Source organism: Lethenteron reissneri, chromosome 25 (assembly GCF_015708825.2).
Source record: "Lethenteron reissneri isolate LAM-NWPU_2019-01 chromosome 25, ASM1570882v1, whole genome shotgun sequence".
Classification (NCBI taxonomy): Eukaryota; Metazoa; Chordata; class Hyperoartia; order Petromyzontiformes; family Petromyzontidae; genus Lethenteron; species Lethenteron reissneri.
Window position 1 is genome coordinate 1,399,290 of NC_083803.1, and position 72,089 is coordinate 1,471,378.

The window sequence follows — 72,089 nt, forward strand, 5'->3', positions numbered from 1 at the left end:
TCTGCTTTGAGTATACACGACATTCGCTATGGCAGATGTTAGGAATGTCACGGAATACAGCACGTTAAGACATTTGTAAGTTGGAAAGGTAATCGACTCTGCATGATTGAGCAGGTCAGTGGTACCGAGAAGACGTCTCGGCGTGTTTTCTTCTGAAAGCTTTACTCGTTTTACTTGTTCTGGGTTCTGAATTTAATCTCATGCCGATTCCTCTTCACGCCAGTGTCTTCATAAGAGTATAAAACACCAACATACACGCTTTATATACCAAATGTACAGTAAACGTTTATTTTCTGAAGCCAATATCGTATGTCCCTCTAACCAACACATAATTGAATCCCAAGTTTGTATAAAACATTCAGACGTAAAACCGTGTTAAAAAAAAGCTCAGTGTCTTCATGCCCAACGATGGCAGAGGTCATCTGAGCTGGCAGAGGTCATCTGAGCTGGCAGAGGTCATCTGAGCTGGCAGCTCTGCAGCGGTGATGGACACTCCACGTTGCTAGCGGGCACTGGAGCCAGCGGCTCGAGAGCACGGCCACATGGAACTCTGCTTCACGGCCAACTCAATCGACGCATCGCGACAAGCGCGCTACAGAGAAGCCGTGAGCTGTGTTGCATCGCCTCGGCTCTTGGCTCACGCCAGGCAGCTCTGAGTACCCCCTCGCCCCCCACTGGGTCCACCTCTCCCAATGGAACTGGACACCCAGCTCAGCTCCAGTTGAACTGGGAACTCAGCTCCAGTGGAACTGGGCACCCAGCTCAGCTCCAGTTGAACTGGGAACTCAGCTCCAGTGGAACTGGGCACCCAGCTCAGCTCCAGTTGAACTGGGAACTCAGCTCCAGTGGAACTGGGCACCCAGCTCAGCTCCAGGGCGACTGAGCCGAGCTCCGTTATTGCGCCGCTCCGCAGGCGTCGAGGGGCGAGGCGGCCCCGTCCTGGGATGCCCCCGGCCCCCAGGCCGCGCGAACCCCATCCCGGCTTCGGGCCCCGTTCCGTGCCCATCCCAACCGCGCCGCGCCGGCACCGTCCCGAGTCCCGCGGGCCACGCTGGGCCCCCCTCGCCCCCCTCGTCTCCGCGACGCCTCCTGGCCTCGCCTCCGACCAAGCCGTGACCGCGGTCCGCTCCCGGGTACCCCCCTCCCGGGTACCCCCCTCCTGCTGCTTCTCCCCGCCGCCTCCGCCTCCTCGTCCCGCTCAGCTCCGCGGTCCGCCCCGGGCCCCGCGCCCCCCGCCCCGGGCCCCAGGGCGACCCGCGCGGCGACGCGGCGCGCCCGCGCCTCGACAAGCAGCAGCAGCCGCCTCCGCGCCCGCACGCACCGCAGGCGCCAGCGCAGCAGCGGGAGGTAGAAGGAGCTGACGAAGTGGCCGAACATCGCCGTGGTCTGCGTCAGGCAGAGCAGCAGCAGCTGCGCGCGGGACAATCGCCGCGCCACCGACTCCGCGTCCAACTCCATTCGGGTCGCGGGCAGCGCCAGGCCCCGGAGCGTGAATTGAGTCGTCGAGGGACCCCGGAGCGTGAATTGAGTCGTCGAGGGGCCCCGGAGCGTGAATTGAGTCGTCGAGGGGCCCCGGAGCGTGAATTGAGTCGTCGAGGGACCCCGGAGCGTGAATTGAGTCGTCGAGGGGCCCCGGAGCGTGAATTGAGTCGTCGAGGGGCCCCGGAGCGTGAATTGAGTCGCCGAGGGGCCCCGGAGCGTGAATTGAGTCGTCGAGGGGCCCCGGAGCGTGAATTGAGTCGTCGAGGGGCCCCGGAGCGTGAATTGAGTCGTCGAGGGGCCCCGGAGCGTGAATTGAGTCGTCGAGGGGCCCCTGAGCGTGAATTTAGTCGTCGAGGGGCCCCGGAGCGTGAATTGAGTCGTCGAGGGGCCCCGGAGCGTGAATTGAGTCGTCGAGGGGCCCCGGAGCGTGAATTGAGTCGTCGAGGGGCCCCGGAGCGTGAACTGAGTCGTCGAGGGGCCCCGGAGCGTGAATTGAGTCGTCGAGAGGCCCCGGAGCGTGAATTGAGTCGTCGAGGGGCCCCGGAGCGTGAACTGAGTCGTCGAGGGGCCCCGGAGCGTGAATTGAGTCGTCGAGGGGCCCCGGAGCGTGAATTGAGTCGTCGAGGGGCCCCGGAGCGTGAATTGAGTCGTCGAGGGGCCCCGGAGCGTGAACTGAGTCGTCGAGGGGCCCCAGAGCGTGAATTGAGTCGTCGAGGGGCCCCAGAGCGTGAATTGAGTCGTCGAGGGGCCCCGGAGCGTGAATTGAGTGGTCGAGGGGCCCCGGAGCGTGAATTGAGTCGGCGAGGGGCCCCGGAGCGTGAATTGAGTCGTCGAGGGGCCCCGGAGCGTGAATTGAGTCGTCGAGGGGCCCCGGAGCGTGAATTGAGTCGTCGAGGGGCCCCGGAGCGTGAATTGAGTCGCCGAGGGGCCCCAGAGCGTGAATTGAGTCGTCGAGTGGCCCCGGAGCGTGAATTGAGTCGTCGAGGGGCCCCAGAGCGTGAATTGAGTCGTCGAGGGGCCCCGGAGCGTGAACTGAGTCGTCGAGGAGACCCGGAGCGTGAATTGAGTCGTCGAGGGGCCCCGGAGCGTGAATTGAGTCGTCGAGGGGCCCCAGAGCGTGAATTGAGTCGTCGAGGGGCCCCAGAGCGTGAATTGAGTCGTCGAGGGGCCCCGGAGCGTGAATTGAGTCGTCGAGGGGCCCCGGAGCGTGAATTGAGTCGTCGAGGGGCCCCGGAGCGTGAATTGAGTCGTCGAGGGGCCCCGGAGCGTGAATTGAGTCGTCGAGGGGCCCCGGAGCGTGAATTGAGTCGTCGAGGGGCCCCGGAGCGTGAATTGAGTCGTCGAGGGGCCCCGGAGCGTGAATTGAGTCGCCGAGGGGCCCCAGAGCGTGAATTGAGTCGTCGAGTGGCCCCGGAGCGTGAATTGAGTCGTCGAGGGGCCCCAGAGCGTGAATTGAGTCGTCGAGGGGCCCCGGAGCGTGAACTGAGTCGTCGAGGAGACCCGGAGCGTGAATTGAGTCGTCGAGGGGCCCCGGAGCGTGAATTGAGTCGTCGAGGGGCCCCAGAGCGTGAATTGAGTCGTCGAGGGGCCCCAGAGCGTGAATTGAGTCGTCGAGGGGCCCCGGAGCGTGAATTGAGTCGTCGAGGGGCCCCGGAGCGTGAATTGAGTCGTCGAGGGGCCCCGGAGCGTGAATTGAGTCGTCGAGGGGCCCCGGAGCGTGAATTGAGTCGTCGAGGGGCCCCGGAGCGTGAATTGAGTCGTCGAGGGGCCCCGGAGCGTGAATTGAGTCGTCGAGGGGCCCCGGAGCGTGAATTGAGTCGTCGGGGGGCCCCGGAGCGTGAATTGAGTCGTCGAGGGGCCCCGGAGCGTGAATTGAGTCGTCGAGGGGCCCCGGAGCGTGAATTGAGTCGTCGAGGGGCCCCGGAGCGTGAATTGAGTCGTCGGGGGGCCCCGGAGCGTGAATTGAGTCGTCGGGGGGCCCCGGAGCGTGAATTGAGTCGTCGGGGGGCCCCGGAGCGTGAATTGAGTCGTCGGGGGGCCCCGGAGCGTGAATTGAGTCGTCGGGGGGCCCCGGAGCGTGAATTGAGCTTGTTCATTGGGGCAGCGTGGCCAGGTGGTTGCTGTGTGCGCATGGAGCCGCAATCAGAATTAGAAATCGATTCGCTGTTGGTCTCGTTGAGGCTACGTGCCATGTATTTGCACTGCTTCCACATCACCGTTGATTGTACTGCCGGAGCTGTGGTGCTGGTGGTGAACGTGAAAAGTTGCGTTCGAGACACGGTTAAGCCCACATTCGTTTTTAGTGGAATCAACGTCCAACTGGTGTCGAACAGCCCCAGGGGATACACAGCGCCATATACAGCGTGCTTCACAAACACGTGAACACTTTTGAGAATACTCTTTGGTTCTTTCGGTAAAGAACCAAAGAGTATGGATCCCTGCAGTCACGAAAACTTCGAATCTACTTTTGAGAGTTTTCAATAATACCGCAAGAAATGTGCCTCCGCGCACTGGAGACCACCTGGAGAAGATTGTGTTGACAATGATGGTGAACAAGTGGAGACCCTTTGAAGTTATTAACATACATTTATTAGTGTATTATCCGTTGTTTTTCCATTATAAACGATAGTCCCATAATAAGTGTTAACATTTTTTTAAAGCACCCAACATTAGGGCAGTCGGCAGTTTCACGCCTCGTTGTTGAGCGACAACTTTGCTCGCTCCGTCGGCCCCACCGTGTCCTCTTTAGGCCCCGCACCTTCCGGCGTTGACACGGCGGAGTTGACACGGAGGGTCGTGGAGGGGTTGTGAAGGGGGCCCCAGGAAACGTGGGTAGCCCCAGGAAACGTGGCTAGCCCCAGGAAACGTGGGTGGCCCCAGGAAACGTGGGTAGCCCCAGGAAACGTGGGTAGCCCCAGTGAACGTGGGTGGCCCCAGGAAACGTGGGTGGCCCCAGGAAACGTGGGTAGCCCCAGGAAACGTGGGTAGCGGTATTCGTGGCGGGTCGTGTCAGTAGGTGAGGCGGCTTCACAACTTGCCGAGAACCCTCTTCGAGCAGCAATATAGGATTTCAACTGACATGGAGAGCATGTTACTAGAGTGAATTATGTCATATATAAGAAAATGCTATCCCCTATAGAAGTGTTATTTAAGCATTAGGTTGCATTTTTTTCGAGTTTTGGTTTCGAAATTTCATATTCGCTTTCCCATACCAATTCCACTTTTAGGTAGTTTTTTTTTTACCTTGACCAAAAATATGTTCACATGATCTTCAAGTTATAAATGTTTTAGTTGTATTATTGTTGTTCTTGTTTATCCAGGGAAGCCTCACTGAGTCTCACAATGGTCCTGCCAAGTTTTCGCAACAAGGGACAATGATTGCAATGTTTCTTCCACTTCATGTTTTACATTTGGCTAATCTGAACCATGAGGCCGGCACACTAATTATCTGATAATTACTCTTGATAACTCGTGACTCGTTACACTACCTGTTTAACAATGTGCTGTGCACTGTTTCCAGACGTGTATTTCATTTCGAAGCCTTGAAAACCCAAAACCGTTGAACACTCGTAGAATTATTCAATTATCAAATGTTCAGATCTAATAGAATGGAATGTTGCGCGCTATGATCATATAACCACACAACATACCGTCCAATTTCATAATAATACAACACTTATAATACTGTAGTTTTCATCTCAGCATTTCATGGGGCTTTTAGGTTGATGTACACAGACTAATACTGTTGTCTGATCCACACTAAATTCCAAATGTATGTCAACTACATATGTGTTGCGCCATACCAAGGCGCTGTAGGTTGCTTTACCTGCCACCACGCTCACGGGCCGACAGGGGGCAGCCGAGAGACAGAACGAGGTGTGTCGGGGTTGACCCAAGGTCAACCCCCCCCCCCCCCCCGGGTGGCCCGTGACCGGAGGTTGACCGGAGGTTGACACCCCAGGCCCCCAAAGACTGGGGGCTGGGGGGGATAGGGGCCACCGGCTGATTTTAAGGCCCTTTAAGATTTAAGACCCTTTAAGACCTTTTCAGAACCTCCCAGACATTTCTGGAAGGTTCTGGAGAAGGGGTGATGAGGCAAGGGGTAAACCCCTGACCTGGGGATAAAAGCCGGCCCTCTGAACGGGTCCGGCAGTGTTCGCCTACTCAAGCCTGAAGCCGTCCGAAGATCTGAAGACTGGAGCAGCACCCTGGGACCCTCCCCGAGGCTCTTGTCAGAGCCGGGTTGTAGCGGACCGGTGGTGGGACCCTGGGTCGGGTCGGTCTCGCCTCCCTTAGCGGCCGTGGCCAGAGACCTAGGTGTAGAGTAGCCCGGGGTAGTGTGTAGGACACACGAGAAGGGATACTGTACCTCCCTTAGGCTATCGGGTTGAAGGGGCCGTACCCCTTCGTATTACAGTCGCTGTCCGTTGAGTCTGTTGTAATAACCGCGTTGCCTCCATATATACGTCTCCGTGTAGTTAGTTAGACACAACCTATGCCTGCGGGGATATTGGGTTAGACCAATGCAGTTCAGCAGAGGCAAGGTTTAGCCGAGCGAGCGAGCAAGGCATGGGGCCACGATTGTTATAGCACACACGGGAGACTTGTTGATGATACATTCAGTCACCGATTAAAGGCGATCCTCGCGTTCATGGTGGATGAATTAAAGCGTGCATTTAAGAATCGATCATTTATGAAATACACAAACCATATGCAAATGGTTTGTGTATTTTAGCAAACAAAAGTACAAAAATGCAGAGCAAGAAACAATGCAAACGAGATGGTACAAAGGATGCAAAAATCAAATTTTCTTAATTTGAATCATGATCTCGGATCGTAACAACTTGATTTCTGTGGGGGATATATTGTTACAGGTATTGTTACAGGTATTGCTTCGAGCACTGTTGTCATATTAATACAGTAATGTATTCGAGGTGCTTTTACCTGTGGGATTGTGGTATTACAGAGCACACAATAAATTATCACAATATTTGACAGTCATAGCGCTCGCTAAACTGCAACTAAGTGCGATGCTCGATCATGTCACTCGGGGTTACATCGCAATTCCTTACAGACTGCATAAGTAGGACAACCTATTTTTAATTTAGGGTGTCAAGTGCCTCGGGTTACTCTTTATTCTGTACCTATAAAACAGCATGAGACACAATTCAAGAAAATGGACCTGCTGTGCAACATTAACTTGAATATTTAAATTGGAAAATTCTACATAAAACAATTGCAAAGAGTGGTCTATTACAGTATATCATGAAATATTTAAACGTTTATTCGTAATGTCATTTTTGTAATGTGTATATTGTTACGTATTCATATAAGGTACTATACAGTACAGTAATACTGAAATTGTAAGTGTTCATAACTAGGACTACGCAATGAAACCATTAAAAACGTCTTTGTAGTCACTGAAATTGGAATGTTCAGTAACGTATCCATATTTACGCATCTGAGTATAAAACACGTGAGAAAATGTGTAAACCTTTAGTAACAAGTGGAATCTTCACTGATTAATATACGTCGTTCAAGTAATGCAAGTTTAACAGGTTCTAAATATCAAGTTATAACGACTATGTTCGATATGAGGCGCTTAATACGTAGTCTTCATCGCAATACTATTGCAATTGCCAGATTTTAAGACACTCTGGAAATATACTCTGCTTTAAAATACAGGATGGGGGGGGGGGTGCATCTTTTAATCTTGAGGATACAAAATATAAACAGTGGGACATGCAATAACATAAGTGTTGAAAATATTCCATAAAAAGGTGATAACACAGGCAAAATACCGTGAAGCGAATTAAATATAATCAAGGAATGGGGGTAGCAAGAGTACTGTGCTCGACTTGTGTTCGAAAAGGGGCCAGCCAGCAACACCAGGGTACTGCATCTTCAGCTGCACATGGGGATAAATGTGTGAACACGTGGAGAGAAATGCTGTGCTCTGGAGCAGCAGCAGCAGGGAACCCAGTGGACTGCCGGGTGCTGTGCCCCTGTAATGGATGCCAACCTCAGCTGAGTCGATCACAAGAAACTGGTTTCCCACTCGGGCTGTACATCTTCCGTTTTGAGTTGAAGGTAGAACAAGCCACCTTCCCTGCATGTGCCATCCACACCAACGCACAGAACACACCGCACACGTATCACTTTGCTCATTACGATGTCTATTTTGTGCGTATTCTTTGGGTCTTTCGGTAAAGTCACGTAGATAGAACAATAAAATAAAAATTAATTAAAAGAAAGTGAATAAAAAATAATAAAAAATATCACGACGTTTCGATCGCAACACAAGCAATCGTCACCACGAAGTGGGTGGGGCTAGTGGTGTTAAAGTGAGAGAGATTAGCATGTCAATGTAAGAGATTAGCATGTCAATGTAAACGGCGGCTGTGTTAGTGTTAACCTGTTAATATAAAATCAGAGAGTCGAAAATAACTAATAACATCAAAGGTAGGATGGAAACATCACAGTCAGTTAAGACTTTACCTGGTTAATAACAAGTCTTAACTGACTGTGATGTTTCCATCCTGCCTGCCTATGTCAGCTGTTATTTCCGACTCTGTGTGTCCTTCTCCCTCTCTCTGTGCATCTCTCTCCGATCTCTACTCCAGTGACCCGGGTGCTGCTGCGGGGTCCACTTTCTGCCCCGCCTCCTTCCCCCCCCCCCTCTTCTCCCTCCCCCCCCCCCCCCTACTGCCGAGGCTTATATAACCTCGTGCCACGGCAGATCTCTCGCCTACTTCAGAAGTTTTTTCTTGCTGTGGTTGTCCCACCTGATGACGATTGCTTGTGTTGCGATCAAAATGTCGTGATCTATTATTTTTCTACCTACGCGAGTTTACCGAAATACCCAAAGGGTAAAGATTTAGTTTATTTAAGACACAGTACTGTAATCATCACAATTGACAACCCTTCCATTTCTGCTGGATTTAAAGCCTATGCACACTGAGTTTTTGGGGTTGAATGACCATTCTTCACCACGTTGGTCAATGCAGGTTAATAAAGGGGTGAGGAGGGTGGGTTCGGACCAGTTAAGATATAATTTGCCCCAAATATTAGCCGTGACCCAGAAATTATAGTCGCCGGGTTAATCGCTTAGTGTGCTAACCACGGTGTCATCACTCCCCCCACGTTAATTTATCGTAACATATATGTCTGCATTTCAAATTCAAGTGTATGAGGTGCGGTCTCACATACCTGTCTGACTCAGTTTTGTCCTCTGGATCTGCCGTGCTGCTCACATCCACGTGCACATTTGTGTGCACACTGTTGTGTATCTTGTTGCGTCTATCACAAAACTGCTCGCTCGTTTGATCGTATGCCTATTCGGACAACAAGCGACAGGGCAAGGAACCAGAGCAGTGGTAAAGGGCAGAGGGACAGCAGACAGGAAAAAACAGATAGAAACAGATTCCAGAGCTACTCCTTCATTGTAAGATATCATCCGTGTTCTGCCCACTGTTAGATGAAGGCCTCCCCACATCGCCATCTTGCAGTCTCACCATCCATCCTGCTCCTGCACCTGAACTGATATCATGGCTCCATCTCAACAGAGATTATTTGCCCGACCGATTTACTCCTTTTCCTGCCATTCCATCGCCGGTCTCATCCATCGCCCAGCAACCATTTTTGCAGTTAACATGATTTCTCTACTTACTTTTTTTCTCAGCTCCATGTTTTCCCCTTTCTGTATCTTGGTATAATTGACAGCATGCATTAGTCCAGGACAATGGACTTTCAAGCATTATTTCCATTTGCTTTGGCAGATTTGATGTTTTTGATTCATGTTACAGTTAGCAGAAGACACTGAAAACGTTTATAGGCACATCAGTATACTTTTTTTCATGATCGAGATCAGCTTTTTTATTAAACGCTTCATCCAGCTCTTCATCATTAAAAAAAAATCATATTGATCAAAGTCCACTTTACACGGCTGCGCTTATTATACACATACTGCTGTGTTTTCAAGATATACCCCTTCAAATGTAAATTTTTTTTAGAAAATTTGCTCATGTTTACGAATCCAACTTTTCGGCCTTGTTTGCACAGTTAACTTATTTCATGAATTTAATTTAGCCTTGGGTTTGGTGTTTCTAAATTGTAGAAACACCGCTATCGTAGTCACGCGTTTCTACAACAAATATAAACATGTGGTACCTGTAAGTATGTCGGTGGTAGAAGCTTTCCCACTGTTTTCACGAGCTGGGAGAATGTGGGTCTTTGGGATGCCCTGAGTGCCCAGCAAGCCTTCATTATTTCAAACCTGACTCAATCACATGCACAGTCACAGCCAGATTAGGGAACTTCAGCAATGGTCCACAGGCACAAGTCACAAAAACTCAACAAAGTGTCTGTAGCACTGCCCTAAAGAGGAAAATAATGGTCAGTGCCGAAAACGTTGCACATTATCTACGTGTATTACCTGTGTAGGGTAGTATTGGCGAAAGTGTTGAGTTTTTATTGTGACCCTATTCCACCACTGTCAAATCATGTTTCCACGAGCACACTGCCATACTATTTGAAATTCTTACGATATCGGAAGTGCTGAGTGGAGAGCCATTGGCATGAAAAGGGAATGCTCTAGGCCAGGCAAGGGTTTGAGTGGAGTGCTCAGGTTGGGGTGCTTTGCGGTAGACACAATGTCGAAATGGGGAAGGCGGCACGCCCTTCCTTGGTCCTGACCCTGAATGAATAAAAAGCCCACGTCTAATTCACCCTTTACTTGAAGTTCTGTGGGAAAATATTATTTACATTGTGTGGGTATACATGGAGTGTAAAATCGCACTTTGTTCAGATTTACGTTGGTTTGTTGTCATCATTGTTGTGATATAATCCACATTCAGATGGCTGCAATAACCTCATGCAATGCATCATGATCAGTATTGAGGTTCACACATTTCATAAAGTAAGATTATATTCTTTGGGTCTTTTGGTAAAGCCACGTAGATAGATCAAATAAAAAATAATAAAAATAAAAATATAAATAATAAAAAGAATAACAATATCACGACGTTTCAATCGTAACACAATCAATCGTCATCAGGTGAGAAATATCGCGGGAGAGCTGCTGAGAATCAATGCAAGATTACTTGTGTTATTATTAGCAGCAGTATTCGCATGTTACCGTCACATGGACATCTCTTTTAAAACTGCCAACCATGCCAGCATGGCTCTGTAAACCAATTTTATTTCCCAGAGTAGAATTAGTCAAGCGAAGGCAAACAAAAATGACCGATTTCTGTAGTCGGTCGCGATGGGACGTTTAAAACAGATGACATCCACTGCAAGGGGTAACGTATAAAGTTTTCCGTAATAATTTTTGTCTATTAATTTAATATAAACTATATTAATTATAAAGTAGGAAATTCCAGGGTCCCCACACGTATGTTGTCATGAGATTTTTTTCTGTACTCTCATCCTAATTCGCTACCTACACAGTAACCACAATGCGTCGCACTACGAGTACTCACAGGTCTTCCGTCGCATGTTCTGGTTTGTCCATATGAAGTCCAGCTTTCAGCTGCCCATAAAAGTGTGCATCAATTGCCATTCCAGGGTAAGGACTGCCTCCTAGAAATAATTTATCATCACCGTCATCATCATCACCATCATCATCGTCATCATCATCATCATCGTCATCCTCCCAGCGGCTTCTGGCTGACCATCGAACAAAGACGGTCACCGCATCGCGCACTTTCAGATGCGCTTCTGCGGCCTTCTAGAACACTCTTCAGATATTAAGCTATTGGAGTTATACATTTAAAAATAATCTAGATTGAAAACTGTTTTCTAAAGAACTGCTTTTTATGTTTAGTTTGTTGTTCTTCTCCAGCACCTCTGATTAGCTCGGTTGGCTACGTACGGTGCGAAAACAGTTCAACATACATTGTCGTCGCATGTGCATTGGTAATTCTAAGTAAATACACGTCAAGGGGTGTATGCAATACTCACATTTCCAATGTCATAAGGCATATTTAACATAGGAACCTTTACAGTTATATGAAAACTACACTCCATAGCACCAACAATACAGTATTCTGTAACAAAAACAATATTTTCTAGTATAGGGATTGGAGCTAGGAGTTGATGACAGGTTTCACTCGCGATTTCACGATTACAACTGGCAGAGCGCTTTTACATTCACGCGCCAAAAATAGACGCATCGGAAATTGGCCAGCCAGGGAAGCGATAATCCAAAATTGGCAATTGGAGGGCACGATTTCACTAGCGCATCTCAACTGTTCATCTAGCCCAGGGGACAGTAAAAAAAACCCTCAATATTTCAAGAGCTGCAACGCAGAGCGATGGTCTATAATGAATATCGTCAAGAAGCAATCCTTAAAGAGTTGCATGTGGCTCTGGGACCGCAGGTTGCTGACCCCTGCTCTAGCCCAACTACCCAGGGCCCACTTAGTTCATAACTGATCATGTATTTGTGAATGTGTTTACTTTCACCTATCATAGTTGACCAGCCTTGAAATAGCATTTTATATGTGATAGCATTACACGAAATGACATTTGTGAGTGTGGTATTCGGATATAAGTGTGTGTTCACATACCGAGCGAGAATATTTCCCACAACAGCACACCGTAGGACCACACGTCGCTGAGTGTTGTGTACACGTTGTCAAATATACTCTCTGGGGCCATCCACTTCACCGGCAGGAACGTCTGCACACACACACAGAGACGTTACGACTTTGTCTCGTTAAAAGTTACATTCTTGATCCATCCGTTCCCCCTCTTTCAGTGTCAGTCTAATTCCAAGCATGACTTCAGTGACTGTCGAGGTATAGTGAACTAATTGCGTAGGGCATACAGCATACTGGTTAAAATGAATCGATTCTTACACGTGTGATAGGATGCTTGCATCATGAGCGTAATAATGTATTTGAATCGATTCATCTATGCACTATTATATGCCTATGTGTAATGGCAATAACATTATTTCATAAAATGTAAAAAAAAATGTAAGTCTTGTGCATTTTTCGTGAATGTCCAAATATTTGATTACATGTGCATACATATGTACAAACAAAGACACCCCCGTTTTAGCCTGAACAGACTGTTGGGGCAAGTTTTGTTCGCGAGCACCTATTAAGGCCGGCACGGCACACAAGGGGGTAGGTGACCAGATCCACACCCGATCGCCTTTGTCCCCCAGTGCTCATGTTTACACACCGCACGAGCTACTTACGACCTTGGGGAGGCCCTGAACCAGTTAAAATACTCACCACATTTGTTAGTCGTGAGCAGGAATTGAACTCCACTCACCGGGTTCATAGCACATTGCGCAAACCACTACACTTCTGCCCCCCCCACACACACACGTGCAATGAAAGTTATGTTTTGTACATACATTGCCCCTGGATATGTAATTGGTGTCTTTCTCCAGATCTCTCGCCAGTCCAAAGTCACAAATTTTGACCACTCGGTGGTTTGCGAGCAGCACGTTACGGGCAGCCAGGTCTCTGTGTACGCACTGTCGCATACAAACACAGTAACACACGTGTTATACCCTATATGGTTCCATGTATGTGGCATTTTTGAGAGCCTATTAAGGCTGGCACAGCACATGGTGCATTTTAACGAGCACCTCATCCATCTGCCTTTATCCTTTCAACACTGAAGCTTACACAGCCAAGAGGATACATTACTGAGTTTAGACTGGTTCTACCAACTAGCCTTGGTACTATGCAAGGCACAGGATCGATCCATAGTATTTGGGATAGTGATACATTGTGTTATTGACGACAGCACTGCTCCTGATATGACATTAGTTTGATGCTTTTCTAACAAGTTGGGTAGCTGACAAATTTGTTCGAGCGCAGTTCTTCGATCGTACACAAGTATGCCTTGGGTATGCCACCCAAGCGTCACATGATCCTGAGATTTCAATGCATAAGTGGGAAACAAGTATGACAAGTGGGCGCACGTGTTTCTTGTTTTGGCTGAAGCCAAAGCTCTTATTTTGGCGCATCAGTACCAAAATATACAATATAAGGCCCCACATTAGATTAGTTAATAATAATAAGTGCTATGACAAATAGAACTTCAGCAAATCGTAGAGTGTTCACGTGGAGTGAATACTTATTCAGTACATGTGTGGTCAGTTTAACACGTAGGCTTTCGCGACCAATGTTATTCATAATCAACGATTTTTTGGGTTTAGATCGCGTTTATTTATAAATGTGTCGTAACCCTCCACCACCCGACACGGCCAATCAGTAAAAAATGTGTCACGTTGACAAAGACAAATAGTTCACTGCTTTAGCCCACCGGTGTGTTGAAGCAACAACATTCACAATTTGAGTACGACGTTTCGCTGGTAATTACAACCAGCATCATCGGGCAATTCGCCAGAATGGTGAGGCTCTCCTGTGTCTCCCGTTCTTATATAGAGCAGCAGCAGGATGACGTCATCATTAACTCATTAACTCATCAGGTGCAAAGATTCAAGGGGGGAGTGATTGTAATTATATACTAGATTAGTAATCAGGCTATTGTTACGATGCGAGTTGTAGATTAGTAATCATTTGGAATGTGTTTTATTGTGATTATGCTACATTAGTAATCTGTTAGTGGTTGTTTCCCTTATAAGTAATTGTAATGTATCTTATTTAATAATACGCTTCCAGGCCGCACTAAGCCTGTAGCTGTCTGAGCGATTAAAGTTATTTCTGTTTCTCTCAATTTCAATCGATTCTCTAATTAGTCTTTGCCAGTAGTAACTAGTTTTACACAACACTTCCACGTTGTCAAAATCAATTGAGTGTCCCTGTTGGCATGCATGTTCTGCTACTGCCGACAGTTGTGTTTGTGATAGTTTAATATTTCTCTGGTGTTCTTTAAGTCTTACACTAACGTTACGCCCTGTCTGTCCAATATAGCATCTGCCACATACACAATTAATCCGATATACACCTTCTGTTGATAATTTAGGTAATTCGTCTTTAGTGCACGTTACTAGTTGTTGAATTTTGTGTACTGTACCAAATCTTACTGTAATGTTTTGCTTTTGCAAAACACGGGCTAATTTATCAGTTACTCCTGAGATAAATGGTATTTTTATTGTTTTAATAATCTGATCGCTTTCAGCAGTGTTGCTTTGCGATCGTGATTTGGCTTTTAGTGCTCTGTTAATTTGAGCATTATTGTAGCCATTCTGTCTTAGTGCTTCTTTAACATGTTTAATCTCTCTCACTAGACTTTCACCATCTGACACTGTTTTAGCCCGATGTATGAGCGTCTTGATAAGAGAGGATTTCTGAGCTGGGTGATGATGCGAATCTGCATTCAGATAGGCATCAGTGTGCGTTGGCTTTCTGTAAACGCTGTGTGTTATTTTACCGTTTGGGCCATGCCCAAGTAAAATATCCAGGAACGGGAGTGTGTTATTCACCTCCATTTCCATGGTGAACTGAATGGCCGGGTTTTGTGCATTGAGATGATTTAGAAAATCGTTAAGTGTATCTTTACCATGTGGCCAGACAACCAAAGTGTCATCCACATATCTAAACCAAAAGGATGGTTTTAATGTGCTCGAGGCAAGTGCTCTGGTTTCAAAGTTTTCCATGTACAAATTTGCTATAGCAGGAGATAAAGGAGAGCCCATTGCTGCTCCCTCCCTTTGTTTAAAGAATTCGCCTCTCCATAAGAAGTAAGTGTTATTTAAACAATGGTCTGCGAGTTTCGGAATATCTTTTGGTAAACCTGTATTCTTTACCAGTGTATCAAGTAATTTAAGTGACTCGCTCACTGGAACCTTAGTGAATAGCGAAATCACATCAAAACTCACCAAAATATCATTAGGGTTAAGTTTAATATCTTTGATCATATTCACAAGATGTTCTGAATTTATTATGAATGATGATGTCCTACCGATGTAAGGCTGAATTTGTTTAGTTACATATTTTGCTAATTTATAGGTGGCAGAGCCAATTGTACTGACTATAGGTCGTAAAGGGATGCCGACTTTATGGATCTTTGGTAGCCCATACAGTCTAGGTGGTTTTGAAGCCCTTGGCTTCATTAGGAATTGCTCATTTTTTGGGATTAATGAATTTGCAATGATTGCAGTAGTCTTACGTTCCAAAGTATTAGTTGGATCTCGTTTAATTTTAATGTAGGTACTTTCCTCTAATAAATCTTTAATTTTATTATCATAATCGGCTCGTGACATCACTACTGTAGTGCGGCCCTTGTCAGCTGCTAGGATTTGAATATCTTTGTTTAGACGAAGCTCTCTTAAGGCTTTTGCCTCGTTCGAGCTAATATTTACTTTAGGTACTTTACTATTCTCAATAATTTTGGCAACCTCGTGTCTAGTCATCTCTGCCTCATTATGTGGAAGGAGTCTTACTGCTGATTCTACCTCAGCAATTATCTCATCCACTGGAATTGTGCGTGGGGTAACGGCAAAGTTAAGGCCTTTAGAAAGGACAGAAATCATGTCAGTGGTTAAATCAGTGTTAGTCAAGTTCATTACGGTTTTGTTTTCAAATTGTTCGTTTTTAATAGGGATTTGTTTATTGTAAAGTCTAGAAAATTTGTTAATTTGGTTAGCATTTGTTAGATTAAACACATTATCAGCCGATTGTTGTGTTATAGTATCGATTATATTCCAATCATGCATGGACACACTATTGCTTATATTTAAATGTAAATGCTTTAGCGATTCAGAAATGTTGGATAATTCACTCCTGTTGTGTTGTATTCTCTCTATTAATAATAATTCGCTAGCTTTGTGTAGTATTTTGTTAGCCTTAGAAGACTTTATGTGATGTGTTATTTTAACTGCGTTTGGTATTACCTTCGAATCTCTGCACCTTTTGAGGAACGCCAATGAAGATATCAATTTCATCCGCTTAATGCGGAGCTTCTCCAATTTTCTGGTTTTAAGAAAAGTATCCTCCCCATAGAGGTTAGTCAGTTTAACACGTAGGCTTTCGCGACCAATGTTATTCATAATCAACGATTTTTGGGTTTAGATCGCGTTTATTTATAAATGTGTCGTAACCCTCCACCACCCGACACGGCCAATCAGTAAAAAATGTGTCACGTTGACAAAGACAAATAGTTCACTGCTTTAGCCCACCGGTGTGTTGAAGCAACAACATTCACAATTTGAGTACGACGTTTCGCTGGTAATTACAACCAGCATCATCGGGCAATTCGCCAGAATGGTGAGGCTCTCCTGTGTCTCCCGTTCTTATATAGAGCAGCAGCAGGATGACGTCATCATTAACTCATTAACTCATCAGGTGCAAAGATTCAAGGGGGGAGTGATTGTAATTATATACTAGATTAGTAATCAGGCTATTGTTACGATGCGAGTTGTAGATTAGTAATCATTTGGAATGTGTTTTATTGTGATTATGCTACATTAGTAATCTGTTAGTGGTTGTTTCCCTTATAAGTAATTGTAATGTATCTTATTTAATAATACGCTTCCAGGCCGCACTAAGCCTGTAGCTGTCTGAGCGATTAAAGTTATTTCTGTTTCTCTCAATTTCAATCGATTCTCTAATTAGTCTTTGCCAGTAGTAACTAGTTTTACACAACACTTCCACGTTGTCAAAATCAATTGAGTGTCCCTGTTGGCATGCATGTTCTGCTACTGCCGACAGTTGTGTTTGTGATAGTTTAATATTTCTCTGGTGTTCTTTAAGTCTTACACTAACGTTACGCCCTGTCTGTCCAATATAGCATCTGCCACATACACAATTAATCCGATATACACCTTCTGTTGATAATTTAGGTAATTCGTCTTTAGTGCACGTTACTAGTTGTTGAATTTTGTGTACTGTACCAAATCTTACTGTAATGTTTTGCTTTTGCAAAACACGGGCTAATTTATCAGTTACTCCTGAGATAAATGGTATTTTTATTGTTTTAATAATCTGATCGCTTTCAGCAGTGTTGCTTTGCGATCGTGATTTGGCTTTTAGTGCTCTGTTAATTTGAGCATTATTGTAGCCATTCTGTCTTAGTGCTTCTTTAACATGTTTAATCTCTCTCACTAGACTTTCACCATCTGACACTGTTTTAGCCCGATGTATGAGCGTCTTGATAAGAGCTAAAACAGTGTCAGATGGTGAAAGTCTAGTGAGAGAGATTAAACATGTTAAAGAAGCACTAAGACAGAATGGCTACAATAATGCTCAAATTAACAGAGCACTAAAAGCCAAATCACGATCGCAAAGCAACACTGCTGAAAGCGATCAGATTATTAAAACAATAAAAATACCATTTATCTCAGGAGTAACTGATAAATTAGCCCGTGTTTTGCAAAAGCAAAACATTACAGTAAGATTTGGTACAGTACACAAAATTCAACAACTAGTAACGTGCACTAAAGACGAATTACCTAAATTATCAACAGAAGGTGTATATCGGATTAATTGTGTATGTGGCAGATGCTATATTGGACAGACAGGGCGTAACGTTAGTGTAAGACTTAAAGAACACCAGAGAAATATTAAACTATCACAAACACAACTGTCGGCAGTAGCAGAACATGCATGCCAACAGGGACACTCAATTGATTTTGACAACGTGGAAGTGTTGTGTAAAACTAGTTACTACTGGCAAAGACTAATTAGAGAATCGATTGAAATTGAGAGAAACAGAAATAACTTTAATCGCTCAGACAGCTACAGGCTTAGTGCGGCCTGGAAGCGTATTATTAAATAAGATACATTACAATTACTTATAAGGGAAACAACCACTAACAGATTACTAATGTAGCATAATCACAATAAAACACATTCCAAATGATTACTAATCTACAACTCGCATCGTAACAATAGCCTGATTACTAATCTAGTATATAATTACAATCACTCCCCCCTTGAATCTTTGCACCTGATGAGTTAATGAGTTAATGATGACGTCATCCTGCTGCTGCTCTATATAAGAACGGGAGACACAGGAGAGCCTCACCATTCTGGCGAATTGCCCGATGATGCTGGTTGTAATTACCAGCGAAACGTCGTACTCAAATTGTGAATGTTGTTGCTTCAACACACCGGTGGGCTAAAGCAGTGAACTATTTGTCTTTGTCAACGTGACACATTTTTTACTGATTGGCCGTATCGGGTGGTGGAGGGTTACGACACATTTATAAATAAACGCGATCTAAACCCAAAAATCGTTGATTATGAATAACATTGGTCGCGAAAGCCTACGTGTTAAACTGACTAACCTCTATGGGGAGGATACTTTTCTTAAAACCAGAAAATTGGAGAAGCTCCGCATTAAGCGGATGAAATTGATATCTTCATTGGCGTTCCTCAAAAGGTGCAGAGATTCGAAGGTAATACCAAACGCAGTTAAAATAACACATCACATAAAGTCTTCTAAGGCTAACAAAATACTACACAAAGCTAGCGAATTATTATTAATAGAGAGAATACAACACAACAGGAGTGAATTATCCAACATTTCTGAATCGCTAAAGCATTTACATTTAAATATAAGCAATAGTGTGTCCATGCATGATTGGAATATAATCGATACTATAACACAACAATCGGCTGATAATGTGTTTAATCTAACAAATGCTAACCAAATTAACAAATTTTCTAGACTTTACAATAAACAAATCCCTATTAAAAACGAACAATTTGAAAACAAAACCGTAATGAACTTGACTAACACTGATTTAACCACTGACATGATTTCTGTCCTTTCTAAAGGCCTTAACTTTGCCGTTACCCCACGCACAATTCCAGTGGATGAGATAATTGCTGAGGTAGAATCAGCAGTAAGACTCCTTCCACATAATGAGGCAGAGATGACTAGACACGAGGTTGCCAAAATTATTGAGAATAGTAAAGTACCTAAAGTAAATATTAGCTCGAACGAGGCAAAAGCCTTAAGAGAGCTTCGTCTAAACAAAGATATTCAAATCCTAGCAGCTGACAAGGGCCGCACTACAGTAGTGATGTCACGAGCCGATTATGATAATAAAATTAAAGATTTATTAGAGGAAAGTACCTACATTAAAATTAAACGAGATCCAACTAATACTTTGGAACGTAAGACTACTGCAATCATTGCAAATTCATTAATCCCAAAAAATGAGCAATTCCTAATGAAGCCAATGGCTTCAAAACCACCTAGACTGTATGGGCTACCAAAGATCCATAAAGTCGGCATCCCTTTACGACCTATAGTCAGTACAATTGGCTCTGCCACCTATAAATTAGCAAAATATGTAACTAAACAAATTCAGCCTTACATCGGTAGGACATCATCATTCATAATAAATTCAGAACATCTTGTGAATATGATCAAAGATATTAAACTTAACCCTAATGATATTTTGGTGAGTTTTGATGTGATTTCGCTATTCACTAAGGTTCCAGTGAGCGAGTCACTTAAATTACTTGATACACTGGTAAAGAATACAGGTTTACCAAAAGATATTCCGAAACTCGCAGACCATTGTTTAAATAACACTTACTTCTTATGGAGAGGCGAATTCTTTAAACAAAGGGAGGGAGCAGCAATGGGCTCTCCTTTATCTCCTGCTATAGCAAATTTGTACATGGAAAACTTTGAAACCAGAGCACTTGCCTCGAGCACATTAAAACCATCCTTTTGGTTTAGATATGTGGATGACACTTTGGTTGTCTGGCCACATGGTAAAGATACACTTAACGATTTTCTAAATCATCTCAATGCACAAAACCCGGCCATTCAGTTCACCATGGAAATGGAGGTGAATAACACACTCCCGTTCCTGGATATTTTACTTGGGCATGGCCCAAACGGTAAAATAACACACAGCGTTTACAGAAAGCCAACGCACACTGATGCCTATCTGAATGCAGATTCGCATCATCACCCAGCTCAGAAATCCTCTCTTATCAAGACGCTCATACATCGGGCTAAAACAGTGTCAGATGGTGAAAGTCTAGTGAGAGAGATTAAACATGTTAAAGAAGCACTAAGACAGAATGGCTACAATAATGCTCAAATTAACAGAGCACTAAAAGCCAAATCACGATCGCAAAGCAACACTGCTGAAAGCGATCAGATTATTAAAACAATAAAAATACCATTTATCTCAGGAGTAACTGATAAATTAGCCCGTGTTTTGCAAAAGCAAAACATTACAGTAAGATTTGGTACAGTACACAAAATTCAACAACTAGTAACGTGCACTAAAGACGAATTACCTAAATTATCAACAGAAGGTGTATATCGGATTAATTGTGTATGTGGCAGATGCTATATTGGACAGACAGGGCGTAACGTTAGTGTAAGACTTAAAGAACACCAGAGAAATATTAAACTATCACAAACACAACTGTCGGCAGTAGCAGAACATGCATGCCAACAGGGACACTCAATTGATTTTGACAACGTGGAAGTGTTGTGTAAAACTAGTTACTACTGGCAAAGACTAATTAGAGAATCGATTGAAATTGAGAGAAACAGAAATAACTTTAATCGCTCAGACAGCTACAGGCTTAGTGCGGCCTGGAAGCGTATTATTAAATAAGACACATTACAATTACTTATAAGGGAAACAACCACTAACAGATTACTAATGTAGCATAATCACAATAAAACACATTCCAAATGATTACTAATCTACAACTCGCATCGTAACAATAGCCTGATTACTAATCTAGTATATAATTACAATCACTCCCCCCTTGAATCTTTGCACCTGATGAGTTAATGAGTTAATGATGACGTCATCCTGCTGCTGCTCTATATAAGAACGGGAGACACAGGAGAGCCTCACCATTCTGGCGAATTGCCCGATGATGCTGGTTGTAATTACCAGCGAAACGTCGTACTCAAATTGTGAATGTTGTTGCTTCAACACACCGGTGGGCTAAAGCAGTGAACTATTTGTCTTTGTCAACGTGACACATTTTTTACTGATTGGCCGTGTCGGGTGGTGGAGGGTTACGACACATTTATAAATAAACGCGATCTAAACCCAAAAATCGTTGATTATGAATACATGTGTGGTGTTAATGTTTGAAGTTCGAACACAGTTAGGTATAGGTCTGATGATTGTTTTGAATATCAGACGTACATTTTTGGAGGCAAGGAACGCCATGCCCTGTGCCACCTGGTAGGCACAGCTCAGGAGGTCTGTCGACGTGAGGGGCGACGCGCCATCAAGTTCACAGCAGGCATAGAATGGTTCGTCTGTAACAATACACAAGCCATGACCAGAATGTCATAAATGCAACAGTTCACGGGCCCATCCGTGAGTTAAGCACACATTATTCTCGGCCTATCAACAATGAACATGCATTGTGTGAATGCACATATTCTTACCATCTCTTTGGGTATCCATATAATAGACCCCATCCACCACTGTGTATAGAACGCGATCCACACGTGCTTCAGAACGCACGTAATTGTCATCATCTCCCGGCCTCATATCCATATACATGCTCTCAGCACATGTAGAGCTATACACACACACACACGCGGGTGTGCGTACACGTGAGCACAACCAGAACATCCGTACTTATATACAGAATCGCATTATTTCATGTTTTGTAATCACAATGAAATGTAATACTGCAATGTACAGCTCTTTGTAAATCCACTATTGAATGAAGGGCTTCCCCATTTCATATCAGTCATGGGTTTGTTTGACCTTACTTCAGCACGCTTGGTTGGCGCAGGTTAGTGGAGGTTGTAAGCCGAGACCGTTTTTGATTTCACTCGCCACTGATATCAGCTCGTGGCTGTGAATCGTACTTAGGTCGCTGGGTTCATAGCACCGTGCCATTAACAGCCCCATCGGCCTAACCACCCACACTACTCTCGACGTGAAGTGTGGTGGCAACGGACATCTCCGTGGGCAGCTCACCTTGCTGCAGGCCTCTTGAGCGATTGCTGAGCATCCTTTAGCCAGTGAAGGTACGCATACTTGTTCCTGTGCAGGAAGTTCACCAGATCACCGTGGCAACAGAACTCGGTAATTATGTAGACAGGACCTGTGGGGTCATTGTTATTATCGTTATTTTCTATCTTCTATAAATATGAATGGCACAATTCGCTATTGTAAAATGTCCATTTTAAAAACGAGCATCTCCTGCTCCCGTTGGCAAGTTACAGCACAACACATCATTTGTGCATCACGACACCTCAAGATCTCAGTGAATGAACTCACATTCCCAGATACGTTTGAAGATGATGGCATAAATATTTAAATGACTGTACTCACAAAAATTGTCATGCATTTTTAGTTGAAGTTGGTGGCTATAAATAGGAATGTGAATGAGCAAACAAATCATAATTAATTGCTCGTGATTTATTTGGTTAAAGGAACAGGCTTCCCATTGCTTACTCAGGGCCTCCACTCCAGGAAGCTCTCGAGAGCCCCTCTCTAGGGCAATGTGAACACTCTCCCACACTGGCTCGCTGACTCGGAAGAGGTGGCAGTGCTCAAACTTTACACCACCACACTGTCCCCAACGTTACCCCTGCCAATAGACCAACTATGGTGTACCCATTTATGCTGCTGGGTGGATAGAGGCAGTGGAGGGGGGGGGGATTTCAGAAACTTGCCCATTGTTTCACCTGCCAGGCCGGGAGATCAAACCAGCAAAACTCTGCATTGCAAGTCTATTTTGCGATCCATTCTGCCATGGCTGTATCCGGTGATTTCATCATCATTATCATCAGCCCTGGTCAATTCACTGCTAAATAAGAATGCAATTTATAAAGCACGCAACATTTCACGGAGATAAATGACCGCGACTCTTAAGGCGCGGAGCCAAGCTTAATGTCGCGCGAAAGCCAGGTGAAGAGGTGGGGCCTTTAAGTGTCTTAAAAGTCGGCGTAGGTTGAACGCTGCTGCGAATGTGCAGCAGCGGAATGGCGTTCCAGACGGCGGGGGCTGCCACGGAGAAACGACGCCCGGCAGTGACCATGGTCCTTGGTGTAGAGAAGAGGAGGTTGTGAGTCGCGCTGCTACGGAGAGTTCTACCGTGAGGTGTAATGCGGGGCGACAGGAGAGCGAAGAGAGATAACGGTGGACGACTGAAAATAGAGGAGCAGCGGCACAGGCAGGCAGGATGAAGGCCTCCCCAAGCTGCTGCCACCTCTGCAATGTAATAATCCACCTAGCACTCGCACATGAACTGCTTTCATCGCTCCACCTCCTTGGTGTTTACACAAAGAAACGTAAAGTCGTCTTGCCTCCCACAGTGCAGGCCCCCAACAGGTTGACGATGTTGAGATGTGCGCCCAGGTGGCTCATGATCTTCAGCTCAGACATCAGCGCTCTCCTTTCACTCATGGACGAGTTGGCTGAGAGACACAACGACCCATGCACACAAAGACTATATCATCATCATCATCATCAGTAGCAGCTGTGATCTGTTGGCTGCAGGATGAAGGGCTCGCCAAGCCGTCGCCATCTCTCGCGGTCCTACGATGCAACTATCCATGTGACATCCGCACAGATTTCGTCGTTCCATCTCGGACATCCTCTAGGGCGTGTTCCCTCTTTTGGATGCGACACAATTATTCATACAAGTGCAAAACCTTACACACTTGCGAGTTGATATCGTGGTCTGCACTATAAATCAGGAGATCTTCATTGATTCCCACGCATGGCAAACATTATTGGTGAGTGATATCTATAAATGAAAACTATAAACATTTTTTTTTTTACCAGGTAATGCCCACTGAGATAGACAGCTCTTTTGAGAAGCGATCTGGCCACAAATTATAGCTCAACGAAGTGGCTTGTCATGTGGGAATTTCTACTGTAGCAGCCAAATACTCTAAACGCATGCTAATTCTAAATGTGGAGGGAAAAACCGGAGGACCCTGAGAAAATCGAACCCACAACCTCCTGTATACCAGGCGAGGTAGTTAACATCTCCTAGCCACCGTGGCACCCCTAAACCATTCCTCAGCGCATCCCCTTCAGTAACCCATATTGACCTGCATGGTGAGGTACGGTCAAAGGATCCCTTCATTTGTTGTCAGGCATACAAAACCCAAGGCTGAAATATCACATTCCTGCGGAGGGAGCTGGTAGGAACGTTGGGTTGCTCGGTCAATGGCCAGGGTTAACAGCGGCGTGGTGTATTTCACAAATATGGCCGACTGTGAGGGCGGGCACAAGCCGGCGTGAGTAGGTTAAACGTTGAGTTTTATAAGGGCACCACGGGGTGACCAGCCCCTCCCCTCCCCACCCAACCCTACCCCTCCCAACCCCCACCCAGCCCCACCCTCCCCACCCAGCCCCTCCCCACCCTCCCCTCCCTACCCAGCCCCTCCCCACCCTCCCCTCTCCACCCAGCCCCACCCCTCCCATTTTTGAATGCACGACGAACGGACGGACACAATAATCCCCTGTGGGCTGGTGGAACCAGGTGGATCCTACCAGTATCACCTGCAAATGACTCAATTTATATTAGACGTAGCAACCCTGCCCCCGACCGCGGAAACGCAGCAGGACCCTCCTGCAAAGGAGTCTTGAGACTCAGCGAGGCTATCCTGGGTAAACAATCATACAGAACGAAAATAATTTAGAAAAATAATATGCAACCTCATTTGTTCAAATGGGCTGCTATTGTGGAGCCACTTCAGATGTTCCCCTATGTTACTGTCACTCTTGTTGCGATAGTAACAGTGATAGTAACTATAAACAAATATGATTAGTAATTTATGTTTTGCGTTAGGCCACATAATAACCTGGCCAAACTTGTGGCATAAGTTCTTCAAGCACCCGACAAAGCCAAACATGAAATTTTAATGTGTACTGTACAAGTGTTTCACACGCCAGTAAGTTTAGAAGAATTATCACTACCAAATTTAGCAATTAGACATAACGCGTCGCTTAAAACTGTGCCAAGCATCTTCAGGGCAAAATCGAGGAAGTCAGAATGTGGCCTTATCCAAAAATCAATTGTTGAATCATCATATTGTTGTGTATGTCGGAGAAACGGCGGTGTTGTTTTTTGTTGATGAAACCCGATTTAAGAGTTAATTGGCTCACAGGGTAATTCAAAATCATCTGAAACTGAACTGATATTGGCTGTAAAAGCGTACATGTTAAATTATCTTCTTGGTTCTTTCGGTAAAGTCACGTAGAATTTCCATTCTACCGAAAGAACCAAGAAGATGAATCCCTGCAGTCACGAAAGCTTTAAATCGAAATGTAAAATTATATTATATAGAGGGATTGCTGACACTGTATTTTCTAAGTTCATTTAAATTGACCTTTATATTAATGTACTTTTACAATGTTTTCACAATTATATGTGGATTTGGTAAACGTGTTTTTATTGTGTATGTATGCACGTGCATGCGCGAGAATGTTACCTTTAAGCATTTTGACAGCCACGCACGGAGTTTCCGTGCCCTGTATGCTTGCCTCAACCACTTTACCAAATGCGCCACAACCCAGGACCCGACCTGTTCGAAGAGGGATGATAATAATCACAAGCATGCCTGATAAATTATGTTAGCCCACCTATCCAGGATTCAGGGCTTTCCATAGCTCTCAAATTTCAATTCGGGGATGAGAGATTGGCCAGCTTTGTCGCTTCGGAGGGAGGGCTCAGCCCCCCTTCCTACAATATTGAACACCAGTGGTGGTTTTTACTCAAGGTTCTCCTTAACAACGGCTAACTTTGCGAGCGAGAGCAGAATGCAAGATAGATGAAAGCAAATCACATCCTTACCAATGCTGTTTGGTGTTTAATATGTTTAGCGCTTGTTTAACATTTATTGTGTCGTGCCCCCCCCACCACCACCACCCTGAGTGTTTTAATGCTTCATTTTAAACTAGGTCACGCTACAGGGCTGGGATGGACCAAGGTCCTGGGAAGCCCTGTCTGCCCTGAACCGACTGTGAGAAATACAGGGTAGGCTGCTGCTGCTCGATCAGCTGCCAAGTTACAGGGAAGATGAGAGTGGGGTCCGGAGTAAGTTGTAATTGTGTATGTTGAACTCCTTTCACACTGTACGTGGCTAATCGGACTTGCACAGTTAGGGGTGGCTCAGATGGCCCTGGGTTAAGGTCCAGTAAGCTCTTAATTCGAACCTGAATATTGAATATACTTAGAGATGAAAAGTTTGCACAATTTGTTATAATTTCACATTCTGCAAAGTTTCACCAAGTTTAATTTTTTTTTAGAATGTAAGTGTGAATTCTTTTGGTTTGTTTTCACTTAAAGTAAAGTGAATTTTTAAAATAAAATTCAGAAGCATTAAGTACGTATAATAGTGCACAATTAATATGCTACACCAGCTTTTTTTTATTACATGTTATTTAAATACATATTTATACGGTGGATGCATATATTGAAATATATGTTTATGAGCATGAAATTACGTAATCTGATAATATTATTAGTTAATTTAATAATATTAATGAACTGAATACATACAAATGGCATCAGTTGTCTATACAGCATCACAAATCATATCTCACAGAAAGTTCATCACGGACTTACTTTGGTCACTTAAGTCATGGTGGGGAATTCCCCTTTGCATTTGATTTCCCCGTGTATTTGTTTTCCGTCATACTGTGTACATGCCTGGAACATTGCCTTTCCCAATGGGTTGATGAGTGAATGTGTACGTGCTTACATTGACTACGCTTGTGAACGGGTTTATACACCAAAGGATGTTTTGTGATGGCAGCTTACGTGTTTTTTATTTCTAGGATTTGCTGGCGTTGCCATACTGAACAAACGTCACGTTTCACATTCAACGCAATTTCTCTGATAGGTTTACTAACACTATTGAGCATGACGTTGTCTGGTAAAGGTGCAGCCCTGCAATTATTTGCTCACACCACTGCCGGCAGAAGGGCCTCAACTGGATGATATTTTGGGCTACTCTTCCACACTCGTTTCTTCACAACTGCTTCTGTGTTTAGTTTGCTTGGCTTTCCCCCGCACCTCTGATCAGCAAAGTTGGCTACGTACGGTGCGACAGAAGTTCAACATGCATTCATGCTGGCCAGGTGTCTTGGTGGGAGCACCCACACGTTACCCCACCAAACGCGACGTGCCAGTCAACAAACAGTGGTGTCCACATTTATACCGCTGGATGGACTGAGGGAATGAGAGGGGGAATTTACGAAATATTCCCCGTTGTTTAATTGCCCATGGAGATCAAACTAGCAATATATGGGCGTCACACCCAAAGTTCTAACCGTTACGCCACGGCACCATCCCAAACGCCGTTAAAACGTGATGCAACATGACGGTGAGATCTTCCTTTCCTGTCGGTGATGGTGTCTCTGTGCGTTCGTACCAAATTTCAGAGTGCTTCGGGGAACTTCCCAGCGTCGGTCATACAGGAGTTGCATCGGGTCCACGTACGTGTACTCGCACCCGTCTGGGCTCACCGACTCGATCACTTTCCACCGCACCTCGTAACGTGGTTTCTGCGCAGGCAAAGCCACGCATTCATCGCACGGACGCACACACACACACACGTGAGAAAAAGAGCCAGTGGCACGCTTCCCGCAGCTGCATCGCAGTGGGCAGAGTGCACACTGCATGGTGGATTAGAGAACATGTGCAAGTTAAATGCATCATATTGGTTGTAGAGTTCATTGAAACAGTTTATTGAAACATGTGTGTAATCCGTAATGTGTTTGTGCTGGTGTCAACCCCCTTACATATCTTCTGTGTTATGTACCTGCATCGTTTTGTTTATAAAATACTTTTGGGAAAAAACCCCCATCATATTCTCTCTAAAGAAAATTAACACAAACTCAATGCATTCATCAATAATGCTGATCTAAAATGAAAATATGTATATACTGTATATAATAGGTGACGTGTTGCGCCAAGGCTTTTCTTGCCATTTATTCCCGTTGCTATAATAATGCTATTAAATCTAATTTTAGGTGTTGTGATCTTGCAAAGATAGTTGATTAGTAATGCCATGGTAACGTGATCGGTTAAGAGCAATAATGAAACATTAATATTCTATAATCTGTAATATTCTTAAGTTATTTATTTCTATTGCTATTTGTGTTTGTGGTAATATAAGTATTAGACCATGACTGAAAAAGAGCGTTGTATTGGACAAGTATCGTCCTCTATAGACATGGAAAAATAATGGAGATCAACAAATATCCACTAACCGCCTTCCACTGCCACGTGGAAGGAGCAAGATGACTTCCATGCGAGAGGTAAATGGACAGCAAAGAGCAGGACTCAAACGAGAATGAAGTATTCCTACAGGAAGCGATCGCTGTGACCGGACAAAAATAAATGAGGAGGGGGGGAGGAAGAGCTCTATCCAGCCTCGTCAACAGCCACCACGTGGTCACCGTAGAGAGCAGAAGAGAGAGACACGGTCCTCCACAGCACTCCAGAGTCCCCACACGAAGGTGGAGGCCACGTTCACTTACCCTATTACAAATGACGATGGCAACGACGAGAAGAGCAATGGAAAGGACGAGGAGGAACAGCACCACCGACAGCACTGTGAGCCCCACCTTGGAGTCTTCATCATCATCGTCACCACGTGTTGCCAAGCAACAAAACAACACGCACGCAAGACATTCCGTGATGGGCTCATTACATTGAGTTTATCGTTGCACAGTAGTCGCAAACATTCAGAACGTGTTCATGACGAAAGTGTTATTGTGACGATTCATATCATCAGGCCGCTGGAGCTGTGGTTGCAGTGCTTTTGACACACAAACAGTGGATTGCAAGTTCTAATATTAGAGCGGGGTTAACTCGGCCCACCATCCATCTAGGCGGGATAACATAGGTAACTCCTCTGAGATAAGTCAACAGCAATTGAATGAGGAATTTCCACCAGTGGCGAAAGATCGTCAGCGGAGACGATTAATGCCCCATCACTTGTTTAAGTCCGACTCGAATCGGCACTGATGACATTTTGATAAAAAAAAGTAATATGATGGTGATGATAAGCACTGTTGTGAATTGAAGTGGTGGTGGTGACGGTGGTGACTATACCCGTGTTCAGTAGGGACAGGATCTGCTCATCAGTTTGGAAGGGGTTTGTGGCCACGCAGCGCACAGCGGTTGGGGTCACCAATGTCGCGGGATCGAAGGTGATTGTGCTGCTGCTGATCCCCTTGCTGGGATCGGCCCACTCCTGCACAGATATACCCTCTGCAATACAGAACGTGGCAGCGACGTTAATTCCTCGGGCAAAACGCTGAAGCAGATGAGTGAGGTCATTTTTTTAAATGGAAATGCTCATTGGAACCTTTGTCTGGGTTCACGTTGCTGTAGTCGAAGCCAGCAGCTGGATTGGCTCTGCGGCTTGAATTAGCGTCAGCTGGCAGGCCTGAGCCTAGCCCTGCAGGAGCTGTGGCATTGCTGACGTAGATCAAGGTCCAATGAATTGTTTCTGTGCAACTGGGGGAGGGATGAGGCACAGTAATAAACAAACACATTAAACAGTTGTATGGTAGCTTTGCGTGTGGTGGGGTAAAGTGTGCGCACACCCGCCTCTTCCAAGACATCTGGCCAGTGTGGAAGAGTAGGCCATACCAACCCTCTGGATGGTATTGGTAGAGCTAGCGGTGGCTTGGGCAAGCCATTTCTGTGCACGACCTTCTTGCCGCTCCCTATTAAACAGTGAATGCCTCATTCACAAATCACAATTAAATTTCCATAAGCCCCCGGCTCTCGCATAAACTGCGTTGCGACGTCATTTTATGTCTGTTGAAGGCAAACGGTACGGCAATCTATTCCTCTTGACGAGCCCTGCACGATGTGCTAATCAAAGTTTAAACGTTTTGTTTCTTCTGCGGATTCGCCCTCGCTTTGGCGCTTGGACGACATGAGAACAGAATGATCCGCGCCAGATGGGTTGCGGCGTTTATGTTGCGCGGTGGGATGGAGTCGCCAAAAATACGCCATAAGGTTCATTAATGGCATCCTAGAGAGACTGCAAAGCAATTCCGAATATTTGATTGGGAGAGCTGACCACTCCACCACAGCAATGTCACTGGGCATGATAACGCAGCCTGCGATCTCACACTCGGCAATAACAATAATGAGCATTTGCTTTTGTTAGGGGCCTTTCACAGTGTCTCAAGGTGCCGTGCATGAAAAGGACAAAGATAACGAAGAATAACCGAGTGGCAAAATAAGAGCCAGAGAGGAATAGAGCCGAGTTTATTTTGATTTGCAACACGAATGACCCCGTTTAGGCAGTTGCCCGGCTAAGGAACACTGGAGATCTGTAGTGCTACGTGAGCATAGCAGCAGCAGCAACAAAAACGTCGACATTACAGAGAACGAGCGCAGGGTATGTAACGGTCGTAAACGAAACACACGCGGGAGTATAAAAAAACAGTGTTTATATAATATAAATATATATAAAACATGTTTTAAAAGATGTGTTGTAGTCAGAGTTTGTTTATTTTTGCAGAGGTCATGCGTATAGACATCTAATCTGCAGGGTTATTGTGGTCAGCAAAACAGAAAGTAGGTTCATCACATATCTCCGTGCACTTTTGTGTGTTGTGCATTACTCTACTCTGGGTTTTCCGACTCACCCAAAGTAGTAAAATAGTAAAAGAGACTTGGTATTCAGTAAGGCTGACTATGAATCCTAATCAACTGGAAATTCATGCTGAGGCTAAACATTAAATTACCACTCGCAAGAGTACACTGCTGCATGCTTGTGTAATGGGTTCCGGAGACACTTGTAGAGGTAACTTCTTTATTACAATCCAACACTTCAACAGTCCTGATACTCTGTTACAGCCTAGGTACACAGCCCAGGTACACAGCCTAAATACACTACTCTGGCTACGCTCTGGAACTCGCCTCACAAGGACATAGAGCCGGGAGTTCCAGAGTCCCACCACTGGCCCTCACATCGTCCCAGGGTCCTCAGATGGCTGATCTTGGGTCTTGGGTCTTGAGCTACAACTGGCCTCGATCGTCCAGGGAGCTGCCCTTTTATGCCTCGTCCCCAACGAGGGGTGGGGTTGTGTGCGCCCCCAGATATCCCACAGAGCACACACAGCCCCCCCCCGTTGGTGGCGCCAAGGGGCTTAAGCATCTGGGTTGCCTGGGAACCTAGCGCCTGGCGCCAAGGGGCTTAAGCGTCTGGGTTGCCTAGGGTCCCAGAGCCCCCAGCAGCCCCTCCCCCCTTATGTCACTACACTTATGTGACGGCCGAACATTAATAAAAGCTGCCCAATTCAAAGTAGTCCCAGGTCACCCTTGCAAAAGACTCAATCTGAATGAATGCTAACCTAGTTATTTAAAGATGTGAGGCACAGCCCTGCTTGCTGACAGCATCGCTGGCAGAAGGGCTTCCACGAGAGGGGACTCCAAGGGGACCCCTACAGGGGGTATTTTTGCCTATTCTTAATATTGTTCATTTTGGCTCTTTAAGCACAATTTATGCCTACATCTCTGACGCGTTCTGTTCCGATGTTGCCTGTTCCTTTGGACAGATCACTTTGATGTTGTTTTTATTCTGTGCTGATGCACCACGGATCTCCCTGGCAAACTAGCTGGGTAAGGGGCCGTCCATAAATGACGTCACGCGATTTTTGACGATTTTTGACCCCTCCCCCCCCTTCGTCACACGGCGTCACAAAAAGTCAGACCCCCCCTCAAATATGACGTCACAAAGCTCTGCCCCCCCCCCCCAAAATAAAACATGCTTCAAATCGCTTGTCATTGTAGTGCATATTTAATGTGGCGCTGCACTCTGATGTTGTAAGAGAAAACATTTATGAAAAAGTCTATTCAATTTAGCAGAACGTGTTGTCTATATTTATTTAAAGTTGCGCATTTTGACGTGACGTTTCTCAAACCCCCCCCCCCCCCCATCGTCACACATCGTCACAAATGTATGACCCCCCCCCCCCAGGTGCGTGACGTAATATATGGACGGCCCCGAAGTGGCTAAACGGGATGCTGCGTGCAACAAATAAACATTGGTGGATTGATTTTTCCACGCTGGGCCAGACTTCTTGGAAGAAGTAGAAGGACCCATACTTTACCCCACTCACACGTGACATGCACATCGACTTCCTGTGAGATATAAGAATACGGGAAGTCCCCGAATTCAGAAATGGTTCCGTTCCAGAGATCCGTTCGTAAGTCGAACGGTTCGTAAGTCAGAACACAATAATGTACCGTATTTAAAAGCACATACGGTCAGTGTTAAAATATGTGTTATGGTTCAACAAAAATGGAAGCATTGTTGAACTCACAAATAAGAAGAAATATTATACATTTGCACGTAACACTGTAAATTGTTCCGTGGTTTGGTTCGCAAGTGCGCAATCACGTTGGCTAAAAAATACTTATCCAATGGAAGCTCGTTCGTAAGTAAAGATGTTCGTAAGTCAGGTGTTCGTCTGCCGGGGGTCTGCCCTTACCGTACTATATGAAGGATACCGGAATGGGATTGAGTTAACACAAGCAGAGCCGTGGGCGCGAGGGCTTCCCCCGCTCGGCGCTGCTACCGACCTGTGCTGCTGGCTGCAGGCGAACCACTCGAGGCGTGGTTTGGGAGAGCCACGCGCCACGCACACCACGCGGTGCGCCCCGCGCCAGCCATTGTCGCCCTGCTCCGGGTTGTCCGACAGCTTCGTGATGGCTGCTGGCACTGAGAGAGTCAACGCCATAATTACGACCCTCCACTGGTGCCATCGTCCTACGTGATGTTTGTGTTGAATTACATATTTATACATACTCTTTGGTTTTTTCGGTAAAGTCATGTAGGTATAAAATAAAATAAATTAAATCACGACGTTTCGTGGGACAACCACAGCAAGAAAACAAAGAGTATGGATCCCTGCAGTCACGAAAACGTCAAATTACATATTTGTAAACAATGATGTTGCCGAAATGGTTTTGTGACAGTGTTTAGCTGGTTCCTTACGCTAAGGGGTTCTCTGAATGGATTATATAACATGACACTGATGGACGAGATCAGTGGTGGCAGGGGTTTGAAATGTTGGTGATGATCATGATCTTGTGATGCTGCGATATGACAAACAGTAGATTTTCCAACAAAAAAAAATGCAGAAGAAAGATTGTTGTGCTTATTTTGAGAATACAAATAAAAAATTGTGTTTATAATTAAAAACAAATCAACAGTAAATACACAACAGTAGCTCATGAAGCGTAAGAAACCCGTGGCAATGTTGACGCCTCGTTATAAAAGGGGCGTTTTACCATTGATGGACAGGTAGAAGCTGTAGCTGGCATTGCCATCGCTGTTCTCCACCACGATCGAGTAGAGGCCTTCATCGCTTAGCGCCACGCGGCTGAGGCCCAGCCAGCCGCGGTAACTGTGACGTCACCAGACAATCATCGCAGTGTCACAATAGCCACACACGGCCATCACGCCTGAAATGCCCAGCGTCGTCACTGCCACCACGAACGATTCAGATACTAAACACTTAAGTATTAAGCACACAAAGATCGCGTATCTAAAAAATAAAAAAGCCCTCTGTGTCTCGAAGCTCAAACGAGCGGCGAGTGTGCGCAGAAGACTTTGTGCATCTCCAATCGGAGGTGCAGCCACATTGTGAAAGTGTGGGGTTGTCCTACTCTCGAATGGTTCCTGACAGCATCCCTGCATCTCTGCATGAACTACGATATTGTAGTGCATGGCCATATTAGTCGTACAGTTCTTACAATCGGTGCATTCAGGTAGCATCACTCACTGGTTATTCCGTGGATCTACAGCTTCAAAGCCAATGTGTGCGTGGCTGTCTCCATGATCGCCGGAGCGCAACCCCTTCTTGTCGTCTTGTTGGCTGTCAGGCGCAGCTTTGTCCGCAGGCTCACTTGCTCGATCGCGACGGAACGGACCTCCGCCAGTCTGCTCACTCGCAGCAGTCTGCCTGTCGTTCTCCAAGCGCCTCCCGAATCGAGCGTCCGTCATTTTCTGAGCATCGCTCCGGCTGGGGTTGGTCCGACTGCTCGTTATGAGGTTATCGTTCGTCTTGCTGTCACCCGTCTGCTTGCGGCGCTTGTGGTCCGGTCCGCTACCTTCGGTCGGTTGCTTTCCTTCCTGGTGGTGACGAGCGAACTGAGCCTGATCGTTTGGGCGATGGCGGTGTTTGTTCTTGTCAAACAAGCGTCTGCCGTCTTTTGTCCAGAAGACAGAGAGAGGAGGTGGAAATGCGAAGATGTCCACCTCGTAGAGGGGCGAACTCAGGAGCATTGCAGACTCGTCGGGGCCAATGTGAGGCCGCACGCGGACAAACCCCTTGTCTGCGGAAGAACAAGTAAATGTAAGTTGATGATCACATTAGGGGCCGTCCATAAATGACGTCACGCGATTTTGGACGATTTTTGACCCCTCTCCCCCCTTCGTCACACGGCGTCACAAAAAGTCAGATCCCCCCTCAAATATGACGTCACAAAGCTCTGCCCCCCCCCCAAAATAAAACATGCTTCAAATCGCTTGTCATTGTAGTGCATATTTAATGTGGCGCTGCACTCTGATGGTGTAGGAGAAAACATTTATTAAAAAGTCTATTTAATTAAGTAGAACGTGTTGTCTATATTTATTTAAAGTTTCGCATTTTGATGTGACGTCATATTTCGAACCCCCCCCCCCCAGGTGCGTGACGTCATTTATGGACGGCCCATAATTATATTCAATTTAATTAGCATTCATTTTTGTGAGCATTCATATATCCAATAATTATGATATAGTAATATTAATTGCTCATTTATAATTGGACATAATCGTACAATACATTTACAACGTTTTGTATTTGCATGGTTGCTGTTAGTACTACTAGCCATATCATCACGTGTTACGTCCTGGCTTGTCAACCAGAGTTCGATTCTCGCTCACAGCCAACATCGTTGACAAATATCTGAACTCGTCTTCGTCCTCCCCAAGGTCGACTCAGCCTCAAATGAGTACCTGGTAAGGTGTGCAAACATCGTCGCTGGGGAGAAAAGGCGGTCGGACATGGTACTGGCCACCCACCCCTATATTTATGCATACCATGCCAGCCTTCATAGGCGCTCGCTAACAGAATTATCCCCAACAGTTTGTATAAAGGCTATACGGGAGATCTTTGTCTGTGTGCGGAGTACGTATCGGCGGTTCGCTTACCCAACACGGTGATGTGAGTGCTCTCGTTCGCCTGTCCGTACGAATTCTCGGTCGTGCACGTGTACACGCCGGTGTCGCGCTCGTCGGCCAGCGGCACGGTCAGCGTGTGCACGATCTGCATGCCGCCGCCAGAAATGCGCCGCTCGTGCACGCTCGTGTGCGACGTGTCCCCATCAACCTGCGCACACACCACCCACCACAAACACTGAGTCGGCATTGCATGGTGCGCATCTCCACTGGCATCATTCCTGTGAAGGCGGTGATATTTCCGTGTTTCCTGTGGTGGAGGATGAGGTGAAGAGCAAGAGGCCATCATGGCCAATTCTGATGATTCCACCACACCACACCGTTTTGTTTCTCCCATCTTTCCGCTCAATCCCACAATTGTTGTTTTAAAGGCCTACACCCACTGGTCAAGTTCCGCTGTTACAGTCTGCCAACGTCTGGCTTTAGGTATTCCCTTTAGTCTCGGCAACCTGCCCTCCTCCACACTGCATGTGTGTCCCTACCCATTGTAACCTTCTTTTACGGATGACATCTTCAATACTATCTTTCCATGTTCGACTCTAAACTGTCAAGTTGTCTCCCTAAATCGCTCCATGTAACTGTAGTGCCATAGGTGGGCCACACTTACCAGCAGTGGTGGACAGGGCCCATCTGCAGGTACCTCGGACCCCCAGGGGAGGGCCACTGTGCCAGCCCAAGAGGGGAGGGGCTGCTGGGGGCTCTAGGATCCTAGACAGCTAAGCCCTCGGCGCCAGGCTCTGGGATCCCAGGATCCCAGACAGCTAAGCCCCTTGGCACCACCAACGGGGGGGCTGCGTGTGCTCTGTGGGGTATTTGGGGGCACACACAACCCCACCCCTCGATGGGCAAGAGGCATAAAAGGGCCACTCCCTGGCCGATCGGGGGCCAGTCGCAGCTCAAGGCCCAAGACCAGCCAGCTAGGACCCTGGACCCCCTCGTCCCGCTTGTCCTTCTAAGGACCGGGACGCTGTGCGGGCCAGTGGTGGGACTCTGGGACTCCCGGCTCTACGTCCTTGTAAGGGCGAGTTCTGAGGAAGCCAGAGTCTAGACCCGCACCTTGGCTGGGTCGGGTCAGGTAGCCTCCCCTAGGGTAATTGTAGCCGGAGGACCCGAAAGCGTAGCCAGACTAGGCTGTGCCCCTAGGCCGTGTTCCTAGGCTGTGTTCCTAGGCCGTGTTCCTAGGCTGTAACAGAGTATCAGGACTGTTGGAGTGTTGTATTGTAATAAAGAAGTTACCTCTACAAGTGTCTCCAGAACCCATTACATAACTACGAGTAGCCTCTGAATGTCCCTGTGTGCAGAGGTTAGGAGCCTTCTTTCCCTTGATTTAAAGTGCATGTTTTGACATCGCATAGTGACACAGATATCACTCCAGCCTCAATCCCTCAACTTGTAACTCGGGGTGACCACTGTACTCTTCCAAACTGATGTGATTAGACCATCAAGAAAGCATTCCCTGCTAAAGGTCTACGTCGCTTGATCTGATTCTTGCAACCCTCTGTGCATTATGGCACATGCCTGCGTAAATATGCATGGCACATTGCCACGTCAAGTCCTTCACTACATTCCTATTTCCAACTGTCGTCGATCTTGTCTTAGGGAAGTTCACAATAAAACCCCAATGTTCAACATCGTTGCGTAAAACTTCAAACAGTGACAATGTTGCCGGTCAAAGTCCTGGTCTTCGAAGTGGGGGGTACTCTACCCACAGCCCCCCCCCTCCCCCCACAGTCGCCCCCCTCCCCCTCTAAATAATTTGTGAGCATGAAATACAGCAATAGTTGCCAACATGCTCATGACATGCTTTGTATGTACCGTATTTTGAACTTTTTTTGCACCATATGTAGCCGACCGTGCTAATCGGAGGTGCGGGAATTGGCGGAGCGTAAGTTGGCCCCTCTGAGTCTTATAGCCCAAATGAAAGATTAATCACAAAGTGTACATTACAAAATAAGCCCAATGGGCATTTATCGGGTAATGAATCCTGCCACTTCTACTCACTGCTCGTCAATGACAATTCCACATCGTCAATCCACGCTTTCACTCTTTCTCTCTTCTCGCCCCCCTTCACTGGAACCAACGTCCCTCTCCACATTAAGCAGTCACAGGCACCTCCTCTCACTAGTTTATTGTTACCTCCAACTCACCCCACGACCCTTAATCTCCCCCTCATAACCACCACCGTTACTGTTCCCTCTTCAAATTCTCATTATAAATAAAAAAAACGATGTTTTATTTTACCAGGTAAGGCACACTGAGATGTATAGAGCTATTTTTCAGAAGCGACCTGACCACAAATGATCGCTCAACGAAGTGGCTTATCATGTGGAAATGTATACCAACCAAATAACCTAAACGCTTGTTTCTAAATGTGAAGGGTACAACCGGAGGACCCGGAGAAAAATCCAAGTGACCACGGGAAATCTACAGCAGCAGGCGTCAGGGTTGGGATCAAACCCACGACCTCGTGCATCCCAGGCGAGGGAGAAGAACATCTCCGAGCCGCCGTGACTGTGTGTCGCTATCACTCATTCCCCATTCATTCAATCCATTTATCATAATTCACTGTCATCAATTTCGCTTTCACCGAATTCACGAATCGTCACAGATTCGCCCCCATTGCTTCCTCTCATCAATTTCATTCACCTCATCTCCACCATCACATCCACGTGTTTTATCGGTCGGAATTCTCTGTAAAGCGCCTTAGCTAAGGCGCTATAAAATTGCGTTTCGATAAGATAAGAATTGAAGCGCACATAATGATAATAATAATAGCCGAAGTACAAGTGTCATACCGGCTTGCGAGGGTGTCTCCAGGTGAACGTGACGATGTCGTTGCCCGTCACTGTGCACGTGAGCGTGATCGTGTCGCCACGCCGCACCACGGCACGTGGCGAGTCCACCACGGGATGGAGCTGTGAGACTGTGGACACACACACAGCCAGCGGAGACACACACACAGTCAGCGGAGACACACACAGTCAGCGGAGACACACACACAGTCAGCGGAGACACACACACAGTCAGCGGAGACTCACACAGTCAGCGGAGACACACACACAGTCAGCGGAGACTCACACACAGTCAGCGGAGACACACACACAGTCAGCGGAGACACACACACAGTCAGCGGAGACACACAGTCAGCAGAGACACACACACAGTCAGCGGAGACTCACACACAGTCAGCGGAGACACACACACAGTCAGCGGAGACACACACACAGTCAGCGGAGACACACACACAGTCAGCGGAGACACACACAGTCAGCGGAGACACACAAACACAGCGGAGACACACACACAGTCAGCAGAGACACACACACAGTCAGCCACAGGCGGAGACACACACACACAGCGGAGACACACACACACAGCGGAGACACACACACAGTCAGCGGAGACACACACACAGTCAGCGGAGACACACACACAGTCAGCAGAGACACACACACACAACCAGCGGAGACACACACAGTCAGCGGAGACACACACACACAGCCAGCGGAGACACACACACACAGCAGAGACACACACACAGTCAGCGGACACACACACACAGTCAGCGGAGACACACACACAGTCAGCGGAGACACACAGTCAGTGGAGACACACACACACACCGGAGACACACACACAGTCAGCGAAGACACACACACAGTCAGCGGAGACACACACAGCCAGCGGAGACACACACACAGTCAGCCACAGGCGGATACACACACACACAGCGGAGACACACACACAGCCAGCGGAGACACACACACAGTCAGCCACAGGCGGATACACTCACACAGTCAGCGGAGACACACACAGTCAGCCACAGGCGGAGACACACACACAGTCAGCGGAGACACACACACAGTCAGCCACAGGCGGATACACACACACACAGGGGAGACACACACACAGTCAGCCACAGGCGGATACACACACACACAGCGGAGACACACACACAGTCATCCACAGGCGGATACACACACACAGTCAGCGAAGACACACACAGTCAGCGGAGATACACACACACACAGCGGAGACACACACACAGTCAGCGGAGACACACACACAGTCAGCGGAGACACACACACAGTCAGCAGAGACACACACACACAGCCAGCGGAGACACACACAGTCAGCGGAGACACACACACACAGCCAGCAGAGACACACACACACAGCAGAGACACACACACAGTCAGCGGACACACACACACAGTCAGCAGAGACACACACACAGTCAGCGGAGACACACAGTCAGTGGAGACACACACACACACCGGAGACACACACACAGTCAGCGAAGACACACACACAGTCAGCGGAGACACACACAGCCAGCGGAGACACACACACAGTCAGCCACAGGCGGATACACACACACACAGCGGAGACACACACACAGCCAGCGGAGACACACACACAGTCAGCCACAGGCGGATACACTCACACAGTCAGCGGAGACACACACAGTCAGCCACAGGCGGAGACACACACACAGTCAGCGGAGACACACACACAGTCAGCCACAGGCGGATACACACACACACAGGGGAGACACACACACAGTCATCCACAGGCGGATACACACACACAGTCAGCGAAGACACACACAGTCAGCGGAGATACACACACACACAGCGGAGACACACACACAGTCAGCCACAGGCGGATACACACACACACAGTCAGCGGAGACACACACACAGTCAGCGGAGACACACACACAGTCAGCGGAGACACATACACACACAGTCAGCAGAGACACACACACAGTCAGCAGAGACACACACACAGTCAGCCACAGGCGGAGACACACACACAGCGGAGACACACACACACAGTCAGCAGAGACACACACACAGTCAGCCACAGGCGGATACACACACACAGTCAGCGGAGACACACACACAGTCAGCGGAGACACACACACAGTCAGCGGAGACACACACACAGTCAGCCACAGGCGGAGACACACACACACAGTTAGTGGAGACACACACACAGTCAGCGGAGACACACACACAGTCAGCGGAGACACACACACAGTCAGCCACAGGCGGAGACACACACACACAGTTAGTGGAGACACACACACAGTCAGCGGAGACACACACACACAGTCATAGGCGGAGACACACACACAGCCACAGGCGGAGACATACACACAGTCAGCAGAGACACACACACACAGCCACAGGCGGACACACACACACAGCCACAGGCGGAGACACACAGTCAGCGGAGACACACACACACACAGCCACAGGCGGAGACACATACACACAGTCAGCAGGGACACACACACACAGCCACAGGCGGAGACACACACAGCCACAGGCGGAGACACAGACACACACACAGCCACACGAGGAGACACACACACAGTCACACGAAGAGACACACAGTCAGCCACACCAGGAGACACACACACAGCCACGCCAGGACACACACACAGTCAGCCACACGAGGAGATACACACACAGCCACACGAGGAGATACACACACAGCCACACGAGGAGACACACACACACACACACAGTCAGCCACACCAGGAGACACACACACAGCCACACCAGGACACACACAGTCAGCCACACGACGAGACACACACAGCCACACCAGGACACACACACACACAGTCAGCGGAGACACACACACACTCACAGTCAGCCACAGGCGGAGACACACACACACACAGCCAGCCACACCAGGACACACACACACAGTCAGCCACACCAGGACACACACACAGCCACACGAGGAGACACACACACAGCCACAGGCGGAGACACACACACACAGTCAGCCACACCAGGACACACACACAGCCACACGAGGAGACACACACACACAGCCACACGAGGAGACACACACACAGCCACAGGCGGAGACACACACACACAGCCAGCCACACCAGGAGACATCCACACACATCTCACTGGAGTGGTATTGTGCCCGTCAGCACATCTTAAGCACTAATGTGTACCACATGCAGTGAGCTGGTATTCATGGCCTTGCGTCTGCTAGTTTGCAAACAGATACGATACTGGAAAGATCAATTGTGTCTCAATGTGGAGCTGATATCACCGGAGATGTAATTTATTATTTTGTATAACTACCAGGTGAAATTATTGTATCTTTAGATGTTCTTTCTGTCGTTTCCTTGGTTGTGTTCCCGGTGCGCTATGAGATGAGTGTCGTGAAACAGAGAATCCATTTGGAAATCTAAACAGAGCAGTTCCGAGAACCATTACCAGACATTCTTCTGAATAATCTTGATTTGAAGCTTTCGTGACTGCAGGGATCCATACTCTTTGGTTCTTTCGGTAAAGTCACGTAAGTAGAAAATAAAACAAATCACGACGTTTCAGGCGCAACACTGTTTAAAACAGTCTGCCTCAGCAGCAGACCATGCTTTCCCACCTGATGATGGACGCTTGTGTTGCGCCCGAAACGTCGTGATTTTTTTATTTTATACCTACGTGACTTTACCGAAAGAACCAAATAGTACTCTTCTGAATAACCTTACAACTGGCCTTTTTTTAAATAACACCAATCTCAACACACTACGGTGGGTATTTGCACACATACTCTTCTATGAGATTAATGTCTGATGCATTACACTGAAACCGACATTTTAATTCCACTTGTCGATGAAAATGATGCGGCATTAGAGGCGTGTCCTGGGAAAAAATTTGATAATCCACATATTTACAATTTTAAAGATAATCTACGCAGGCCTCATTGGAACACTTTACAACCCATTTCCGAAATTGTCATCACCATGCGTCATCTCCCCCACACAGATGGCTGGCTACCCAATAACTACTCAAAAGATGTCTTCCTTTATCCACTTCTTTCTACTACTCTCAACGAAATGCTGCTAGATGGACAATAAGATTGTGTGTGGGTTATCAAGTTTTTTTGTGGGCCCCCCCGTGACATTCCTCGGTTGCGCTGCAGTCGGTGTCGACGGAGGTGATTGCGCTGCGCACCTGCGAGCACCATCACGTGGTACTCTTCCGACTCCTGCGTGCGTCCCTCCAGACGTGCGACGCAGCGGTAGCGCCCGGGCAGCAGGTTCGCCTGCAGGCCCACGCCGGGCACGTACCACGCTGCCCGAGGGGTCCCCGCACTCGGCACCGCGGCAGCGAACGACACTCCGCCGGATTCGGTGGAGTGGACGGTTGTGACATTCGAAGACGGCCCTGTGCTCGCCATAGCATTGGAAGGAGGCACTCCGGCTTTGCCATTAATTTTGTCTTCGAGCTTTTGGATGTAATCAGCAGGGTTCACGATGGGGAGCGGCTGCTTTTGAAGTGCATTGCTGGGGGTGTTTGAGGAGTGCGCACTTTGGTTTGTGGCAATTTGGTGTTGCGGCGTTTGGGCGCTACGTTGCATCTGGCGGGTGACACTTTCTCCCACTGCGACGTTGTTTCTGTGTGTGGTTGCGGACAGTCGAGGCGGCATGCTGCTGCTGCTGCCGCTGCCAGGCGCGGCGGCTGCTGGGGCGGCGTCGTGACGGAGCGACACCGCCGTGCGTGGCGAGGTGACGAGGCACGGGAGAGTCGCCACGTCCCCCGCGTGCACGATCACCACCTGCGCGTGCTCACTCCGCGAGGGCACGAACAGCGAGCGCCCGTCTGGAAAGCGCACGGCGACGAGCAGTGTTGGAACCTTTGCGGCGAGGAATCCTCATATCGAGTGAAATATCACTCCGAGTGGAAAACGTTTTTTTCAGAGACGTCTCGAGGGCAGTCGTATCGCGCTGTCGGGAAAGAGTTCCGTGTTCCCGTCAATAAAGGAAAACGATTCCCCATTTTGACCGGATGGATTGGCAGGGTGGGTTGCCACTTTTCCTGGTTTTCCCAGTACCGTCTACCTGTTAAGGTAGCTGTCCTTGGGAAATCCATTAAAAACATTCAAAGTCCCAATTACATAGTCACCCCAAACACATGAAGTATGTCACTTGATTCACAGCATGTCCCTTCTGCACCTCCTTCCCCACACCCCTGATCTGCCCTTAGAATGCTGGTTACTTCCTCCCCACCCCTCTTTCCCTCCCTCATCCCCCGTCGGAAGACCCCCTCAGGGTGGTGGGCACCGGGCATTCCTCCCCACACCTAGACGTGTTTGTTCAAGCGCCGAAAATCTCCCCCAAGAAACCATCGACGCGTTGTATCGGACTTGCGCGCTCGCCATAATAGAAAACATTGAAGAAAAACAGTCCCAATTACACGTTGTTGTTTTGCCTTCTCATGTCCACGATGTGTCCTCGTTTTTTGTACCTTCAGAGGTGGCAACACTGCTGCCATAACAGGAACGTTCAGTGAACAACTGTTTAGTCTAAGTTACCCGTTGGAGGTCGAGGATAGGGAGTGATTGCACTTAGCACTGAGATGCAGGTCAGATATAAAACCCAAAGTGCGAGGGATTATTCACGTAGTGAAACAAAAAACAAAACGTATTTTGCGAACAAAACATTTCATTTACCGAACTTAAAAAGACCGTCGTAAAAAAACTTTCTTCATTGACACATGGGACGATGCTGATGATGATGGTCGTGACATTAATGATGACGTAAAACTTACCTTGCACATAAACTCTCACAGTGGCACCTCGTGCCTCTGGCCCATCAGTGGCGTCAGCTTCGTCGTATCTATTCATGTCTTCGTGATGGTACTGACACGTGTACACACCATTGTGTTGCAGCGTCGCATTCTCAATTCGTAGCCAAGTTGAAAACAAGCCGAATTCAGGTATGGTTTCCGTCTGAAAATGAAGATGTCAATAATGTCAAACGATTTTGTGACGTGCAGAAAGGTTCAACAAGAAAACCTCACATAATCTGAAGACCTTTCTATGAGGTTCTCGGAGTTTGGATTTCCCCTCCATATATAGAAACAGTATTTGGCTGCAATACATTTCCACATGATACGCCACTTAATTGAGCTATCATTTGTGGCCAAGTCGCTTTTGCAAAATAACTATTTAGCTCAGTGGGCCTTACCTGGTAAATATATATTTTGAAATGTTTGGGTAAATTATATTTACAAGTTGCATGTGGGAGGAAAATTGAGTACTCTTTGGTTCTTTTGGTAAAGTCACGTAGAAAGAAAAAATAAATTAAATAATAGCATACGATGTTTCAATTGCACACAAGCAATCATCATCATGTACAAATGAAAGAGAAAACAGACCTAGTAAACCTAGAAATATAATACAATACAACACAGAGAGTCGGCTAACATAACAGTCAACACCCCACCTGGTTGATTACGTTCTTCCAAAGATTGCTAAATTTGAGAGAGAGAGACAAAACACAGACACGGAGACACAGACACATAAGCAGAGAGAGATAACACAGAAACACAGAGAGAGAGAGACACACACAAAGGCACACTGAGAAACAACGCCTCTATATCGAGGCCATAAATAGAGAAGGAGAGGGGGGGGGCAGAGAGAGGGGGAGGGTAGAGAAATTAGCATGTCATTGAGAGATTTGGAGCTTTTGTGACTGCAGGAAATAATAGAGCAACAACACGAGGACACACACAGAGAGAGAGAAAACACACTTAATCAAATAAACCAGGTTGGGTGTTGACTGTTATGCTAGCCGACTCTCTGTGTTGCATTGCATTATATTTCTAAGTTTACTAGGTTTTTTATCTCATTAATTCGTACCTGATGATGATTGCTTGTGTTGCAATCGAAACGTCGTATTCTATTATTGAATAACACGCCAGTGTTAACACCAACAAATGTGTGGGTATGAACTATCATCCCGCACCTCCGATTTGCACGGTTGGCTACGTATTGTGCAAAATAAGTAAAACATACATAAACACATCACACCTGTCAAGAAAAAAAATGATGATATTCAAAGTACAGTAGGCTCGATTATCCGCGCTAATGGCAAGGATAATCCGAAAAAATAACCACTTTCCGCGGATCGCGATGCCAAAAACCACGAATAAAGGTATACATTAGCAATTAGTCGCGTGCTCAGTGATAACAACTTTCCTGCTCCCGCGCAGAAGACTCGGCCCACTAAGTGGACGGCAGAGCCACGCCAATCAACGTCAATCAAACTCCGCCCACTGTTGTAAAGACCTGAAACTACTGTACTGTAGAGGCGGTCACGTGGATTTCGGCTTATCCGGAGCACAAATTTGTGGGGTTTATGCACGTGACTTGTAATAAACATTTCAAAGAATAACAATGTGTAACTGTTTTTAGATTATTCATTTGGGTTTAAGGGAAATGCCATGAGTTATTCACTCATGTTAAAATCTCAGGTGAGCGGTTAATCCACAAATCGGATAAACCGCACGCGAATAATCGAGGGTCTACTGTAATGCCTTTATATGAGTTTTAGACACGATGTGGGAATGTGGCCTAACGATGAGCATCTGCTTGCCCTCGCCACTGACTCAGACGAGGCATGCCCACCGCACACCCGCAGAGCAGGCTGATTGCTCATAATTGCCTGCTGTGTAAACTAGGAAACGTGACTCAACTCAGTTGCATGTTCGCCACCAATTGCAATACGGGAAGCATAATTTACACGTAAATTTAATAGCAGAGGCTTGAAGTAATTGTGCACAGAGAACGTCATGTCCAACCAAAACATTCTGTATATACAAACATGCTAATGCTGCTGTTTTGTCCTTTACAAACCCATGTAACCCGTGGCACACCCGGGGAAGCGACGTACATAGAGAAGGAAGACGCAAGCAGAACTGAGCTTGCACGGAGCGGCGTACGTTTTCACAGGGGGCGGGGAAAGAGGTGGGATTCGGAGTGGGGGTGGCCACATACGAGGCACGGGAGGCTTTCGAGATGATCTGGATACTGAATATTGATACCCCACGCACTCGAATGGAGTCTGATGCATCGCTCGAGAATGTTAACATGTTTATGTTAACTTAATTGCTGTTAGCTATCCAGTTTTAAACGTTTAATCGTATTGAGAAATCATATACTTTTTCATTTTTAAACATCATATCAGGCATATTCGGTAACAAACATAACATTGATTATAATAATTAATAAAATAATAGGGTTTCTCCCCTTTTTTCTGGCAACAAAACTGAAACATTTTACAAGGAATTATGTGTGCATTAACCACAATACTTGTGGTCAAAATGCAAAAAAAACCACTGATAATATATGCATTGTCCTTGAAACTGAAAGACAATGCACTATCAAAGTAATGAGGGCTCGGGGTAAGCAGCTACATCATTAGACCTCCTTTGTCTTTGAGCTGTACGCCTTTTGGCGTCCTCAGGTCTAGCACCAATTGAGACGAGGCTCAAAAGAAAGCCGTCTCTAGTATGGACCAATCAGTTTCAAGGACAATGCATATATTATCAGTGTGTTTTTTGTTTGCATTTTGACCACAAATATTGTGGTTAGTGCACACATGATTCCTTGTAAAAAGGTTTCAGTTTTGTTGCCAGAAAAAAGGGGAAAACCCCTATTATTATATTTTGGTACTGGCAAAGAAGGTCTAATGATGAACTAATTAATAAAACCAAGTGTTGGAAATCCGTTGTCAGCTGTACAGGTGAAGTGAGTCCAACTGAGTCGCAGACGTTATCTTGGGAGCAACACTATTTATTCACATAACAGCACGAACATAACACAATCTACGCTCAGGTCTAGAATCCTCATCTAACCACGCTACGGCAGAACTAGACACAGTTCGCTATCCCGGTCTGAACCACCAATGGGGTCCCGGACCGCGTGGCTAGAGGCTTTTTCTTTCCGACGTGGATCTTCGAACACCAACACTTGAAGAACCCCGAGCTCCTCACGGAGCTCTCGTTATATGCTCCCGGGCTGGGGCTGGCTCCGCCCTTAGCCCGCCCACCTTCCAGGCTCCTTGGGCCCCTTCTCGAATGTTCCCGAGAGCTCTCCCGGACCACGTGACCGCCCTTGGCCCCCTTCCACCGGTAGCCCCCCTCCAGTATCGTCCGGTCACGTGACAACAGGTCAGCCAGAGTGTCATACCCCAGAGTAACCCTGGCTGGCTGACGCTCCCTCTCGCTTCCTCACTGGGAGCCGGCACCGCACACTGCTCGCGGTGCGTCCGCGCTAACCAGCGCTCACCCAACCACCGCTAGTGTTGGTACTGCAGCCCGCAACCCGGGCTGCCCGCAATGACATTACCGGCCGTGACAGTGACAGGTACAGTCACTACACAGGCAACATATTATGGCAAAGCCTAATGATGATGTAGTGCTTGAGACACGCGTCACGCGCTGGGTTGGTATGCGTGCACGTGGCGGACAGTGAGGGCAAACGATGACACAGGGCGCTAATTAACTAACCGTTGTTGTTGTACAAATTAAGGTGGTGTGATAGTTAAGGGGGCCGCAGGTGGCCGGGGGTAATTGAGGACGCAGGGCGTTGATTGGACGAGAGGGTCTGTTGTCTGAGATTGGCGCCGGCGTGTCTGGAATAACACCGCCACGTGGCACGGGGGGGGGCGGGGGGCGAGTGGCGTCGCGGGGGGTAGCAGTGGATAGAGCGAGTACAGCGTAGGGTAGCAGCGGAGTAACGGACGACGGAGAGTTACGACGGAGTGGGACGACGGAGTTAACAAAGAGAGCGAGGAGAGTCGCCGGAGGAGCAGAGGGGAGCAAGCGAGGCCAGCGGAGCGCAGCGAGCGAGCGGAGGAACATTGAGTGATGTTGACGGGAGAAATGTGGAACTATAGGATTGAATAAAGAACCGAGGAAAGACGAGAAGCTGTCGTGTCGGTACGAGCACTACAATAATAACAAAAAAACTCGCAAGGTCGGAGCAAAGAAACAAACAGAAAGACAAAAATATTTTTTAGGAAATGTCTCAATTGCCAACTACTGTAGTAGTAGTAATAATAAAGTGCTCTTTATAACAACACACCGCATACATGACACAACATGGAAGCGGAGAACAACAGCAACGACAACAACAACAAGATCGCTTTCTACGGTGCACGCCACCGATGGGGGCCCCCTGCCACCGTCCTCACCTGCGCCGTGGCTGTGGTTGCGGGCGGCGTTGAGACGGCGGCGTTTTGAGGATCGACCCAAACCACGCGGGCCGAGGCCTCACACCTCACGGCCAGCCTCTGCCCGACCTCCAGAGTCACCTCGCTCGCGTTGGGGCTCACGCGTGGAAGATCCAGAGCACAGCAGCAGCAGCCTGAATATCGGCAATGAGAAGACCTATTATAAAGGCCCCGGCGTTCCGTTTGTCCGTCAACTACATTTTCAGAGCCATTCAGAAGGCCTGAATCAAGAAGTTATAGAAAGTGGACCCCTCCCCTCACCGGATGTGGGGATAAAAGTTGATCCAATAGGGTTCCAAAAATGTTATTTTGTAGGCATATATGCCTACACACCCTACATACAATAGTCAGTAGTATCTACTACACACTCTACACACAATAGAGTCAGTAGTATCTACTACACACCCTACATACAATAGTCAGTAGTATCCACTATACACCCTACACACAATAGAGTCAGTAGTATCTACTACACACCCTACATACAATAGTCAGTAGTATCTACTACACACCCTACATACAATAGAGTCAGTAGTATCTACTACACACCCTACATACTATAGAGTCAGTAGTATCACTACACACCCTACACACTATAGAGTCAATAGTATCTACTACACACCCTACACACAATAGAGTCAGTAGTATCTACTACACACCCTACATATGTAGTGACATAAGAAGGGAGGGGCTGCTGGGGGCTCTGGGTTCCCAGGCGAGTCCAGACGCTTAAGCCTCTGGGCGCCAGGCGCTGGGTTCCCAGGGGGTCCAGACGCTTAAGCCTCTGGGCGCCAGGCGTTGAGTTCCCAGGCGCTTAATCCCCTGGGCGCCGCCAACGGGGGGGGCTGTGTGTGCTCTGTGGGATGTCTGGTGGCGCACACGGCCCCACCCCTCGTTGGACCAGGCATAAAAGGAGAGCTCCCTGGACGATCGGGGCCCAGTTGTAACTCAAGACCCAAGACCCACGACCAGCCATCTGAAGACCCTGGGATGCTGTGAGAGCCAGTGGTGGGACTCTGGAACTCCCGACTCTACGACCTTGTGAGGGCGAGTTCCGGAGCGTAGCCAGAGTAGAATATCTAGGCTGTGTAGCTAGGCTGTGTACCTAGGCTGTAACAGAGTATCAGGACTGTTGGAGCGTTGGACTGTTGGAGTGTTGAATTGTAATAAAGAAGTTACCTCTACAAGTGTCTCCGGAACCCGTTACACATACAATAGTCAGTAGTATCTACTACACACCCTACATACAATAGAGTCAGCAGTATCTACTACACACCCTACATACTATAGAGTCAGTAGTATCACTACACACCCTACACACTATAGAGTCAATAGTATCTACTACACACCCTACACACAATAGAGTCAGTAGTATCTACTACACACCCTACACACTATAGACTCTATAGTGTGTAGGGTGTGTAGTAGACACTACTGACTCTATAGTATAGAGTCAGTAGTATCTACTACACACTCTACATACAATAGAGTCAGTAGTGTCTACTACACACCCTACATACAATAGTCAGTAGTATCTACTACACACCCTACATACAATAGAGTCAGTAGTATCTACTACACACCCTACACACAATAGAGTCAGTAGTATCTACTACACACCCTACATACTATAGAGTCAGTAGTATCTACTACACACCCTACACACTATAGAGTCAGTAGTATCTACTACACACCCTACATACTATAGCGTCAGTAGTATCTACTACACACCCTACACACTATAGAGTCAGTAGTATCTACTACATACCTTACACACAACAGAGTCAGTAGTGTCTACTACACACCCTACATACTATAGAGTCAGTAGTATCTACTACACACCCTACATACAATAGTCAGTAGTATCTACTACACACCCTACATACAATAGAGTCAGTAGTATCTACTACACACCCTACACACAATAGAGTCAGTAGTATCTACTACACACCCTACATACTATAGAGTCAGTAGTATCTACCACACACCCTACACACTATAGAGTCAGTAGTATCTACTACACACCCTACATACAATAGTCAGTAGTATCTACTACACACCCTACATACAATAGAGTCAGTAGTATCTACTACACACCCTACACACAATAGAGTCAGTAGTATCTACTACACACCCTACATACTATAGCGTCAGTAGTATCTACTACACACCCTACACACTATAGAGTCAGTAGTATCTACTACATACCTTACACACAACAGAGTCAGTAGTGTCTACTACACACCCTACATACTATAGAGTCAGTAGTATCTACTACACACCCTACACACTATAGAGTCAGTAGTATCTACTACACACCCTACATACAATAGTCAGTAGTATCTACTACACACCCTACATACAATAGAGTCAGTAGTATCTACTACACACCCTACACACAATAGAGTCAGTAGTATCTACAACACACCCTACATACTATAGAGTCAGTAGTATCTACTACACACCCTACACACTATAGAGTCAGTAGTATCTACTACATACCTTACACACAACAGAGTCAGTAGTGTCTACTACACACCCTACACACTATATACTCTATAGTGTGTAGTAGACACTACTGACTCTATAGTATAGAGTCAGTAGTATCTACTACACACTCTACATACAATAGAGTCAGTAGTGCCTACTACACACCCTACATACAATAGAGTCAGTAGTATCTACTACACACCCTACATACAATAGTCGGTAGTATCTACTACACACCCTACATACAATAGAGTCAGTAGTATCTACTACACACCCTACATACTATAGAGTCAGTAGTATCACTACACACCCTACACACTATAGAGTCAATAGTATCTACTACACACCCTACACACAATAGAGTCAGTAGTATCTACTACACACCCTACATACAATAGTCAGTAGTATCTACTACACACCCTACATACAATAGAGTCAGTAGTATCTACTACACACCCTACATACTATAGAGTCAGTAGTATCACTACACACCCTACACACTATAGAGTCAATAGTATCTACTACACACCCTACACACAATAGAGTCAGTAGTATCTACTACACACCCTACACACAATAGAGTCAGTAGTATCTACTACACACCCTACATATTATAGAGTCAGTAGTATCTACTACACACCCTACACACTATAGAGTCAGTAGTATCTACTACACACCCTACACACAACAGAGTCAGTAGTGTCTACTACACACCCTACACACTATAGACTCTATAGTGTGTAGGGTGTGTAGTAGACACTACTGACTCTATAGTATAGAGTCAGTAGTATCTACTACACACTCTACATACAATAGAGTCAGTAGTGTCTACTACACACCCTACACACAATAGAGTCAGTAGTATCTACGACACACCCTACATACAATAGAGTCAGTAGTATCTACTACACACCCTACATACTATAGAGTCAGTAGTATCTACTACACACCCTACACACTATAGAGTCAGTAGTATCTACTACACACCCTACACACAATAGAGTCAGTAGTATCTACTACACACCCTACACACAACAGAGTCAGTAGTGTCTACTACACACCCTACACACTATAGACTCTATAGTGTGTAGGGTGTGTAGTAGACACTACTGACTCTATAGTATAGAGTCAGTAGTATCTACTACACACTCTACATACAATAGAGTCAGTAGTGTCTACTACACACCCTACACACAATAGAGTCAGTAGTATCTACGACACACCCTACATACAATAGAGTCAGTAGTATCTACTACACACCCTACATACTATAGAGTCAGTAGTATCTACTACACACCCTACACACTATAGAGTCAGTAGTATCTACTACACACCCTACACACAATAGAGTCAGTAGTATCTACTACACACTCTACACACAATAGAGTCAGTAGTATCTACTACACACCCTACATACAATAGTCAGTAGTATCCACTATACACCCTACACACAATAGAGTCAGTAGTATCTACTACACACCCTACATACTATAGAGTCAGTAGTATCTACTACACACCCTACACACTATAGAGTCAGTAGTATCTACTACACACCCTACACACAATAGAGTCAGTAGTATCTACTACACACCCTACATACTATAGCGTCAGTAGTATCTACTACACACCCTACACACTATAGAGTCAATAGTATCTACTACATACCTTACACACAACAGAGTCAGTAGTGTCTACTACACACCCTACATACTATAGAGTCAGTAGTATCTACTACACACCCTACACACTATAGAGTCAGTAGTATCTACTACACACCCTACATACAATAGTCAGTAGTATCTACTACACACCCTACATACAATAGAGTCAGTAGTATCTACTACACACCCTACACACAATAGAGTCAGTAGTATCTACTACACACCCTACATACTATAGAGTCAGTAGTATCTACTACACACCCTACACACTATAGAGTCAGTAGTATCTACTACATACCTTACACACAACAGAGTCAGTAGTGTCTACTACACACCCTACACACTATAGACTCTATAGTGTGTAGTAGACACTACTGACTCTATAGTATAGAGTCAGTAGTATCTACTACACACTCTACATACAATAGAGTCAGTAGTGCCTACTACACACCCTACATGCAATAGAGTCAGTAGTATCTACTACACACCCTACATACAATAGTCGGTAGTATCTACTACACACCCTACATACAATAGAGTCAGAAGTATCTACTACACACCCTACATACTATAGAGTCAGTAGTATCACTACACACCCTACACACTATAGAGTCAATAGTATCTACTACACACCCTACACACAATAGAGTCAGTAGTATCTACTACACACCCTACACACAATAGAGTCATTAGTATCTACTACACACCCTACACACAATAGAGTCAGTAGTATCTACTACACACCCTACATATTATAGAGTCAGTAGTATCTACTACACACCCTACACACTATAGAGTCAGTAGTATCTACTACACACCCTACACACAACAGAGTCAGTAGTGTCTACTACACACCCTACACACTATAGACTCTATAGTGTGTAGGGTGTGTAGTAGACACTACTGACTCTATAGTATAGAGTCAGTAGTATCTACTACACACTCTACATACAATAGAGTCAGTAGTGTCTACTACACACCCTACATACAATAGAGTCAGTAGTATCTACTACACACCCTACATACTATAGAGTCAGTAGTATCTACTACACACCCTACACACTATAGAGTCAGTAGTATCTACTACACACCCTACACACAATAGAGTCAGTAGTATCTACTACACACTCTACACACAATAGAGTCAGTAGTATCTACTACACACCCTACACACAATAGAGTCAGTAGTATCTACTACACACCCTACATACTATAGAGTCAGTAGTATCTACTACACACCCTACACACTATAGAGTCAGTAGTATCTACTACATACCTTACACACAACAGAGTCAGTAGTGTCTACTACACACCCTACACACTATAGACTCTATAGTGTGTAGTAGACACTACTGACTCTATAGTATAGAGTCAGTAGTATCTACTACACACCCTACATACAATAAAGTCAGTAGTATCTACTACACACCCTACACACAATAGAGTCAGTAGTATCTATTACACACCTTACATACTATAGAGTCAGTAGTATCTACTACACACAATACATACAATAGAGTCAGTAGTATCTACTACACACCCTACATACAATAGTCAGTAGTATCTACTACACACCCTACATACAATAGAGTCAGTAGTATCTACTACACACCCGACATACAATAGAATCAGTAGTATCTACTACACACCCTACATACAATAGAGTCAGTAGTATCTACTACACACCCAACATACAATAGTGTCAGTAGTATCTACTACACACCCTACATACTATAGAGCCAGTAGTGTCTACTACACACCCTACACACAATAAAGTCAGTAGTATCTACTACACACCCTACACACTATAGAGTCAGTAGTATCTACTACACACCCTACATACAATAGAGTCAGTAGTATCTACTACACACCCTACATACAATAGTGTCAGTAGTATCTACTACACACCCTACATACTATAGAGCCAGTAGTGTCTACTACACACCCTACACACAATAAAGTCAGTAGTATCTACTACACACCCTACACACTATAGAGTCAGTAGTATCTACTACACACCCTACACACAATAGTGTCAGTAGCATCTACTACACACCCTACATGCATTACAGTCAGTAGTATCTACCACACATCCTACATACAATAGAGTCAGTAGTATTTACTACACATCCTACATACAATAGAGTCAGTAGTATCTACTACACACCCTACATACAATAGTCAGTAGTATCTACTACACACCCTACATACAATAGAGTCAGTAGTATCTACTACACACCCGACATACAATAGAGTCAGTAGTATCTACTACACACCCTACATACAATAGAGTCAGTAGTATCTACTACACACCCTACATACAATAGTGTCAGTAGTATCTACTACACACCCTACATACTATAGAGCCAGCAGTGTCTACTACACACCCTACACACAATAAAGTCAGTAGTATCTACTACACACCCTACACACTATAGAGTCAGTAGTATCTGCAGACATTTGGAGGGGACGATGCGCCGAGAAGCCTTCTGCAGGAGCTATACATTAAGGCGGCCATATGCTGTCGAAATTCTAGTGACTTAAACGGTGTGCGTTCATTTATTTGCGAATTTGCATCAAGAGCTGGCGTTTTGCAGGTCATATGACTCTGCAGTCTGCACTGCGGTATCGTCAGCACGTTGACTGCATTACTGGTGGTGTTACAGATGTATTTGAATTCTTTATGCCACTTTAGGGGAGACATTTCTCTGAAATAGAAACAAAGAAAGTACTCTAGTAGGGCCTCCTCCACTTTTGCTGGCACCACAAGGCACAAATGATGACGTCAGAGATCAGTCGATGTTGTCTAGAGTGGATAAGAGTTGGAGGCACTACCTCGCTGGCATGAAGAAGGGCCATTGTCCAAAACGTCGCCTATTATAAACGTTTCCGATGAAGGCCACAACACAGTGTTGTGGACAAAGATTCTGAGTCTTTTTGTTATTTCGTTTTGGGCACCACTGCCAATGCAGTAGTATCACACAATACTTCCCTTTTTTCATATGAATCATTCTCATTTGTCCACAGAAATTGGACATTTTCAGGACCCCTTCCTGATATGTTAAATGTTTAGCCAGTCCTTTTCGAGATACCCATAAGAACCCATGCTTAAAAGAGGATGACACCACCACCACACACATAGCCTGTAGACATGTTTACAAACTCTCCTGATTCTCTACAGGAACCTTTTTGTTATTGCATTGTGCCAGGAAATAGTTCTCAAAAGAAATAAACAATTATAATTCACATCCCTGTATATGATGCACCAGCCAGACCTGTACAATTCCACATTTGAGACATACACCACCAACACACTCGGACATGTATGGTGCAGCACTCATCTTGTCAACAGGAAGCTACATACCCAGAATAATGGAGGCCAGCAATATATGTAGGCCGAACATCATGGTCACGATGAAATCCAAAGTAAAGAGTGAAGCTGTTAAGACACAGACACACACAGGGCAGAGAGGATTTCAACAAAACACGGCCATGGAATGCTGCTCACAGAGACAATAAACTTGTAAACTGGGATTGTTTCCAGATGCTGCCGTGGTGTGATGGTTTGTGCACTGGACTTGCAACTCAGAGGCCGCCTGTTCAATCTCCCGCAGTGCAAGTTTCTTCAAGCCTCTGTCCACCTAGCAGTTATAGATGGGAACGCCACAGTTGCATGTAGTGGGGTAAAAGTATGGGTAGGTTTCACCTCTTTCAAGTCGTCTGCCTAGCATGGAAGACTAGACCACATATCCTCTAGAAGGGGCTGTCTAGAGGAGGCCCTTCTGCCAGAAGTGACTTGACCCAGTGATGTTGAGACAACTTTAACCTCACGGGTTCACCAATGGCTCGTAGGTTGTGACATTCGACACCAGGCTACTGACCGAGTGGGCCTCCTTAAACGAAATACCGTTTTCTAAAGGCGCATGATGAAGTTAAGCTGGCTCAAACTGAGTGGTAACATTATCTGTATTAAGTATGTTGTTTATTTTAAACACAGTAAAACACCCTTCGGGACCTGTCTCATGAGTTAATAACTAAAATAGATATAACGACAGATTAAATCGATTAACAAATTAACTGCTGGTCGGAATTAGATCAAATGTCAATGATAACTTCGCTAAAATAGTGGCACAGTGATCAGCGAACCGTGCTATGAACCCAAGCGAATCGCGTTCGATTCCCGATCAGGGCTAACAAACACCACGGGCGAGAGAAACATTGGCCAAGTGTCCTGTCGCCTCCCACACCTCCATTCACCACCACGCATGTAGCACCTTAACATCTGCAGTGAGCAGATGAACAATTATTGCCCGTGTCGTAGGTCTCTGAGACCCGGCGACCCCTTGGATGATGGCAGCGGCATAAGTGAGGGCTGCATCCCACGCCTAAAGCGTGATACAGCCGCAGCAGCCGCAGCATCTCCAACATCACATTCTACTTGGCATCGTCTCGCACAGGCAGAAACAGTGCGCCCAACAACTTCACCATTGTCACCTACGATTCAACATATCGAAGGTGACGTTTCGGGCAATGGTCCATCTATCGTGGCCGAGAGGCGGCGGGCGTGCATTACGCGTGGCTGATGCACAGCAGGACGCATCGTTCGGCTGCGCGTGGAATCGACGAACGGGCAGAGGAGGCGGCTTGTCAGTGGCTGCCGAGTGGTTGATCCGAGCAGAGCGAACTCTTCGTTCACACGGCAGGCGTTGGGGGGGGGGGGGTGCCGAATTATCATCGTAGCAAAAGTAGCTACATGTGTAGTAGCTACATGTGTAGTAGCTACATGTGTAGTAGCTACTACACGTGTAGTAGCTACTACACGTGTAGTAGCTACTACACGTGTAGTAGCTACTACACGTGTAGTAGCTACACGTGTAGTAGCTACGGGCCCCGCACTTTCAAGGGCCCCGCGCTAAATGCTTTCAAGCTATCAATTCCGGCTCAGTGATTCTGCACTTGCTCTATTACTATAGTACTATACCGGCTTAGAATAACTGGGTGTTTAAGGTTAGCAATTTGTCGTATTACATGGTTGTATAGCAAATAAAAAAATACAATTACTTTACTGTGCAAGTAAAACATTTGTATTTTAAAATGTATGTTTTTATAATTTAGGGTCCCTTCATAACAACATTTGCTACAGGCCCCGCACCGAGCTTCATCCGTGCAATTCGCGCGACTCACTTTGTTGGTCTCGACCAGGTGGGGAGGGATAACCTGCGGCTCCAGAGCCACATGCGGACTGTCTAGTGACGCTGTAGGATTCAGGACCACCACCGTCTCGCATTTACACACACACGTATATATTGCGGCTCTTGAAATAGTTTGACTTTTTAAATGGAATTTGGGAAACAAAAAATGCCTCTTCTTGTTATTTTAGTTGCGGCCCCCTTGGTCTCGACTGATCCCCGTGGCCTCGGCTCGCTTATCGTGCCCCCTCTCTGCGTGGCATTTCTTTGTTGACGAGCATCTCTTCGTTAGAACCCAAGCTCAACTCCACCCCATCCACCCACCCACCCAGCCCGCTCGCTCCTTAAACAATGCGTCCCCTGCAGCGGTGCCGGAAAACGCTTACCTGGATTTCCCCCCCAAAACGTGGAGGGAATGGAAGAGCAGTCGAGGGATTCGTCGCGCGCGGGTCCGAGGCGCAAGCTCGTCCGCGTGCCAGTGTAAGCGTCTCGTGTGTTTATAACATCCGTTCTCGAGGCTCAAGCTCAGCGATTTGGCCCGTTTAAGTCTCCTCCCCGTGCATATGTGGAACACATGTCGTGAGCAAGATTCTCCCCCCCCCCTCGCTGAGACCCCCCCCCCCCCCCCCACTATTAGTTAACTGGAGGAGAAAGAGAGACGGAAAAAATGCAGTGCGTTCAGGAAAACTTTGCAAACGGATGCTGAGATGTAAAAGATGCACACACCAACAACAGCCAGCCATTCGCCAATACGTGGCGGGGACGTCACCAGCGCGCTTGTGCCAGGCTAGGTGCAATGTTGAGGCCACGTGGAGTGTCGAAGGCTTGCTGCTGACAGGAGGTCACGGTAAAGACCCAGGTACCGTGGGTTGACTGACTGAGATGGTTTGGCAGATGCACACCAGCTGTGCTCCCCACTGTGCGAACTTACCGAGCGTCGCTCCTCTGCCCTCCGTTGTTGTTGGAGGGCCACTTGGCCCAGCTGCTTACTGGTCTTCGGAAAGTACACTCAGCTCCACGTCCTCCTGTACACCGCATCGCTCCATCTCTTCTCTAGAGCGTGCCACGCCCGTTTAGCACCTTTGATCCGGCCGAACAAAAGCTGTTTGGGCATGCGGTGGCTGGACATGCGGGCGACGTGACTCAGCCACCGCAGCCTTGCCAGCCGGATTGTATCACCGATGCGACTTCGTCCAAATCTCTCACAAATCTGCGAGCTCCTCACACGATCCAGCCTAGTTAAACCCAGAATAGATTTTAGGCAGGCCAGCCTGAATGCTTTAAACCGGCGCAGATGTTCCTTCAGATGGGTCCATGTTTATCAAGCACAGAGAGGGAGGGCACGACTGTGGCCTAGAAGACCCGGAGCTTCGTATGGAGCGATAGGCCAGGTAGCTTCCACACGGCGTTACGCAGCTGATGGAAAGATAATCCAGCTCGACTGATTTGGAATGAGACGTCTGCTGCCAAACCGAAACTCGTCATGAGCACACTCTCCAGGTATGAGAACACCTGCACTCTCTCTACAACTGCCCCATCACTCGTGGGGAGTTGAGGCGGCGGAATGTTTAAACTGTCTTGCAAATATGTCTGATTTTAATGACATTTTCAGGGTTTAAGTTTGAATTATGGTTTAAAAAATAGTGACACGTTAAAATTAACATTTGATATAACTAATATATCCAACATTTTATTTTCGGTTTTTTTTCAAATATTGCTAATTTGTCTTTTTTTATTCAGCAGGGATATTATTTCATGCCGCATGGAGTAGTGCATACATCAAAGAGGCCAAGTGGATGCCAGCAAAAAATAGCAAAAGAGGCAAGAATTAAATCACTTAAAATGCTTGCTGGATCCATTCTTCAATATGTCAATAGACCGGATGATGTCCAGGGTTCATCAAAAGACACTGCTCGTCAGTCTCCAATTGATAAAGCTGATTCTTCTAATGCTAGCATGCATTCTGCAGAAGAGCAAGGAGTGAACATCTAATAATTTGTAGCAGAAGAGCAAGGAGTGGGAATGGCAGAATTTGAAGCAGAAGAGGAAGGAATGGAAATTGAAGAATTTGAAGCAGAAGAGAGTGCTGAATGTGACTCTAGCAATGATACTGTCAATGAGATGAGTCACGTTAAGGAGAAAGATTTGCTAATTTTACGTGACGTTTCTTTCTGGGAGATACCAGTTCCAGATCATTTTTGGGTTAAAATCAGAAAAAGGGTGAAGTGCTTATTTTTAGAACAAAGACGGGCCTTTCAGTGTCGCGGCAAGGCAAGATGCACAAGCAAAGGGAGATGTGCGCCAGCTTGCAAAAGAGTGGCTTTTACAAGGTGATGCCAAATGGTGAGAAAATTCTGCGGTCATGGATGGTTTACTCACTCGTCAGCGAGAATTGATACTGTTTTTGCTGCCGACTGTTTGCCGTTAAGTGCTACAGATACGACATCCACATTTGTGACTGGGTTTCAGAAGTGGTGGAAACTGAGCCCGAAAGTGCATAACCATGAGACATCCGAAGAGCACATGCGTCGCCTTGAAAAGTGGAAACCATTGGCAGCAGGACTGAGGCTGCGCAAAACCATTGACGCCGAAGCTATTGCTTTGATGGAAATGGCGAAGAAAAAGTGGAGGGACATCTTGCACAGATTGCTTGGTATCACATTGTTTTTTGCCAAGCAGAATCTGGCATTCCATGGCCACAAGGAAGACGAATCTTCATTGAATAAAGGGAACTTTCTTGAGATGGTTAAGATGCTTTCAAAATATGATCCAGTGCTAAAAGAGCACCGAATGAGATTAAAGCGGAGCACATGTAAACTTAAAGTATCAGTCTCTTATCTTGCACCAAAAACTCAGAATGAGCTTATAAGTGCCCTGGCAAATCATGTGAAGGAGAAGCTTGTCATGGACATAAAGTCTGCGAAGAATATTTGGGATCATGTTCGACAGCACACCTGACATATCGCATACTGACCAGAAGTCCGAAGTGATCCGATATGTAAAAATAAACAATAGGAAAGTTGAAGTGAAAGAAGTATTTCTAGGATTTTTCCCTTTAAGGGGGGAAAAAGCTGCTGACCTCAATTCTGATATTCTTAAAAACTGGAAAGTGACGGACTGGACATCATGATGTGCCGCGCACAAGGTTACGATAATGCTGCCACTATGGCTGGAATCCATGGAGGCGTACAAGCCATTGTTAAGGGAAAGAACAAGAAAGCGATTTTAATGGATGTGTGGATCATTCGCTTAACTTGTGCGGTCAGCACTTTTGCTGAACATGCATCGCGTGTGACATTTTTTGGAATTCTTGAGACAATGTTGTTTTCTTTGCTGCTTCCACCCATCGATGGGATGTGTTAATGACCATACTGGAGTGTCAGTGAAAAGGCTATCAACAACACACGCTGGAGTGCTCATCATGCTGCAGTTAAGCCAGTTAAAGAAAAGTTTGATAAGTTTGTGGCGGCGATTGAAGCTCTTTGTGATCCACATATAAAATTGGACACAAGAGGAGCAGCACAAGGTATTTTGCCTGCTCTCTGTGATTAACTTTTCTCTTCTTGGTTCTTTCGGTAAAGTCACGTAGAAGGGAAGTAATAAAATAATAAAAATAAAACATAATAAAATAAAATAATTCTCACGACGTTTCGGCTACAACGCAAGCAGCCGTCTTCAGGTGAAGAATGAGACAATGCCAAGCTAGGAGATAATATATAAGCTGCGTTGGAGGTGGAAGAAGAGCGCCTTAACAAAAGAATGTGCATATGAAGAGGAATTTAGCATATTCATGGGAAATGCGTAGGAGGTGGGCGGGGGGGTTTCAAAGTCATATTATGCCCATGCATTATGCAGAATCAACAGCACCAAGGGGGGGTGCAGGGATTAGCAGTAACAAAGGAAAGGAATGTTAATGATATGTAGCTGCAGTTACTCAACAACCACGTAGAAAACTAAAGTATAAACTACATAAAAAACTAAAGTATAAATTGCATAGTACCATCAGTATACTTACTATACTATACAATAAGCTGAGTTACTAACAGCAAGTAATACATTACAATTCTACGTCGTAAAAATTATATAATATGCTTCCATCTAAACTTTATTCTATTGCATCACACGAGCATATACCGTACTATATACTGCCAACATTAAATTATATACTGTATTGCTGTAAACCAACCTATACCTTATACATTTAATATAACACTATGTATTATTCTACCCACCCTAATGTGTGTCGAAATGGTTTATTACGTCCTTCCAATGATTGCTAAGCCAGAATCCATCTTCTCGGTTAAAATTGTCTCTGTGTTTGTATATGTGGATCGCCTCATGAACGAATCTCTCATGATAGCCAGATGGCTTGCAGAGAACCTCTGTCTTGGAGAAGTCAATATCATGTGAGCCCACTGAGTTGTAACAGTGATCTGCCACGGCTGAGGTGTTTGTCCTACCGTGTTTCAGGTCAGCTTTATGTTCACGGATGCGGTCCGAGACATGTCGTTTGGTTTCCCCAATGTAACTGCTACCACAGAGGCAACTTAGTTTGTAGACGCCAGGGTACTGTATGTCTGGAACCACATCTTTTACAGACGGTACCAGATCACGGATTTTATGTAGTGTTGAATCGGACCTGGATCTTGTGTTTAATCAGGATTTTGGAGATCTTTTTTGTGACCCCAGCAATGTAGGGTAAGGTGATGGTCTTGAAAGGTTCCTCAACAGGATCCTTCTTGATGGTTGGAGTGATGGCTTTGCGGATTGTGTAGTCGGAGTAACCATTAGCCTTAAGAGCTTGGCGTACGTGTTTGAGTTCACTGGCAATGTGTTCATGGTCGGAGATGCATTGGGCTCTATGATATAGAGTCTTGATGAGGGAATTCTTCTGGGATGGATGGTGGTGGGAATCCGGTTTTAGGTAAGAATCCGTATGGGTGGCTTTCCTGTAGACAGAGTGGCTCATTGAACCATCAGGTCTCCTTTTGATTAGGACATCCAAAAAGGGTAGCTTGCCATCTTTTTCGACTTCCATGGTGAATCTGATGGCTGGGTGTATGGAATTTATGTGGTCGAGAAATTGGTCTAGAGCAGGCCGGCCATGTGGCCAGATGACAAAGGTGTCGTCTACGTACCTCTTCCATAAGGTCGGGCGTAGAGTGGCAGTCTGGATGGCGTCAGTCTCAAATTTCTCCATGAAGATGTTGGCTACAACCGGAGATAGGGGGGAGCCCATTGGGGTGCCCTCAGTTTGCTTGTAGAAAGTTCCATTCCAGGTGAAGTATGTATTGGTTAAGCAGTGTCTCACCAGGGGGGGTACCCCAGCATTCAGTCCTTGATGAACCAAGTCTTCAATGATTGCGATGGTGTCAGGTACAGGAACCTTGGTGAATAAGGAAACCACATCAAAACTGGCAAGCAGGTCGTCTGGGGACAGGGCAATCCCCTTGATTGTCGATACCAGGTCAGTAGAGTTTAGTACCGCAGATGTGGTTTTTCCAGTGAAAGGCCGTAGGATTTCAGACAAAAAACGAGCCAATTTATAGGTGGGGGAGTTGATAGTAGAGACAACGGGACGAAGAGGTGTATCTTCTTTATGTATCTTTGGCAAGCCGTATAATCTTGGTGGCCTGGCTGCAGAAGGTTTCAACGAGAACTGTTTGGTCTGATCAATTAATGCGGTTGAATCAGAAATGATTTGCTTGGTTTTAGAGACGAGGCTGTTGGTGGGGTCTCTTTTTATTTTTGTATAGCTGCCATCGTTGAGTAGTTCTTGGATTTTGTTGTTGTATTCTGTTTTGTCCATGATGACAGTGGCATTGCCTTTGTCGGCTGAGAGGATGACAATGTCATCCCTCTTTTTTAATTGAGCTAATTCAAAACGCTCATCTTTGCAAAAATAAAAAGAGACCCCACCAACAGCCTCGTCTCTAAAACCAAGCAAATCATTTCTGATTCAACCGCATTAATTGATCAGACCAAACAGTTCTCGTTGAAACCTTCTGCAGCCAGGCCACCAAGATTATACGGCTTGCCAAAGATACATAAAGAAGATACACCTCTTCGTCCCGTTGTCTCTACTATCAACTTCCCCACCTATAAATTGGCTCGTTTTTTGTCTGAAATCCTACGGCCTTTCACTGGAAAAACCACATCTGCGGTACTAAACTCTACTGACCTGGTATCGACAATCAAGGGGATTGCCCTGTCCCCAGACGACCTGCTTGCCAGTTTTGATGTGGTTTCCTTATTCACCAAGGTTCCTGTACCTGACACCATCGCAATCATTGAAGACTTGGTTCATCAAGGACTGAATGCTGGGGTACCCCCCCCCCCTGGTGAGACACTGCTTAACCAATACATACTTCACCTGGAATGGAACTTTCTACAAGCAAACTGAGGGCACCCCAATGGGCTCCCCCCTATCTCCGGTTGTAGCCAACATCTTCATGGAGAAATTTGAGACTGACGCCATCCAGACTGCCACTCTACGCCCGACCTTATGGAAGAGGTACGTAGACGACACCTTTGTCATCTGGCCACATGGCCGGCCTGCTCTAGACCAATTTCTCGACCACATCAATTCCATACACCCAGTCATCAGATTCACCATGGAAGTCGAAAAAGATGGCAAGCTACCCTTTTTGGATGTCCTAATCAAAAGGAGACCTGATGGTTCAATGAGCCACTCTGTCTACAGGAAAGCCACCCATACGGATTCTTACCTAAAACCGGATTCCCACCACCATCCATCCCAGAAGAATTCCCTCATCAAGACTCTATATCATAGAGCCCAATGCATCTCCGACCATGAACACATTGCCAGTGAACTCAAACACGTACGCCAAGCTCTTAAGGCTAATGGTTACTCCGACTACACAATCTGCAAAGCCATCACTCCAACCATCAAGAAGGATCCTGTTGAGGAACCTTTCAAGACCATCACCTTACCCTACATTGCTGGGGTCACAAAAAAGATCTCCAAAATCCTGATTAAACACAAGATCCAGGTCCGATTCAACACAGTACATAAAATCCGTGATCTGGTCCCGTCTGTAAAAGATGTGGTTCCAGACATACAGTACCCTGGCGTCTACAAACTAAGTTGCCTCTGTGGTAGCAGTTACATTGGGGAAACCAAACGACATGTCTCGGACCGCATCCGTGAACATTAAGCTGACCTGAAACACGGTAGGACAAACACCTCAGCCGTGGCAGATCACTGTTACAACTCAGTGGGCTCACATGATATTGACTTCTCCAAGACAGAGGTTCTCTGCAAGCCATCTGGCTATCATGAGAGATTCGTTCATGAGGCGATCCACATATACAAACACAGAGACAATTTTAACCGAGAAGATGGATTCTGGCTTAGCAATCATTGGAAGGACGTAATACACCATTTCGACACACATTAGGGTGGGTAGAATAATACATAGTGTTATATTAAATGTATAAGGTATAGGTTGGTTTACAGCAATACAGTATATAATTTAATGTTGGCAGTATATAGTACGGTATATGCTCGTGTGATGCAATAGAATAAAGTTTAGATGGAAGCATATTATATAATTTTTACGACGTAGAATTGTAATGTATTACTTGCTGTTAGTAACTCAGCTTATTGTATAGTATAGTAAGTATACTGATGGTACTATGCAATTTATACTTTAGTTTTTTTATGTAGTTTATACTTTAGTTTTCTACGTGGTTGTTGAGTAACTGCAGCTACATATCATTAACATTCCTTTCCTTTGTTACTGCTAATCCCTGCACCCCCCCTTGGTGCTGTTGATTCTGCATAATGCATGGGCATAATATGACTTTGAAACCCCCCCGCCCACCTCCTACGCATTTGCCATGAATATGCTAAATTCCTCTTCATATGCACATTCTTTTGTTAAGGCGCTCTTCTTACACCTCCAACGCAGCTTATATATAAGCTCCTAGCTTGGCATTGTCTCATTCTTCACCTGAAGACGGCTGCTTGCGTTGTAGCCGAAACGTCGTGAGAATTATTTTATTTCATTATGTTTTATTTTTATTATTTTATTACTTCCCTTCTACGTGACTTTACCGAAAGAACCAAGAAGATGAATCCCTGCAGTCACGAAAGCTTTAAATCGAAAATTAACTTTTCTGTGCTACCCGTACTTCTGGTGTGATGTACTTGAGGAAGTTAATCTTACACAGCAGTACGTGCAGACTGAGGGCTTAACTCTCGACAAGGTGGTGAAAAAGCGAGAGGCGCTAAGACTTTTTCCTGAACAAGGAACAGTCACCTGGATCATGCAATTGAACAGGCGCTTTTAAAATCAGACGAATATGAAATTGCAGTAGAGAGAAGAGCCAGGCTCAAGAAGAGGATGGCAGGGGAGCAGGCAAGCGATGCTGGACTCACTCTGCAAGAAGAAAATAAGAGGGCGATGCTTGAGTGCATTGAGCGCTTTCATTCTGAACTCCAGATCAGATCAAGAGCCATCAAGGAAGTAGCAGCTATGTTTGAGGCTGTTCAAGCGAAGAGTCTCATATCTGCCATCGAAGAAGAATTAAAGGTGTCCATTCCAAATTACTCAATTTCTATGATGAGGTATCTGAGAGTGAGCTTATAATAGAAATACCAAGGCTGAGAAGGCACCGGAAAGCAGCAGAGATTGATCTGGAAGTCAAATATTGGGCAACATTAGACGTTTTGGCATTCATAGCTGAATGGGACTTCATAGAATCTATCCCAACCCTTTCACTAAGCCTAAAACTATTTCTGACGATCTGTGTGGCAGTGGCTTTATGTGAGAGGAGCTTTTCATAGCTGAACTTAGAAAATAACTATTTGCGATCTACCATGGGACAGTCAAGGCCTTCTGATCTTGCGATATTATAAATTGAAAGTGAGTTGGCGAAAGGCATTTATTTCGATTAAGTGATTTACAGGTTCACAGCTTTGAATGCCAGGAAAAGAAAGTTCTGATTTAGTCGAGATGTTCACTAAGTGCTGAAATGTTTGTGTATCTTTTCCTGTTAATTTTTTTGGTATTATTTCATTTATGAGTATATTTCCATGTGCATTTGTCTACAACTTCTACATTATTTGGGCCGTTATTGATAATGCAAACCTAATCCATTAATGTATCTCATGTAACGGTTAAGTTTAATGTTAAAATGAACGTAATTTTGATGTAGTTCTTAAACGTTTTTATTTCGAATTATATTGTTTTCTTATCGAACTTTCACTTTAACCATATGAAACTATGTAAATGCATTTAGGATGTGCGTATGATATTGTAATTTAAAGATGTAATTTTAATTTTGCTAGTTGCTTATGTCACTATTGCCATTCCATTCAGTGATAAACGGGAATTACCATTTACGAGTAACTTTAGTACAAAAACATGACTAAGGATTCTGTATGGTCTGGTACGGGAGGAGGTCCATGGGGGTGACACCATGAGTTACCGCACTGGGTGACACCATGAGTTACCACACTGGGTGACACCATGAGTTACCGCACTGGGTGACACCATGAGTTACCACACTGGGTGACACCATGAGTTACCACACTGGGTGACACCACGAGTTACCGCACTGGGTGACACCAACCTCAGTGGCGTCACTGGGGGTGGGAAGTGTGCGTACTCCCATATCTCTTCCAAGACGTTCTGTTCCGCGTGGAAGAGGAGGCCAAATACCCTCCACTAGAGGGGAGTCTCTAGAACTTCCTTTGCTGTAGGTCCTTCCCGCTAGCTGTGGCGTGCACCAGCGATCGCAGGGCTGCTCCTCTGTCCGTTGACGCTGGAGGATCTTTGAGACATAATTGAGCTCTGCGGGGCAGATCACAAGTTGGAGCCTCTGATACACAACACGAGGCTCGGGGCGAGTTTCCTGTCTTCGACGCAAGTTAACGCTGGCTCAAAGTGAATCCGCCAGCAGGCATGGACTGGGCCTCAGGGGCAGCAGCCCGTCGGGCAAATACCCGATGGGGCCGGTCCATTCCGAGGGCCGGTGGGGAAATTGCCAAATGTGATCACATTTTATTCAATATTTAACCACCTCTAACGTGCACGCTTCAATGCTAATTATTTACGCTCTCGGTGGGATGACCGCACGGCAATGTTGGGCCGCGGTGCGTTCACACCAAAATGCCTGGGCCGATTATTTTTTTTGTTAAGCCCCAGCCCGTCACTATCCGCCAGCAAGTGACACGCGAGCCGGCAATTGCAGGGGCTGAACCTTTGTCTCGATGTTACGCCAACTGCGTGCACCGTGCTGTGTACGCATGTAAGCAGCAGCGGCGGCGGTGGTAGTAGTCGGGGCGGAGCGGGGCTGCGGGAGGGGCGTGCGTGCAGTGTGACCGCGACTGCGCCGGGCTGAGCTCTCTGGCATTTCCGACCGGGGCGCCCTCGCGCCCGTGCGTGGGGTGGAGTGGGATGGAGTGGGGTGGTGTGGGATGGAGTTGGATGGTGTGGGATAGAGTGGGGTGGTGTGGGATGGAGTGGGGTGGTTTGGGATGGAGTTGGTGGAGTGAGATGGAGTGGGGTGGTGTGGGATGGAGTGGGGTGGTGTGGGATGGAGTTGGGTGGTGTGTGATAGAGTGGGGTGGTGTGGGATGGAGTGGGGTGGTGATGGGATGGAGTTGGGTGGAGTGGGATAGAGTGGGTTGGTGTGGGATGGAGTGGGGTGGTGTGGGATGGAATGCGGTGGCGTGGGATGGAGTGGGGTGGTGTGGGATGGCATGGGGTGGTGTGGGATGGAATGCGGTGGTGTGAGATGGAGTGGGGTGGTGTGGGATTGAGTTTGGTGGTGTGGGATGGAGTGGGGTGGTGTGGGATTGAGTTGGGTGGTGTGGGATTGAGTTTGGTGGTGTGGGATTGAGTTTGGTGGTGTGGGATGGAGTGGGGTGGTGTGGGATGGAGTGGGGTGGTGTGGGATTGAGTTGGGTGGTGTGGGATTGAGTTTGGTGGTGTGGGATGGAGTGGGGTGGTGTGTAAACATCGCCACTTTAGAGACAAAAGCGGCCGGACGTGGTCGTGGCCACCCAACCCCTAGTATGGGTGCTCGCTAACAGCACTTGCCCCAACTGTCTGTTGAGGCTACACGGGGGGTCTTTGTCTTTGGCGCCGCTGGTGTTGATCGTTGAGGGGTAGAATTGCTGCTGCTGCTGGGTTATGAGCGGACAACTGGATATGAATGGGATTTGTTGCAGAGCCGCGACTTATGAATAAGGCGCGAACAGCCAATCTTACGGGAATGCGCGTGAACACAACCATAAGTTTAGAATGCAAATCATTGGTTTAGTAAATGTGTGTCAACGGCAGTCCCCAACATACAAAAACGAGAGAGAGAGGTCACACGCGCACCATGTGCTAATAATAGACCAGCACTAACATTGCCCAGATGTGTTTGGTCATGGGAACACAACCTATCTCTCGTTCTCAGTCTCGCTCACCATCTGTTCTCCGTCTTCGTCTCTGCTCTGTACCGCCCGATTAACGAGCAGCGGATGCAAAGGAAGCGGGCGCGTACAGGGACGAAGTCGACATCTGAGCGAGGCGCACGGAACGACAGCCACGGAAAACACCTTGAGAGGTGGCGTGGTGCCGTGCGCAGGTAGGAGTGGTCGTGCCTTACTGCGGCGCTCTATCCACTGCTGGACGCAACAGCCACGCGGCCCGCACATTGAACACGAGTCCCCATTGAAATGGGTCATCGTGTTTTATATGAAAGGAGGATGCAACGTGCAGTGCTACCATGGCTAGCAGTGCCATCATGATTATAGGGCCGACACTCAACCACGGGAATCGGGTATGTGCCCCCCCTCCTCCTATTCTAGTTTATGTTTTAATGATTATCCCTCACCCCTAAAACAGACGAACATCAGCGCAGGGTGCAGTGAGACGAACAGGCGAGCGTCCCTCTCCGTATGGCCGTGTCTTTGTTGGGCTTCGTGTATTTGTTGGTTTCCGTGTCTCTTGTGGGTTTTCTGGTCACTGTGTTTGTTGGTCTCTGCTTGCGACCGTCTCTATCTCTCCGTATCTGCTCTCTTGTTGTCGTCTTGTCTCTACGTCTGAGTGCCTTGATCCGTGTCTATTGAGTCGTCTCCTCCGTTTGTCTCTCTGGCCAGTGTTTCTGTGCATTTCGACGACTCTCTCCACGGTATCTCTCTCTCCGTATAAACTTTCCCCGTCTTCTTGTGTCCCACTGCATCTCGTCTCGAGCTCTCCCTGTCACTTGAGTCGCCTCTGCGTCTGTCTCCGTGTATTGTCTGTCATGAACAACCCCACCACTTCTGCCTCATTACCCCCCCCCCCCGGGCTCCCCTCTACACCCCCCTAGACCTCAACATACCCCCGCGAACCGCTCTCCTTCACCGCGTGCGGTCCTCAATGGTCACGCATGGCAGGCGCTGCGGTGCCACCAAACACGAGGCACGGAAAGATCACCATCGATGATGCACCATCGCCCTGAACACATTCTCACGCTCGCGAGACACAGGCAAAGCTGATATTGCGTAAGAGAATCTGCGGCATTGGATATGTTGCACCAAATATCACGCCACGAAAGGCCATTTCCCCCCCTGTTTATGCAAACGTTACGCTGACACTGCATGTACTCTGCTAATGGCAACAACGTTGAGGCGTAACACAAAGCAGATAGTGGAACGGGACAAGACGAATTGACTCTGGATTCATGATCCCGGGACGATGGCATCTCAGTGGAAGCTGGAGCTCACACCCCTCATCGGAAGCCAACAGCATCCCTCACTAGTAAGCCTACGTGTTAAAAAGCACCACGAACTGCCCGTGCGCTCCATGCATGGTCACGGCGCAACCCAGAACACCGCTTCCCGTGGCCTCAAGAACCCCATATTCAGTGCAGCGCTGCAGTCGGGTTTAGTATTTTTTTTGCAATCCCAGCGCCACCATCTCAGACGCGGGGTGTGCCCACTCCACGCACGGAGAGGAAGTCGAAGCGACTCTGCTCGCCCCAGGCAGGAGGCGCTCTTGCCGAGGGGACCCGACAAACCTCACAAACGATTGATGCGCGAAGCCCACTGATTTAATGTTTGTTTGAAGTTGTTTTTATTGTAACTCACCCCGCCCTCCCAACTAAATTGCTTCCCTAGCCTAGTCCCGAATGCTCGATATCGTGCAACGAGAGTGAACCTCCTTTTATCCACATCCATATTAAGTGCTATTATGCGCGACCTCGGATTGACCCCCGCTATCCATCGGCTGATTTTTCCTTTATTGAAAAAAATCCAAAAGGAATCATGCAGATTCTCAATCCCGCTGGCCTTTCCCTTGGTTGTACGACGATGACACGTAACTGAAGTCTCTGCGAGCCTCATGGATGTTAAATCGCAACATTACTGTTATAAAAGTAAATTACTTTAACATTGATATTTGCGTTTTTTCCACTTTTATCTGGCAACAAAACTGACACCTTTTTTTACAATGAGTCATGTTTGCATTGACCACAATACCTGCGGTCGGGATGCAAACAAAAAACACAACTCTGATAATGTATGCACTGTCCTTGAAATTGATTGGTCCACACCCGAGACAGCTTTTCTTAGAGCCTAGTCTCACATGGTGTTGGACCAGATGACGCCAAAAGGCACACAACTCAAAGACAATGCACCAGAGTATGAGAGCTCGGGGTAAGCATTTACACCAATGGAACCTCCTTTGCCAGTAGCAAAATATGATAATTGTTTTTTTACCCTTTTATCTGGCAACAAAACGGACACCTTTATTACAAGGAGTCATGTTTGCATTGACCACAATACCTGCGGTTGGAATGCAAACAAAAAACACAACTCTGAAAATGTATGCACTGACCTTGAAATTGAAAAAAATAGTGTCAGTTTTGTTGCCAGATAAAAGGCTAAAAAAACAATTATCATATTTTGCTACTGGCAAAAGAGGTTCCAATGGTACTGTAACAATGTTCAAGTGCGGGAACACGCATGCACATTGTTACCAAGTACTGTGGCTGTTCGCGCAGCAACAGCTCCCTCGCGTGTCCGTAAGCGCAGAAGCCCTCTCAGTGTGCACTAGGCCCCGTGCGTGGGACAAGGAGGGCCGAGTGGAGCCA

General features: G+C 46.4%; 2 protein-coding genes across 2 annotated transcripts; both read right to left on the minus strand.

Annotated features, from left to right (window-relative positions):
- Positions 1–1,825: 1,825 nt before the first annotated feature.
- LOC133346875 (basic proline-rich protein-like) lies at positions 1,826–6,135 on the minus strand. Its single transcript, XM_061558704.1, has 2 exons — positions 6,110–6,135; positions 1,826–3,569 (listed from the first exon to the last, which is right to left on the minus strand). The coding sequence occupies exons 1-2, from the start codon at positions 6,133–6,135 to the stop codon at positions 1,826–1,828; spliced, it is 1,770 nt and encodes a 589-aa protein (XP_061414688.1).
- LOC133346982 (platelet-derived growth factor receptor alpha-like) lies at positions 5,824–58,478 on the minus strand. Its single transcript, XM_061558844.1, has 25 exons — positions 58,379–58,478; positions 56,168–56,242; positions 48,614–48,786; positions 44,184–44,364; positions 42,588–43,235; positions 38,388–38,515; positions 35,566–35,743; positions 34,154–34,706; positions 33,660–33,775; positions 32,949–33,087; positions 29,710–29,861; positions 29,454–29,612; positions 28,877–28,971; positions 27,766–27,898; positions 25,822–25,914; positions 23,683–23,793; positions 22,349–22,475; positions 21,805–21,941; positions 21,557–21,672; positions 12,854–12,976; positions 12,054–12,165; positions 10,965–11,064; positions 9,652–9,757; positions 8,692–8,816; positions 5,824–7,591 (listed from the first exon to the last, which is right to left on the minus strand). The coding sequence occupies exons 2-25, from the start codon at positions 56,208–56,210 to the stop codon at positions 7,519–7,521; spliced, it is 3,921 nt and encodes a 1,306-aa protein (XP_061414828.1). The 5' UTR covers positions 56,211–56,242; positions 58,379–58,478; the 3' UTR covers positions 5,824–7,518.
- Between the last annotated feature and the right edge of the window lie 13,611 nt (positions 58,479–72,089).

What these genes read in the sequence shown, in the direction of transcription:
- LOC133346875 (XM_061558704.1), bottom strand. Translation starts at nt 6,135, where the DNA reads ATGAACGCGAGGATCGCCTTTAATCG. An exon ending in GCGAGGATCGCCTTTAATCG is followed by an intron (nt 3,570 to 6,109) that starts GTGACTGAATGT and finishes CCAATGAACAAG; the next exon opens with CTCAATTCACGCTCCGGGGC.
- LOC133346982 (XM_061558844.1), bottom strand. Translation starts at nt 56,210, where the DNA reads ATGATGTTCGGCCTACATATATTGCTGGCCTCCATTATTCTGG. An exon ending in TATGGATACCCAAAGAGATG is followed by an intron (nt 21,673 to 21,804) that starts GTAAGAATATGT and finishes GTATTGTTACAG; the next exon opens with ACGAACCATTCTATGCCTGC. An exon ending in GACAAAACTGAGTCAGACAG is followed by an intron (nt 7,592 to 8,691) that starts GTATGTGAGACC and finishes TGGCACATGCAG; the next exon opens with GGAAGGTGGCTTGTTCTACC.